The 72,089-nt window shown below is 33.6% G+C and overlaps 2 protein-coding genes across 3 annotated transcripts; one reads left to right on the top strand and one right to left on the bottom strand.

The window, feature by feature from the left end:
- Positions 1 to 13,331: 13,331 nt before the first annotated feature.
- Positions 13,332 to 52,019, top strand: LOC127984575 (sodium/potassium/calcium exchanger 4-like). 2 transcript variants are annotated; one of them, XM_052587280.1, is made up of 17 exons: positions 13,332 to 14,100; positions 19,041 to 19,154; positions 33,684 to 33,760; positions 36,084 to 36,158; positions 36,299 to 36,383; positions 36,453 to 36,556; positions 37,588 to 37,662; positions 37,822 to 37,847; positions 37,929 to 37,982; positions 38,347 to 38,495; positions 39,804 to 39,973; positions 41,357 to 41,498; positions 42,672 to 42,838; positions 42,917 to 43,031; positions 45,439 to 45,551; positions 45,712 to 45,891; positions 47,482 to 47,614. In XM_052587280.1, the coding sequence occupies exons 1-16, from the start codon at positions 13,914 to 13,916 to the stop codon at positions 45,841 to 45,843; spliced, it is 1,785 nt and encodes a 594-aa protein (XP_052443240.1). In that variant the 5' UTR covers positions 13,332 to 13,913; the 3' UTR covers positions 45,844 to 45,891; positions 47,482 to 47,614. The 2 variants fall into 2 exon arrangements, with proteins under 2 accessions (XP_052443240.1, XP_052443239.1); XM_052587279.1 differs by having other exon boundaries at positions 13,425 to 14,100; positions 45,712 to 45,777; positions 47,482 to 52,019.
- Positions 52,020 to 59,726: 7,707 nt separating this feature from the next.
- LOC127984431 (transmembrane protein 121-like) lies at positions 59,727 to 61,798 on the bottom strand. The gene has a single exon (XM_052587068.1). The coding sequence runs from the start codon at positions 61,374 to 61,376 to the stop codon at positions 60,426 to 60,428; it is 951 nt and encodes a 316-aa protein (XP_052443028.1). The 5' UTR covers positions 61,377 to 61,798; the 3' UTR covers positions 59,727 to 60,425.
- Between the last annotated feature and the right edge of the window lie 10,291 nt (positions 61,799 to 72,089).

Below are 72,089 nucleotides of genomic sequence, written 5' to 3'. Positions count from 1 at the left end.
AAAATATATAAAATAATAGTTTATATTTTAATATCCTTTAAAATATAATTTAGTTCTGTGATGTGCAGCTGTATTTTCAGCATCATTCCTCCAGTCTTCAGTGTTACATGATCTTTAGAAATCATGAAAATATGATGATTTATTATTAGAACTATTAATAGTTGTGCTATCAAATAATCTTTTGGAATGTGCCATACTTTTTTAAGGATTCTTTGATGTACAATTTATTTTAAAGAACAGCGTTTATTCAAAATATAAATCTCTTCTAACAATATTAATCTCTGATATCACTTCTTATCAATTTGACACATCCTGAATAAAAGATTCTAAAATTAAAAAGAATACAATTTCTTATAAAAAAGAAAGGATAAAAATGTACTGACCCCAAACTATTGAACTGTAGTAAATATTGTTAGAAAAGTCTTCTATTTAAAATAAATGCTCTTCTTTTTAACTTTTCATTCATCAAAGAATCCTGAAAGTAGTATCACAGTTTCAGCAGCACATCTCTGATAATAAATCATCATATTATTCTGATTTCTGAAGATCATGTGACACTGAAGACTGGAGGAATGATGCTGAAAATCTCAGAAATAAAATAGATTTTAATGTATATCAAAATAAAAAATAATGATGTTTTACTTGCTGTTAATATTTCACTTGTTTAACAGAATTTTTGATCAAATAAATGCAGTTTTGATTTGTAAACTCCAGTAAGAAAAAAAAGCATTAAAAATCATTTTGATCCCAAATTCTGACTTACACACTAATCCCCACAATAATAAAGATGTTAAATACTCATCTGAGGAGAAAACTTCGTTGCATCATAATGAAAGGATGTGTGACGTACACTTTTCTGTAAACTGAGCCATACATTTTTTCACTGATTTAGGGTAGAGTAAGAATATTTACTGTATTGCGCAAGTTAGTTCATACTTAGATATAATTTTATATGCAATATTACTTTTTCTTTTCATGATCATATTTAAGAGTTCATGATAATTAATGTTCAACTTTATTTCTCAGTTGATTAATCCATCCACAATTCATAAAACACAACACATGCAACTGAGGTACAACAAGTATTGACATCCAAAAGTCATTGAAATCATTTAAAAATCACATCGACAGGTTAAAAAAAAGCCTCAGGTCAAATATTCATTTATCACAAATTAACTGTTTGACAAACACTTCCTGCTCCGAAGTCCTGATCTGAATCAACCGAGTCGCGAACAGGATCCGAAGTGCCGATCTGAATCAACCGAGTCGCGAACAGGCAACGAAGTGCCGATCTGAATCAACCGAGTCGCGAACAGGCTCCGAAGTGCCGATCTGAATCAACCGAGTCGCGAACATGCTCCGAAGTGCCGATCTGAATCAACCGAGTCGCGAACATGCTCCGAAGTGCCGATCTGAATCAACCGAGTCGCGAACATGCTCCGAAGTGCCGATCTGAATCAACAGAGTCGCGAACAGGCTCCGAAGTGCCGATCTGAATCAACCGAGTCGCGAACAGGCTCCGAAGTCCAGATCTGAAAACTTTGACCAAAGAATGTAAAAAATAACTCTATTTCTCTAATAACTCTACAACTCTATGAAAGATTCAGATCACTTATTTAGTAAAAGAGAAATAATAAGAGGAGTGAAGTTTCCAACCTTTCTGCTGTGTTTGGTCCTCACGCACGTCTGACGCTCCGCGGCGCGTCTCCGCCCCTCACACACACGTTTACAGCGCTAAATTAATCATCTTTGCTAATTATTATACATTTACTTCATTGTCAGCTTCAGGTACTTCATTTATTATTGTTCAATGAACTGTTTGAAATAAAAAAGGTTGTATTTCAGTAATAATTCAAAATTATCAAAATAAAATATATAAAATAATAGTTTATATTTTAATATCCTTTAAAATATAATTTAGTTCTGTGATGTGCAGCTGTATTTTCAGCATCATTCCTCCAGTCTTCAGTGTTACATGATCTTTAGAAATCATGAAAATATGATGATTTATTATTAGAACTATTAATAGTTGTGCTATCAAATAATCTTTTGGAATGTGCCATACTTTTTTAAGGATTCTTTGATGTACAATTTATTTTAAAGAACAGCGTTTATTCAAAATATAAATCTCTTCTAACAATATTAATCTCTGATATCACTTCTTATCAATTTGACACATCCTGAATAAAAGATTCTAAAATTAAAAAGAATACAATTTCTTATAAAAAAGAAAGGATAAAAATGTACTGACCCCAAACTATTGAACTGTAGTAAATATTGTTAGAAAAGTCTTCTATTTAAAATAAATGCTCTTCTTTTTAACTTTTTATTCATCAAAGAATCCTGAAAGTAGTATCACAGTTTCAGCAGCACATCTCTGATAATAAATCATCATATTATTCTGATTTCTGAAGATCATGTGACACTGAAGACTGGAGGAATGATGCTGAAAATCTCAGAAATAAAATAGATTTTAATGTATATCAAAATAAAAAATAATGTTGTTTTACTTGCTGTTAATATTTCACTTGTTTAACAGAATTTTTGATCAAATAAATGCAGTTTTGATTTGTAAACTCCAGTAAGAAAAAAAAGCATTAAAAATCATTTTGATCCCAAATTCTGACTTACACACTAATCCCCACAATAATAAAGATGTTAAATACTCATCTGAGGAGAAAACTTCGTTGCATCATAATGAAAGGATGTGTGACGTACACTTTTCTGTAAACTGAGCCATACATTTTTTCACTGATTTAGGGTAGAGTAAGAATATTTACTGCATTGCGCAAGTTAGTTCATACTTAGATATAATTTTATATGCAATATTACTTTTTCTTTTCATGATCATATTTAAGAGTTCATGATAATTAATGTTCAACTTTATTTCTCAGTTGATTAATCCATCCACAATTCATAAAACACAACACATGCAACTGAGGTACAAGAAGTATTGACATCCAAAAGTCATTGAAATCATTTAAAAATCACATCGACAGGTTAAAAAAAAGCCTCAGGTCAAATATTCATTTATCACAAATTAACTGTTTGACAAACACTTCCTGCTCCGAAGTCCTGATCTGAATCAACCGAGTCGCGATCAGGATCCGAAGTGCCGATCTGAATCAACCGAGTCGCGAACATGCTCCGATGTGCCGATCTGAATCAACCGAGGGCGCGAACATGCTCCGAAGTGCCGATCTGAATCAACCGAGTCGCGAACATGCTCCGAAGTGCCGATCTGAATCAACCGAGTCGCGAACATGCTCCGAAGTGCCGATCTGAATCAACCGAGTCGCGAACATGCTCCGAAGTGCCGATCTGAATCAACCGAGTCGAGAACAGGCTCCGAAGTCCATATCTGAAAACTTTGACCAAAGAATGTAAAAAATAACTCTATTTCTCTAATAACTCTACAACTCTATGAAAGATTCAGATCACTTATTTAGTAAAAGAGAAATAATAAGAGGAGTGAAGTTTCTAACCGTTCTGCTGTGTTTGGTCCTCACGCACGTCTGACGCTCCGCGGCGCGTCTCCGCCCCTCACACGCACGTTTACAGCGCTAAATTAATCATCTTTGCTAATTATTATACATTTACTTCATTGTCAGCTTCAGGTACTTCATTTATTATTGTTCAATGAACTGTTTGAAACAAAAAAGGTTGTATTTCAGTAATAATTCAAAATTATCAAAATAAAATATATAAAATAATAGTTTATATTTTAATATCCTTTAAAATATAATTTAGTTCTGTGATGTGCAGCTGTATTTTCAGCATCATTCCTCCAGTCTTCAGTGTTACATGATCTTTAGAAATCATGAAAATATGATGATTTATTATTAGAACTATTAATAGTTGTGCTATCAAATAATCTTTTGGAATGTGCCATACTTTTTTAAGGATTCTTTGATGTACAATTTATTTTAAAGAACAGCGTTTATTCAAAATATAAATCTCTTCTAACAATATTAATCTCTGATATCACTTCTTATCAATTTGACACATCCTGAATAAAAGATTCTAAAATTAAAAAGAATACAATTTCTTATAAAAAAGAAAGGATAAAAATGTACTGACCCCAAACTATTGAACTGTAGTAAATATTGTTAGAAAAGTCTTCTATTTAAAATAAATGCTCTTCTTTTTAACTTTTCATTCATCAAAGAATCCTGAAAGTAGTATCACAGTTTCAGCAGCACATCTCTGATAATAAATCATCATATTATTCTGATTTCTGAAGATCATGTGACACTGAAGACTGGAGGAATGATGCTGAAAATCTCAGAAATAAAATAGATTTTAATGTATATCAAAATAAAAAATAATGATGTTTTACTTGCTGTTAATATTTCACTTGTTTAACAGAATTTTTGATCAAATAAATGCAGTTTTGATTTGTAAACTCCAGTAAGAAAAAAAAGCATTAAAAATCATTTTGATCCCAAATTCTGACTTACACACTAATCCCCACAATAATAAAGATGTTAAATACTCATCTGAGGAGAAAACTTCGTTGCATCATAATGAAAGGATGTGTGACGTACACTTTTCTGTAAACTGAGCCATACATTTTTTCACTGATTTAGGGTAGAGTAAGAATATTTACTGTATTGCGCAAGTTAGTTCATACTTAGATATAATTTTATATGCAATATTACTTTTTCTTTTCATGATCATATTTAAGAGTTCATGATAATTAATGTTCAACTTTATTTCTCAGTTGATTAATCCATCCACAATTCATAAAACACAACACATGCAACTGAGGTACAAGAAGTATTGACATCCAAAAGTCATTGAAATCATTTAAAAATCACATCGACAGGTTAAAAAAAAGCCTCAGGTCAAATATTCATTTATCACAAATTAACTGTTTGACAAACACTTCCTGCTCCGAAGTCCTGATCTGAATCAACCGAGTCGCGAACAGGATCCGAAGTGCCGATCTGAATCAACCGAGTCGCGAACATGCTCCGAAGTCCCGATCTGAATCAACCGAGTCGCGAACAGGCTCCGAAGTGCCGATCTGAATCAACCGAGTCGCGAACAGGCTCCGAAGTGCCGATCTGAATCAACCGAGTCGCGAACAGGCTCCGAAGTGCCGATCTGAATCAACCGAGTCGCGAACAGGCTCCGAAGTCCCAATCTGAAAACTTCGACCAAAGAATGTAAAAAAATAACTCTATTTCTCTAATAACTCTACAACTCGATGAAAGATTCAGATCACTTATTTAGTAAAAGAGAAATAATAAGAGGAGTGAAGTTTCCTACCGTTCTGCTGTGTTTGGTCCTGACGCACGTCTGACGCTCCGCGGCGCGTCTCCGCCACTCACACGCACGTTTACAGCGCTAAATTAATCATCTTTGCTAATTATTATACATTTACTTCATTGTCAGCTTCAGGTACTTCATTTATTATTGTTCAATGAACTGTTTGAAACAAAAAAAGTTTGTATTTCAGTAATAATTCAAAATTATCAACATAAAATATATAAAATAATGGTTTATATTTTAATATCCTTTAAAATATAATTCATTTCTGTGATGTGCAGCTGTATTTTCAGCATCATTCCTCCAGTCTTCATGAAAATATGATGATTTTTTGTTAGAACTATTAATAGTTGTGCTACCAAATATTATTTTGGAAACTGCGATACTTTAAGGATTCTTCAATGTATAATTTTTTTTTAAAGAACAACTTTTATTCAAAATATAAATCTCTTCTAACAATATTAATCTTTGATATCACTTCTTATCAATTTGACACATCCTGAATAAAAGATTCTAAAATCTAATAAAGAATACAATTTCTTATAAAAAAAGAAAGGATAAAAAATTACTGACCCCAAACTATTGAACTGTAGTGAATATTGTTAGAAAAGTCTTCTATTTTAAATAAATGCTCTTCTTTTTAACTTTTTATTCATCAAAGAATCCTGAAAGAAGTATCACAGATTCCAAAATAATATTTATCAGCAAAACTGTTGATAATTCTAATAATAAATCATCATATTATTCTGATTTCTGAAGATCATGTGACACTGAAGACTGGAGGAATGATGCTGAAAATACAGCTGCACATCACATGAATAAATTACACCTTCATGTATATTAAAATAGAAAAATGTTAATAATATTTCACAATATTACATGTTTTCCAGTGTTTTTGATCAAATAAATGCTGTCTTGATGAGTAAAATAAATTCCTGTAAAAAAAAAAAAAAACATAAAAAATCATTCTGATCCCGAACTCTGACCGGTAGTGTGTGTGTATGTGTGTGTGTGTGTTATATATATATAGCACGTTTCATACACAATTGTAATTCAAAGTGATTCACATAAAAGAATGTAAAATAATCATAAAGAAAAATTATAACAAAAATAAAACAAGCAATTTTAAAACTTTTATAATGATTAAAAAAATTACTTAAAATTAATTTAAAAACAGTAAAAAAATTATTTTACATAAAAAAAGAGTGAAAATAAAGTGCAATAAGTTCGGACATTGCACAGTGCTCATTCAATAAATGCACAGCTAAACATATGAGTTTTAAGTCTAGATTTAAATGTGACTAGTGTTTTAGCACATCTGATCTCTCTGGAAGCTGATTCCAACTGCGAGCGGCATATATAGAAACTAAAAGCAGATTCCCCTTGTGTGAACCAGGGACGTAGATTAGTTTTTTTAAAGTCCAAAAAAATCTCCAACAGGTGATAAAGTATATGAACAATGTAGTGCTAATTGATATAGCATGTATTACAGTATAGAAACTATTCTGCCTTCTTATGTGATAAAAAGTGTTTGTAGTGTATAAACAAATCAATATTTGTTATTTTCCAGCAGTTATATATTTCTAAGCCAATTAAAAGCTAGAGATTAGAGAAAAATTAAAGTTGCCTATAGTATCCACTACCAGTCAGAAGTTTTTGAACAGTAAGCTTGTTAATGTTTTTTAAGAAGTCTCTTCTGCTCACCAAGCCTGCATTTATTTGATCCAAGTACTGCAAATCAGTGAATTAATTAAATATTTTTACTAGCCTATTTAAAATAGCTGTTTTCTATTTTAATATATTTCAAAATGTAATTTATTGAGATTTCAAAGCTGATTTTTTTTCTTCATTACTCCAGTCACACAATCCTTCAGAAATAATTCTGATATTCTGATTTGCTGCTAAAACAAACAAACAAAAATCCTTGTATTATGATAATGTTGAAAACAACGGAGTAGAATTTTTTCAGGTTTTTTTGATGAATAGAAAGCTCAGAAGAGCAACATTTATCTGATATAGAAATCTCTGTAATCATGTACAAATCATTGTAAAATGATGTCTTTATCATCACTTCAATTTAAAGAATCCTTGATCAATAAAAGTATGAATTTCCATAATTTATAAAGAATCTGAAAAAAGATCTGTGGATCCTTCTAGTTATCAAAGAATGCTGAAAAAATTACTACTGTTTTAACTATTGATAATCAGCAAATCATCATATTATAATGATTTCTGATTAATGTGACACTGAAGACTGGAGGAATGATGCTGACAATACAGCTTTGATCAGAGGAATAAATTACCTTTAAAATAAAAGTTATTTTAAACAGTATAAATATTTCAAAATATAACTTTTTTTGCTGTACTTTGGATCAAATAAATGCAGTCTTGGTGAGCAGAAGAGATTTCTTTCAAAACATTAAAAATCTTACTTTTAAAAAATCTGTTGACTGGTAGGCTATATATAGTACAGAAATGTTATATCGTAATATTTTATGTGTCTGTGTGTGTGTAATTTCTGTCCCCCTCACTTCTGAAAAGATGGCTACGCCCCTGGCCACAGGTAAATGTCGAGAGCTACAATTGTGATTTGTAAATAACACATTTAATGCTTTTAGTTTTTTATTTGATTAAAGTTCTTTTTTCACCCTATAGTAGGTGTTTTTTTTCATCATCATATTTGAGGAAGGGGGGCACAACAATACAATCCTGCTCCGGACACACATTTGGCCAGCAGCGGCCCTGAAGATGTTGTTATACACGTCTCTGGGAATGTGTGCTGTACTAAACACACACACACACACACACACACACACACACACACACACACACACACACACACACACACACACACACACACACACATACACACACACTGAAGCAAGCGTGGTGTTTTCAGCGCTTCACTATATTGACACATGAAGTATGCTACACATGTGCACGTCAGCGTGCTATGAGAGGATTTCACCATTTCATTTGATAAAACTATCGTCATTCATTCGTATCGTATACACAGACTGACAGAAACAGCAATGTCTTTACGATGTCAACCTTTACAACCTGTCAAAATAAAATTTCGGTATAGCTTGAAGAAATTTAAACAGAAATATAGTACTATTGCACAGTAGAGTATGCTATACTTCAAGTAGGCCTAATAGCTAATAATAATAGTTAATTAAAAAACACAGAAACTCTGGTTACAACTCAAAAATAAAAATAAAAGTCTGGTCTAACTCAAATAAATTATGTAAGAAATTGCACAGTAAAATATAGCCTACTTTAAAAAAGATATACTAAAACATTATTTTAAAGGAATATCACACAAGTTTTCATAGAAGTTTTAATTCAAGCTTGCCAAAACAATAACACCATATTTTTCAAAAACAATTTCTAAAAGTACATTTGTATTTGTGCCTATAATGTTTATTTATTTATTATTATTGTCAGCTAATAAAACCTATGTTTCAGGGACTATATTCATGTAACATCTAAGGCTAAATGTAGCTCTTGACTGGTTGAGTTAGATGATGATTTACACTAAACAGTAAAAAACCAGTTGAGTTTCTCCAGCTGGAAATGTCATTGGCTGTTAAAATCTTGTGTTTCTTATAATAAATTGACATATTGATAACACTGAATCTTTTATAATGCTCTTAATGACATGTCGATGCATACTGTATGCATTAGTGAGTGTGGTGGTGCTTATGGGGTATGGTCACTTATTCCTTATATGAACTGTTTCAAATGCAAGACATTGATTGCATGAGATTAAGTTTGTAAATGGCAGCCTGTGTCCTTTTGTAGTGTGCACATATATTTATCATCTAACTGTGATAACTGTGACTAAATTCAGTATAAATATGTCTGCCATATGTTGCCACCCCTCAAAAATCCCTGCCCCCTTCTCGCCACCCCATCAATATTTTTCTAGATCTGCCCCTGTGTAGAACTGATTGATAATGTCCTGTTAATGAGCTTCCAGTATGATTTCTGTTATTATTTCTTACAGTGAACACTAGTAGTTAACAAATTGTAACATGTTTGCAGTAAAGGCAGGATTTTCATTCAAATGAATAGGCAGCTGCAGTAAACCGAGTCTCGAAATACACATTTAGAGATTCTGCATTACAAAAACAGTCTCATTTTCATCCTGGTCCTCTTCTTCCTCAGCTGGCGTGATGGTGAGCAGATGAGACTGAGAGTGCAGTGCTAAAGGTCAGTGTTCACTGGCCCGCAGGTTTGTAATCATTAGCGTTGGAGGGGAGATGTTTAGCGTGTAATGAATCTGGCACAGGATGACACGGTTTATTCTGTGAACATGTTTATGTGCGCGCGTGCCGTCCAAACAAACCCCAGCACGCCGCCGTGACTGCGCCTCGTGATTATGATGAATATTTGATCTTACTGCCAGTGATGCAAGAAGCTTGTGGATGCATTAAATTTGGAGTGCACTGGTGGGACAGGAAGCCCTTTGTGTGTTTGTACTGTCTGTGACATCAAAAACGTGTGCATTTCATTGCAATAGAGAAATAGGCTATTTTCCAAGCTTAAATTATTACAATTATTACTTTACAGTAGAAACGTTTAGGTGCATTACAGGCATGTGAAAAGCCTGTATCATATTTGATATGCAAATTTCTAAGGCTATAAAATAATAAAACTACTGAAAAAGTTGCATAAAATAAACCCCATGACTTCAGTCCTCTAATTGATAGTTCATACTTTATTTTAGCAAGCAAAAGGCATTTTACAAACTCTCCTAACCGCAGCACCGAACTCACTGTAATTATTCTAGAAATACAAATAATTTAAGTTGGAAAATAATTGGGAAAGCATCCATACAGATTGCCAAGTCTACTTCGAAAAATCATGTAGGTCAAAAATAGCCCTAGCACAATAAATATCCCAAATATCAAAATTCTGAATATCATTTCCATACCCGAAAAATACATTTGTCAAATGCTTCCTACTAGTGGTCAGTGGTCACAAAACTTTACATCTAACTTAGTTTTATCAACAGTAGATTAAAAATAGATATATATTTGAATACATGGTGGACTTTTCAGGCTTTACAGAGTTAATTGTCATGAAAATAATGGCACAATGTAATCACAGTGTGTCATAATTCTGATAAAGATTGCAAGAAAAATACTAACTTTTCTAAAGTATGCTTTTGCTTGCAAAACGTGACTTCATGAATTATGATGTTTTCATGAAGTATGAATTAATATGTTTGTTCATTATCCAGATGACCTTGACTCTGGTGTGAAACTCTCATGCAGGTCTGTCAGACGTCATCTAAACAGATTTATCCGCTGCTGGATGCTCGTGGCACAAGATCACAGAAGTGTAATGTTCCTGTGACAGAGCCTTGGACATCTCCTGATCTCCTGAGACACAGACAACCGAACACATCGAGTAACACAACGAAGAGCAAAACAAACAACTCCAACTCAATGTTAAATCAATATTGTTGCTATTTACTTCCATTTAAATGTCAAGTGTTTAAGGTCTCATCTTAAGCCATAGTAAAATATCTCTGTTGTCTCTGCTTTAGGCTAATGTTGCAGACCCTTAAGGTTTCTTAAAGGCAAAAAATAAATAAATAGAAGAACCATTTTTCGGTTCCTCAACCTTTCAATGAACAAAAGTGCACTATGTAATATAGACAACTAGTGGTTGAAATGTGTACTGCAGTCTAAATTCAAAATATTGGAGAGCTTTGTTTCTCTAGTCATAGAGCTTTTTTAGCTTTTTTTTTCAACTTCGTTGGGTCAAAATGGTAAATAAATAAAAAATATTAATAATAAAAATGGTTCCATTAAAAAAGCTTTATTTTTAAGCGTAAAGCTGCAGTTTTCTAATATTTTGTAGATTAACAGTGATAAAATGCTAATGTTAAAGTTTTGTATGTTTCTGCAATAATAACAAGTAACAATATATATATATATATATATATATATATATATATATATATATATTTTTTATTATTCTTTATTTCAGAGTTTGTTTTTAATTTTACTCAGACGATTCACTTCCTCACATCATTTGCCTAATATTTCCATATGGCGAGGGGAAACACAAATGTTGTCCCCTGCAAACAAACTAATCAACTGTATGATCTTGTGAACACAGAGCACATTGTACCTACTTTTAAACTCGGAAAATGTTTTTGCGTTTGCAGATACTTAGATGCATCCAAAAGCACTGGGATGACTAAAAGATAATACACACTGCTGTTCAAAAGATGGGGTAGGTAGGATTTTTTTTTTGAGAGAAGTCTCTACTGCTCAGATTTATTTGATTAAAAATAAAGTAAAACTGTATTATTGTGAAATATTGTTACCACTGTTTAAAAATTTGAGGTCGGAAATAAATTTGAGAGACTTTTACTTTTGCATCGATCCTTTCAAATGATCAAATGTGAGATTAAAGGCATTTCTGATGTATTTGTTAGTGGATGATGGTGATAGTGAATGTGGATCTCTGCTGTAGGACACCTGTGTGATCTTGAGCTGAATGATGCTGATGTGTCCAGGTGTTTTTCTAGTCTAGTGCATCATCGTGACGGTGAGGCTGTGAACGTCCTCATTCTCTGGAGGTCACATCTCACATTTATCTGTGTGTATATACTTTATAATTGTATTGGCAGGGAGAATGAAAAGTTTCCATTATCATGAACTTGACCAGCATTTAATTGAACACGGTAAGCAATTATAGTTCAACAATGATTCAGGGCTAATTAAGGCAAATGCTGGCATTATTAAAGCTGGTTAATAGGAGTTGGTTCTGTCTGCTGAACAGCAAAGGACAGCATACCTGGGACAAGGACACAGATATATGTGTGTGTGTGTGTGTGTGTGTGGTAATAATTTTGAAAATACAGTTGTTTTTTATTTGGACTTCTAAGTAAATGTGTGTTTTTGTTGCACAAAATGACAATGCTGTTTTATTTAAAGGTTCATAAATAGCTTATAGATGAGATTTTAGGCGACGGTATGAAGCGTGACACTTAGTGTAGCAGTGCAGATTGTATATGTCCAGATGAAGCACCATGCATGTCTGAAGCCATTGTTTGATCTTCAAGGTCATTATATAACTGAAATAATGGTAGATAACACAACACACACACACACACACACACACACACACTTTCATATCTGACCTTCTGGTGACACATTCACACCCTTAAAGGGATATTTCACCCAAAAATGAGAATTTGATGTTTATCTGCTTACCCCAAGGGAATCCAAGATGTAGGTGACTTTGTTTCTTCAGTAGAACACAAACAGAGATTTTTAACTCAAACCGTTGCAGTCTGTCAGTCTTATAATGTAAGTGGATGGGAATCACAGCTTTGAGAGTCAATATTTTTTTTTATTTAAATTATTCAAAAAACTATATAAATAATGTCCAGTTTCTTGCACAGACAGATCGTTAACATCAAATTGAAATTTTTATGTCAGCTATACCTTTAAATTGACACTTTGTGTTTATTTAACCAAAGATATTCATTTAAGGTGTATGAGCTTCACTAGCATTCAGAAGTTTTGGGAAGATTTTTAAAATGTTTTTCTTTTTCTTTCTTTTTTTAAGTTTCTTTTGCGCACCAAGGCATTTAATGCATCAGAAATACAGTGAAAAAACAATAATATTGTAGAATATTATGACAATTTAAAATAGCTGCATACTATTTAAATATATTTTAAAATGTATTTTATTCCTGTGATCAAAGCTGTATTTTCAGCATCATTCCTCCAGTCTTCAGTGTCACATGATCTTCAGAAATCATTTATAACATTCTTAATGTCTGTAATGTCACTTCTGAATAATTTCATGTTTGCTTGCTGAATGAAAATATCACTTTTCTAAATAAATAAGAACCAAACTTTTGAACGGTGTTGTTTGCACATTTTCATAGAGAAATGTACAGATGTATTTATAGGATTTATTTCACATTCAAAGCTAGATATGCTTGGGTTCACGGTTCTTTTGTAAATTGCACTGCACTTTTAGAAATATTGAACACATGATCGAAATAAAAAACTTTGAATTAGTAGCCTATTCTAAACATATGCTATTTTGAAGTTTCTAATTAGACTTGTATAATAATAATTTACTATATGCATATTCATGCAGGTTTCCAGATTTGGAATATCAGCATTAATGAAAGTGTGCATGCACATGATAACATGTCAGCGCTCGTGAGACGCTTTCACTCTCGCTGTAGGTGCGCGTGACGCGTCGCTTCAGCCTGATCGCCGTGAAAGCACCGGATCGCGGAGCGTCACGTGTCTCCGGTGGACATCAGAGGAGCGCAAAGTTCCCGACGTTCCAGATGGGAAGAGCGGGAACGCTTTCGCAAGCAGAGGGACCGAAGGACATCACCTGAGACCGATGTTATTCACACGCGCGCGCTTCACGGCAGACACACACGCACGCGGCGCCGCAGGATGCGTGCATGCGGGAATATAACGTTTCCAGCGTTGTTGCAATGCGGCGGGGAGGAATCTGATGAGAGCAGGGATCTGGGACGGTGAAGGCTGGGATTCTGCGTTAGCTGTGTCTGGATCCAGACCTCTGATCGTGCTCTCTCTCCCTCTCTCTCTCCGGTTTCGCCGCTCATTGAAGCCGCAACGATGACCACCGCGGGTCAGGAGCAGCATCAGCATCAGGACCACACCATGACAACGGTCTCCAAGAAATCCATCATCGCCAAGATGTTCAGAGTGCGCAAGAGGAGGGAGATGCTGCTGGCGCAGGTGTGTTTGGTCTGCAGCGTTCTGCTCGTGGCGTGGGGCATGTCGAGCATCCTGACCAGGACAGGTGAGTCCGCTTCTGGCTGTCAGTCGAAGCCCTCAGGTGTCCCAGACACTGCGATCACTATCACAGGAGGAGGAGGAGGAGGGAATTTGACTCTGCAGCTGACATAGACGTTAAAACAATCAGAAAAAGACAGCTGTCTAATAGTTCATGCAAATAAGACAAACGAAAATGATCCGCATCTGTCTGGACACGGATCAGTGATTTACCCTCGTCACTTCAGTGAGATTCATACATGGGAATGATACTATATTAAAAAGTGTTCAGTGTCAAAAATAGCTCTTTATTCACAGTTTAGTATCAAACAAACAAAAAAACATTGAAAATGGCATTTCTATCCTAAATTAGAATCAATAAGGTAATTTTTCAATTCCATTTAAAATTAAACTGTAAATGGAATTCTTTTTTTATATTTTAAGAATGTAATTTTATAAACATTCCTTTTTTTCCATTTTATTTGTGCCTCTTGCATACATATTATTCAATAGCCTATTAATGACTGAATTTCTGCCCTGGGATTCTTAAATGTACTTTTTAATATTAATTTTAAATTAAACTATTACTGCAATTCTATAGTTATCTCAAGAGTTTAAGTCAATAAACACATTCCTGTTTTTTGTTTATCCTTTACAGCATTACTAATTCATTTTCTGCCATAAATTAGTGTCTTTAGAGAGATAAGTAATTAATAAGGATGTATATTATTGTATTCTGTTCAGAAATATTAATGCATTTAGTTTTTTTTCTGCATTTTTTATTTATTTTTATTACTTGATCCCATTATTTTTCAAACTATGTTAGAAATTTCATTTGCAGTCTTGCACACATAGTTGTTTTTGGCATAAAATTATGCACAAATTATGAAGAATATGAAATGGACTGCTTTCCTTTAACACAAGTATGAAATATAGAGATGTGCATCATTGTGTATGTTTCGAGGTCAGTGATCTACAGAAAATAAATTCTATGAGATTCTTTAGTGGCATAATCTTCTTTGTGGTTTATATGAAATGAATCACAATTATAAATGTTTGCCATGCACATTTTTGGATGTGTATGGACGTTTGTGTGCTATGAGCTGTTATAGATGTTGAGACACGTATAGATACAGGTCTCTTCGTGAGGGCTGTGTCTGCAAACCTAGTGAGCTCCCCATCTAGACTGCATGTGTGCACATCATATGTGTAGTAGTCAGCTCTCGAGGTTGTGTGTGTGTGTGTGTGTCGGTGGCGATGCTCTGTCTCATATGCCGCAGTATGAGACAGAGAGGGTATGTTGGGTCCGTAATGCACACATGGTCAGATTTTAATGCACTGATTTGTCTTTTATGGTCAGGTGTGATTCCTCTGGGGCAAATGAAAGTCACATTCCTCTGTTATCATGAAACATTGAGCACAGATCGAGATAAGAACTGAGCAGCACATGCATATCACTGAAATGACCAAAGGCTCATGATGCTTTATGGGTTTAACCATCATGTCATACATTATACATACACATACAGAATAGAGGAGAATATTTCCACTATGAGGTTAGTGTAGCTTTATTTTATATAGCCTATTAGCTGTTATTGCTTTAATACTCATTTTCATTAGGTAGTTTATGTCCATGTTGTATTTTTTATTTTATTTTTTAGAACAAAGAGGAAACGGCAAGCATTTACCGGTTTAAATGAGTTTATGGCAGGGTTGTTAAGGTGTTGTTTGTGTCCTAAAATAAAATTAAATACACATTACTTTTAATTTCAGCTAGTTGCTGAGACAAATTTTCAAATTTTAATTAAATTTAAGTTGATGTATTAAAATAACTAAAACTGAAATGAAAATGTATAATATGTATTTAAAAACATATAAAAAAGGCAAAACACAAAATTTACGAAAACCTTACTAACTAAAATAAAAAATAAAAACAGAAAAATGAAAACTGATTTAAAATTATGATAAAAATCAATAAATCAATAAATGTCAATGCTACTACAATAATTCTGGTTTATGATTTAAATGCAAAGTAACAGGTGAGCACTGATTTAAAAAAAAACAGATAAAACAATTTGAAATCATTTTCACTCAGAAGTTGCTAGTAAATTTTAGAAATAATGAAACAGCACACTAAATCAGAATTTTAAAGATTAAAGACAAATAATATTTTCTTGCAAAATGTACCCCAATTACATTTGTTTTATTTACAACTTGTATATTTTAATTAATTAATTTATTTATTTTACAGTGATCTGTCAGGGTCACGGTTCTGTTTAGTTAGTTTCATCATGGACTTAGTTTTGTTTTCATGGACTTGCCGTTGTTTTTTTTCTTAAGTCACATGTCTTCCTTTTGTTCAGTTTTCCCGCCACTCTTTCGTTGTCATGGTAATTCATTTAATTTACTCAGGTGTTCATCATTATGGCCCTTATTTGTCTTGCATTTAAGTTGCTGCTGTGTGATCTTTCGTTTGTCTGGTATTGTCTGTGTAATACACAGCTGTCTCGTAGTTTGGCTTTCTGTGGATTTTTAATAAACCTTGTTTAATTTTCATTTTCTTCATCCTTGGAATATTCGTGACAGTCAGGGCAGCAAAGGGAGATCAAAATGTGTCATTTATGGATTGTAACATAATGATATGAAAGAAACATTCTTAATAACAAAATAATCAATGTATAAATTCCAAATAATTTGACTGCCTGCTAAATCGTTTGCAACTTATGTTTACATTTACATGGTAATGGCAGAATACCAAACTCAAACAAAATTTTGTTTCTTGAAGCATTAAAGACATAAAAAAAATTGGTAAAAATATAAAATAACCCAGCAAGTTAAACCCAGTATTTGGGTTAAAAATAACCCAGCACCTGGGTACAAATATTAAAAACAACCCAATAAAATGACCCAACAAGTTGAACCCAGCATTTGGGTTAAAATAAATAACCCAGCATTTTTAAGAGTGTATAATCAGCTTGGTTGTACAAATCATTTAAACTTAAAAGACTTGAAATTGACTTGAAACAAGTTGAAATTCATATGACATAAAAAAAGAGTTGTTCAATAATGTAAAAACCTTTGTTGTCATGACTTAGTGTTAATATTATTTTAAAGTAACTCTGCATCACACATCATGTTCTGGGCTGGTTTTACTTGTGTTATTTGGTCACAGATGCACAAGTGTTCAGATTTCATGTAATATTTATTAATCTTGCATCACCAGTCTTTTATAGCAGCCTTCCAAATCCGGTTAAAAATTTATAGAAATTGTCAGAATGTGCACGCAGAGCCCCTCGAATCTCTTAAGTCTGTAGATATGCAAGTAAGGCAAGTCTGTGAGGTTTTTACTTCATGTCTATCATCTACCAAATCAAAAGTCAGATCTTCTATAAACCAAGACAAGCAGTTCGATTTGAGCTCAAACTCAAACGTAATTGAACACAAAGACATTAATGACAATAAAAAACGAGGAGCTTAAAAGATTATTCTGCACTGATAGCGTGCAGACAAAAGTAAATCTGTTATCTCTCAGGCAGAAACGTCTGCTCATGACAGTAACTTAAAAGCATGTGCTTGTGTCAGACTCAGTGCTTTTCTCATAATGGATGAGGAAAGAAAGATCAAAGACGGAGGGGATGAATTCAACCCTCCCTTTCTAATCAGGCAAACCCTGTTTGTCTACACTTCTTCTGTAGCTCCAGGAGAAAAGAAATGCAATACTGTCACTCTCCTCTCTCCCTGTTTTTACACCTTTTATGTTAATTATATTCTTCTCTATATTCAGTTTTCTTAATTAGAGACTTATGTTTGACTAAAAAGTCTTTTCAGTTTGACCTCAGTCTAATTTCCCAAACCCTTGTTCTTTTATTTCTGTGTTTTAACGTGAAGCTCTTTGAGAAGCGTCTCTGGAGCTGCTCAGTTATGGCTGTAATAATATTTAGTGTTTGTATTTATTTATGGTTAATATTTAAATGTGACTAATATTTATTGATAATAAAACATGTAAAAGTATTCATTTTAAGATATCAATGTAAAATTTTATTAATTTTAACCATATAATTTAATAATTTATTCTACATTTAATCTATTTAATTTATGAATATTTACTATTTATTTTGGTTTATATTAGCTCCATACATGTACAAGTAATTGTAAGACATTAATAATTTTATGTAATAAAATGTATTAATGCTTTAAATTAAAAATACTATGAATTATATTTAATGTTAATATTTGTACAAGTGCTTAATATATTAATTTAATAATTTAGTTGCAATATTTTAATTTAGTAATATTTGTGTATAATATGGTTAATATCTAATGGAAAGTGAAGGCCATGTATAATATAAACAACTTTAAATGTTACATGTAAATGTAACATTTTATGTAATATTTTAGTTGCATATAAATTAATATTTATATTTACTTACAAATGTACTGTATTTATTTAATATTTAAAATAATATGATTTATATTTAATATTAATGCTTGTTAAGTATTAATTTAGGATTTTGATTAAAAACAAATATTTGCTATAATATAATTCAACAATATTTACGGTTTATATTCAAATTCACATATTAATAATAATATTTCTTTTCAATCCATATAAAAATATTCATTTTGAGATATTAAATTACAGTATTTATTACCAAATTAAAATATCTCCAAGGAATTCCCAAAATATTGCAGTAGTTCCTAGAATTTAATAATCATACATATTGTTGCTTATTGTTACTGTGCAACCCCAATATATAAAAGTCATTGTGCTTTTGAATAATTGTAAAGTTTATAATAACTTAACTTTGAGAAATATAGCCTAAAATGAGCAACTAAATGAGATTTAAAGGGATAGTTCACCCACAAATGATAATTCTGTCATTGTTTACACACCACCATGACGTTCCAAACCCTGCATGACTCTCTTTCTTATTGTGTGCTGATTTGACGAGAGTTTTGTTCTTGCAGGTCATGGTATGATTGTGGAGGAGTCTGATGTAGAATCACATGATCACTGGGGTCGACGGCTGATGTCCTCCACAGCTGCTAATGAGACGGAGGAGAAGAACTGCACGGAGCCAGGTGAGATGAGCATCTCGACACATGTCTTCACAGAGCAGCTCACGATCAAAAACAAATGATCCGGAGTGAAGTTTCAGCCATAAGAACTCTTCAGCACAGTGAAACTAGCGTGATCAGACCATGACGATCTCTGAGATACCTGTTATATATCTTAATGTGATAGTATATACGTTGGAAATAAAAAAAAAAAATTACAATGAGAAAATTACAATGATCAAGGAACAATAATCTCCTAAAAATGTAGTTGAAGAAAATGCTAAATTCTTTAAATAAATATGTATATTAATAATATAAGAATCACAGAATCATTTAAAACAATTTACCACTGTAACACTGCATTTATTTACTTTTATATTTTAAATAATATTTAAATATTTTTTATTTTATATGATATACATTTCATAATTTATTTCGTGTCTGTTCCTCAATCATCATCATTTTAAACGTATTTATACATTTTACACAAAAACACATATACAAATAATTATATTTTTAAATAATTTAGCACAAAATGATTATTTTTATGATCAAATTAAATGATATTGTGGTAAGTTATTTAAAAACTATTCAGTGATTCTCTTTCAGTTAATTTATAATTATTGAGAAAATTTTGATAAAACAACCTCAGGGTGTTTTTATTCTGTTCTCTTCCCCATTTTTCACCTTTCGCAGTGGTTTATACTGTGTGTAGTGTCATGTGCGTCAGTGCTGTTGGATTGAGCGTTTGAGGATTATATTTAGGTTCTTTGAGACGCCTCTGATGACCCACTAGGAATTATCATGTGTTTTTGGTTAATCAGCAGATGGAAAACCTCATAAAAGTGCATTAAAGTGTGGACTAAGAGCTTTGAGCAGATTTGAACTCCATGTCAGGCTGTTTTTTGTTACTCCAGTGAGATTTAAGCGAAGGTTTAATGTGACTTTGCTGTTCACTCGTGGAAGTTTTAATCAGCTTTGGTCCAGAGAAAAAGGCCAGCGTTTGGCTGACACTCGTGTTCTCTCCAGTGCACTCCGTCCCGGACTTACGTCTGTCTATTTCTGGCTGCAGTTGTTCTCATTAAATTTTCTCGAACCCAAATTAAAAGTCTAATTTTAGCCGGGGAGGTTCTGTTGATTCGGCTTCATACATTTCCAGTCTCAGTCGGACATAATTGAAGAGAGAGAATCTCCACTGAGGTGTTTGATGAGGGACTTAAACACTTTCAAAGGATGTTTGAAGAAATTTGACCTGTGTTAGTAGTTTAAATGTGACGGATTCTTTCAGATTTAAATATTTAATTTAGCCTAAAAACATACCCAGCTGCCAATATACATTTTCCTAACATTCCCATAAAGTTATGAAAATGTAACTTTTTTTTTTTAAGTTAAAAAAGGTTTAATTAATTAGTTTATTTACTGCAAACGTTAATGGAATGTTAATGGAACGTTCCATTTTTTTATTTTGCAAGCATTTGAACATTTGAATGTTCTTTGAACTTGAAATTACAGTTAAAGTTTCTTTGTTCTCTAAACATTCCAAACATTCCATTTTTTTGAAAAAGCTTTGTTTTTTGTTTTGTTTTTTGGCTACATAAATTTTAAGGGAAACAATTATTAGCATTTAAAAATAAACACTAGATCTTTCAGAAATTAAATGTTTAATACATTTTGAGAACATCAATAAAGACCAGATAACTCTGAACAAACATTCTAATATTATTACTGGAAGAAAGTTTCTTCGTAACATTTATATTACCTTGCCAGGACATTCTGAGAACGTTCTTTATTAGCTGGGTAGCCGTATCAGACGGTGAATGTTTCATGTGAGCCATGTTTTGAGTGTTAGCAAGTGTAACATGATGCATTATTAATCAGAAAAACAGCACACTAGGTTTTGTATTTGAGCAAAAGTGACGATTTACGGTCCACGTATGTGAGCTGCAGGTCAGCTCTTTTTATTAGTAAATTTTTTTTTCACTTTGAAGACTTTTCTGAGCATTTGATCATCCAGTGAAGGGAAACAGGAGAAGCTGGAGTCAGGTGAATCCTGTAAACTCAGGATTTTCCTTTCAGTCAACATGACTGTTAATGTAAAACTCTTATCTGTGAAGCGGCACACCTCCACATCTGCAGCTCTGTTTGTCTTTCTCACCTCTTCTCTTGCCACTAACTTTTCAATCTGAGTTTCCCCGTGCAAGCTGATAAGATTACACTCTAAGAATCTGGTAATCTCTGAAGATTACACTTTATTCCTTCCTTCTTGTCTTCTCCAGCATGTTGGGCAAACAGTGATTTCTGTCCCTTCTTCACCTTAATTTTCTTCTTTTATGTCAGATATGACAATACAGCTTTAATATTTATTGGATTTCTGTCTGTGGTTTTTGCCCATGCTAATAAATATGGACAATCCCAGCATTGGGTTGTATCTGCCTGAGCATTTTTGTAGAGTGTAATAAAAATAATAGATGACATATATAATGAACAGTTTGTTTGAATGATACATTTATGAATGTATTATTTGATCTATTTTTATTAATAAATCTCTCTCTGTCTCACTCTCTCTGTATATATGTGACCATGGACCATAAAATCAATCTTAAGTGTAAATTTTTCTAAATTGAGATTTATGCATCATCTGAAAGGTGAATAAATAATCTCTCCATTGATGTATGGTTTATTAGTATCGGACAATATTTGTCTGTGTTACAACTTTTTGAAAATCTGGAATCTGAGGGTGCACAAAAATCTAAATACTGAGAAAATCATCTTTAAAGTTTTCCAAATTAAGTTCTTAGCAATGCATATTACTAATCAAAAATTAAGTTTTGACATATTAACAGTAATGAAATTTAAAAAATATCTCCATGGAACATAATCTTTACTTAAAGGTACAGGTTGTAGGACCTGCCACAAGAGGGCGCACTACCAAAACAATAACAATCGCTTGGTTTGATGACGCTAAGAAGGAGCGTGGAATGATGGGATTGTTGTCTTCTACCCAACCGCTGACGGCCATTAATCTGACAGAAAGAGAAATCATGGATTTAACGGATGCAAAGACGCAATCAGACGCGATTACCCGCATTTGGCGTGTATGCCCCATAATACTAATCTTGTTGATCGTTATAATAGCATACGTTTTCTGTAAAGATACGAATCAAAACAACTCAGCTGTCGAGTAAAACACAAGCGAGATCAGCATCTCTTTCTAGTTGAAGTTTGTCGCGAAGCTCTCTCCATCTAGAAAATGCAACGCCGATATTAACCCTCGCTCTTTCTCTCCTCTTGGGTCGTTTGGTTGGCCCGTATGCTTACGTTTACGGAAGCTGTCCTTATCGACAGAACCAGCGGCAGACGGTAAACGGTAATTATGTTCCATAAATACATTAAGTAACACAATCCACCATAAAACGTGCAAGAAGAAGTAAATAAGAAACTGCTTGAGGCAAGCTAGTGGTTTGCTGGACGCTAGACACTACTTCTGCATTTGTCCACGACACTGTTATCATGTGGTTTTTACGTCAGTAAAGGCGGTAACAAAGGGTAACTAACGTGATTGACAGGCGACTGCACTGCCCCGTGTCACTGCTTAGAATGGGAATTTTCTCATGGTTTACAAGTAGTTGAAAACATTAGAGATATTGTTAGCAATCAACTGGACAAAATATATAACACTAGCCTAGTGGTTTTTTTATATTTTACTGCAAATATTGTACAAATTGTACCTTTAATATCCTAAATTATTTTTAGCATAAAAGAAAAATGTATAATTTTGACCCATACAATTATTCTTTTGGCTATTGCTAAAAATATACCCCAGTGACTGGTTTTGTACTCCGGGGTCACAGGGAAACACAGGGCTTAAGGAGACATGGGGTGCATCCGAAAGCCTAGGCAGCTGACTTGTTTTTTCGCTGAGGCAATGACTTTGCAGATACTGTTTGTGCACAAAGGCACCTCATGAAAGTGATTTCAGACAGGCTTCGGAGGCAGCGTAATGGTTTATTGATCCACAACAACATAGAACATGTTTTGGTTATAACTAAACAAAATTATGTAATTACTATAATACTGATTTCTCACTAGAAATAACATCAAAAGTGCAATTCAGAATATACATTTACTCACAAACTGACCACCAAACACAACTTTCAGACGCCATCTTTAATTTTTAGCTCAACAGTCACGGAATGGAATGCACAGGATTGTGGGATATCAAAGGCAGTGAAGGATACATCTATGCTGCCTTCAAAATTCAAACAGAAGAAGGAACCTCCGGAGACAGGAAGTAAAGCAGAATTTGGATTTGAACATGTCTTGATGCCTTCCTGTCTTGGAAGACTACCTCAGAAGGCAACACTTTAGAGCTTCCAGTCGCAGCGATGGAAAACTAATGAAAACAATGAACGATGACATGAGGACAAACAGCTAGAATCAAATAAACATAATGAGGACAGGAACAGGAAGACCAAAAATGAGCATATGAGGGAAGGAAGCACAAGACACAGCAACACAAGACTGACACATTGATACTGGTTGTAAAATTGATGGTGATGCAACATTTTAAAATGGGGAAATGAAATATGATGAAAGTTTATTATGTATGGAGAAAGTGTGTGTGAAGTGATACACAACATATGAGCTGTGTAATAAGTCTTTATTTGTCCTGTTTGCAGAAAGTCTGTGTTCTGAAATGATGTAATTTCTCTGTGGGAGATGTTCGCTCTGGGTTATATAAGTCTGGGCTCTGGATACAAGCTGCTTTTTGGCCACAAAAGTTGGTATGATAGAAAAAGTCAAGGCTGTTTTAGCTGAGGAAAGCAGTGTTTGTTGTGACATTGAGGACACTTGTTCTAGTGCAGGTTAGTTGACGTTTGGCAGTGCTGAAGCGGGACAGAGGTGGGATGAGTGTTTCTGTTTTGAGTCTTCATGTGAGATGCCGTGAGTCAGCATCACTAAATCTCCAGTCATCAATCTGAGCTCAGCATCCACCAGCCGTGTGTCCTTTAAACCCCACTGATCGGACGTCCTGCCACTGTCACTTCAGCCTGCACACAGATTATGTGCATTTATGTTTTATTTCTACTTGGGATAGGTCTGGAAGGGTCCATTAGTGAGATTAGCAGATAAATTTGGGCATTCATTTAGAGACAAAACTTCTTGGAAGAGGCTTTTAGTGTGCTGACAGTGTTATATGTTGAAAATATATCTAACTGATGCTTATTAAAATTGTATACTAATGCATACTTATATCAATTTACACTTTCAAGTGTGCAGAGGCTGAATTTATAAATATAGTTTTTACCATTTTATCATTCAAATAATATTTGTTTAATATATTAATTGTAAAAAAAATATGTATATTATGATGCATATTAAAAATAATATTTAAATATTATATATTACCATTTATTAAAAATACTATGTGAATGATGTTGCATTTATTGCTATTTTATGACATATATATATTCTAGTGCAGGTTATATATATATAAAAGTTTGTTTTGTGTTTAAATGCATTGTACTTTTAATAGGTATAATAATTAATAGATAAATTTTGAAATAAATTATAACAGTGATTACATATATTAAGGAGCTCATATAATGATGTATTGCAAGACATAATTATTGCATTAAAATACTTTTATTTAGTGAATTGTGATTTAGTGGATTCTCATCCTAGTTAGTTAATAATTGTGTGTTTGAAGATTTGTACATTTGTAAACCCTGGATTAATATCATATACACATGTTTACAAGGTTAATAACTTGGATTGGTTTTCAAGATTCAATTCACTATTCGCCAAGAGTTTGATTGACAGGCGATCTGACTAATCACAAATGCTGAATCAACCTGAAAAAGACAGTTGAAACAAAACACTTTTGGTGTCATTCATGTTTATTTGGTGCTGTAACTCGTAGTAAAGAAGACAAGACAGTGATCAGTTCCTTAAAAAATGACAGAATTTGAAAGCTGAATTTGTTTCATACCATTGCTGCTACTTAAATCCTCTAATAATAAGTTAGCTTTTATTCGTTTTCACTGTTTCTCTCAGACACTAAAACTAAAGAACACGTGAGTTTCTGTGAGTGTGGTAAGCTCATGAATATTTAATGAGGGAATGTTGCTTAATTTATGATTGGTTACATTGTAGCACTGCATTGTTTCACACTGGAGATGAGCTTCCCACTGGTTAAAAGCACCTTTCAAAATAACAGTTGTGAAACATTCACGCTAAATCCGTGATTAAAGGCATAATGTAAAAGGATTTTTTGACTTGCTGTAATTCTTGTATTGTATGAATAATTTCTAGATTATTTGTGAATTAAGCTAAGTCATTCTCGTATGATGTCAAGTCTTTCTCTTTCTCTCTCTCTCTTCTGCTCCATTACTTCATTATTCAGTTCATTACACACTTGAGCCGTTTGATTTCTCTGCACTGGCCTCTTCTGCTGATGACACTCAAAGTTCACTACACACACACACACACACACACACTGTATCATCACATTCTGCTCTAGTTAGTTACTTATACAGCATATGAATTGTAAAACCTTGCTGCTGCTCTTTAGATTGTTTATAAAGACATTATTAGTTTGTTAATTTGTAAAGAGGTCTAATATATTTAGACAATTCAAGAAAATTGAAATGATTGATTATAACTATTAGTATGTATTTATAATATAATAGTATCATTATACACAAGTTATATATAACATTGTATATATATTCACATAAATATAATAAAAATGTAATTATGTGTGTGTGTGTGTGTGTGTGTGTGTGTGTGTGTCAACTTGGTCTAATAGGAACATAACAACAATTCATTTTTGATTAAATGTAAAATTATGAATGATATTGGATATTTAAAAACGTTTTTCTTTTTAGATTAAAAAACGATTAAGGTCTTTACAGTAGATTAAGGTTTAGATTTAGGTCTAATATTACTCAGGTAATTAAAATCATGTATTCAGAAATGTAAAAAGTGTGTACTTGTTTTGCTCCAGTTGTTTTGTACGCACATTTGTTTTGTAAGCATCCAGCATTGTGAAATCAGTCTATTATCTGTCCAGATGTAGTTCTGTTGTTCCCGTAAGCCTTTTGATTTTAGAAAGAGCTTGTGTCTGTCCACATGTGCATCTGTAACAGATGTCCCATCTGCTGATCTCTTACGCAACACACAAATACATTTGAAAGATTACAGTATTAAAGGTTAATTGCATTATATTGTGACATGACAACATGCAATATTCATCCAGCTCAACTTCAGTGGTGCAACTTCAGTGTAACTCGTCTGACATTAATGATGCTTCAGTTCAAATGAGCAAACTTTTGAAAAGAAGCAAGCGATCTATAGAAGCTTGTTTTCACTAAGATAATTTTTTTCTGTATAAAGTCAGAATTTCGAGATTTATGCAAATTGTGATATAAACTTGCAATTGTGAGATTAACAGTCTGAATTAGCTCTTTTTTTAGTGTTCGATGTGTTAGAACACTTATCTTGTAAACTTACCGTGATAAAATATTGCAGTTCCCCATTTTGTTTCTTCTTTTGTGATGGAAGCACAAAAATATGTTAAATGCTATAAACTCAGAACTCAGAGAAAAAAGCGAATGTTGTGAGAAATAACGCAGAATTCTGTTATATAAACTCAGAATTGTGACATATAAACACACATTTGCTAGATTATTTCATAATTGTAATGTATAAACTCACAACTGTGACATTAACTCAGAATTTATATAATAATAAATAATAATAATAAAAACTCAGAATTGTGATTATATAAATGTAGAATGCGTATATTGCAAAAGTAATTCAGAATTGCAATATGTAAACTCAGAATTGCTAAATAAAAACTTGGAATTGCGAATGCGACATAAATGAAGAATTGCGAGAGACAAACTCAGAATTGTGAGATATAAATTCAGAATTGTGAGAAATAATGCAGAATTGCCAGATATAAACATAATAGCAAAAAATAAACAGAAATGCAAGCAATAAACTTAAAATTGCAAGATATAAACTCAGAATTGCAAATAAAAAATGTAGATTTGCGCAATGTAAATGCATAAAGCGACATGAATGCAGAATTGCTATAGACAAACTCTGAATTGCATACAATTTACTTAGAACTGTGAGAAATTACACAGAATTGCAAGATATAAACTCAGAGTAAACGCCAACTGTTCTGATTTGCTGACATCTTTACACTCGAAATGTGTACTACATCTGTAACCCTTCTCTAATACTTTTTTACTAGTTTTTTTTACTATTACAGCTGTCGAGATTAACGAATCCTGCAAGTGTTGATTATAGCATTATTTTTTCGATCTTTTCCCATCACATGAAAGACTGCAGTGATGAGCATTGAGTAGACAGAGTCTGTTTATTGCGTGAATGCAGTGATCTCGTCATTGCAACGTGTTTGCTTTCACCACACCTAACAGCAAACACAATATCGACATGAATACAATAAGAGCTTCACTGTGCAGAATAACAGCGTCATTGATTATAACGGCAGTTTGGGCAAGTGTGCAGATATACTCGCGATGTGTGATTGACAGCTCCGAACAATATAAAGGGAGCTTTTTTAATCACTCTCTGTAGTTTAAACACAATTTAAATGACAGATTTGTTTCATGCTACTAAGAGAAACAACGTGAAGTTGATCGTTTAGTCACTGGCTTGATTCACTGATGCATAAACAGTATTAAACGATTTAGAAAGAAAGTCTGTGTGAACTTGAATAATTAGCTACCCATCAGAAATCACTGATCACAGATCAGGCATTAATGAGCACTGTTACTCACTGTTTGTGGCGCTGTTGTCGAATCCATATTGTAAAAGTCTGTTTGTAACGCCTTTGCTGACATTGTGACTGAATTAAATGTAAATGTTTGGGTGGGCAAAGCAGAGAAAGGGGAGGTAACATAAGGGAAAGATTCGCGTCTGAGCTCTCTTTTGCTCAAAGACAGAGCAGGACACACAGGGCTTGGTTTACACCTAACGAAATTTCTAGCCACTGGGGGACCATAAACAGGCTAGGGGAACTCATATTAATGTTATAAATTAATGTCATGGGACCTTTAACCATGAGAGAATAGAGCAGTGAGTCTTTACACTGACTTGTTGAGATATAATTCATGATGAGCACAGATGAGTGTGTGTCTCAGGAGAGCATGATGTGTTCACATACACACACACACACACACACACATACACACACACACACACACGACTGACGTTCTCATGAAGCAATGCATGGAAACACAAACATGTTTAGGGAAATTGGATCAGTTCTGTTCCAGCTGACATACTGCAAAAATTGTACACAAAATATGCACTTTACTGAAAATTTTATGTATGCGATGTTTAACTATTCTTACATAAAATGTGTATAGTGTGCTGTGCACAATCCACTAATTTATACATTGCATGCTACTGTATCTCACAATGCAGTTTGTTAACTTCCTAACTTAAGTAGCACTTGAAAATCATCGTAGATCTTCGAGTGCTCTGGAGTGATCGTAAAGCCATAAGTGCATCGTAAGAAGACAGATTTTTGCGGCCACCTACAGGACAATCAACAGATTGCACCTTTAATTTTATTCAAGTGCTTTTTTCATGTGACTATAGTTAAATTTTAATTTATAAATGAAATAAATAAAAAGGGCAAGAAAAGCAAAAAATAAAATAAAATAAAATAATAATAATAATAATAATAATAATAATAATAATAATAATAATAATAATAATAATAATAATAATAATAATAAATATATATATAAATTAAAAGACTGGATAAAACATTAATAAAAGAAGTAATGTAGAAAACGTCACTGTGTTAAGTTGATTTTTGGGAAATGCACGAGAAACAACAACGAACGTGTTTTTTTATATATATATGCATATATACAAATCAGTACACATTAAATTGATCAAAAAAACAGTAAAGCCATTTATAATGTCACAAAAAGGTTTATATTTCAAATAAATTATGTTCTTTTGAACTTTTTGTTCATCAAAGAATCCTGAAAAATACTATTCTACTATTCTACTACTATATATTCTACTACTATTCTATACTATATATCACATTTTCCACAAAAACAATCAGCAGCATTTAACATTATTAACTATTTTCAACATTGATAATAATCAGAAATGTTTCTTGAGCAGCAACTCCAAATTAGAATGATTTCATGAAGGACAGAAGAAAATTCAGCTTTCCATTACAGAAATAAATTACATTTTAATATAGTTTCAAATAGATAACAGATATTTTAAATTAGAATAATATTTTACAATATTTTTACAGTATTTTAATCAAATAATTGCATCCTTGGTGAGTATAAGAGGCTTCTTTCAAAAAAACAAACAAACAAAAAAAATCTAAGTTAAGTTTTCCAAATTTTATAATGGTAATTTTTATGCATTACATACAGCAGAAAAAATAAGAAGAATATGTTTGTATGCTACCGTATATTACCATAAAGCTGCTTTTATTTGCTAGTTATAAATAGTAAATATTCACTGGTGAAGGGCACTTGATGTTCTTTTGTTTTATTGAAAATGCACCTATAAAAAATGCAATACCTCGTTATTCAAAGCTGTTCTGTTTCTGTTCTGCATGTTTTCATTCTGTCTGGATTTCACTGTGATTAATGTTACTCTAATTACGACTTTAATCACATTAACATAATCACAGTGTTCAGTTTCCATGAGCTCCAGTTTAACAGCACTGCTTTAATCACATTATAAAGGTGCATGTAAATCGTCAGTGTGAAAGCAGACACACAGATGATTTATTGATCGTTCAAGATGAAGCTCTAATCATTGCATCCCTTGCACGGGGATTATCTGAGAGGCCCGTGGACACCAGCAGTGGTTGGAATAGCATGCGATCATAGTACTTTATGCAGTATGTAGTGCACAATATGCAAATGTTCTGTATGCATAGAATACCAGAATGATACACAAACCTGATTCCAAAAAAGTTGGGACACTGTACAAATTAAAAAATGAATGGAATAATTTGCAAATCTCATATTTTATTCACAATAGAATATAGATAACATATCAAATGTTGAAAGTGAGACATTTTGAAATGTCATGCCAGATATTGGCTCATTTTGGATTTCATGAGAGCTACACATTCCAAAAAGGCTGGGACCGGTAGCGATAAGAGGCTGGAAAAGTTAAATGTACATATAAGGAACAGCTGGAGGACCAATTTGCAACTTATTAGGTCAATTGGCAACATGATTGGGTATAAAAAGAGCCTCTCAGAGTGGCAGTGTCTCTCAGAAGTCAAGATGGGCAGAGGATCACCAATTCCCCCAATGGTGCAGAGAAAAATAGTGGAGAAATATCAGAAAGGAGTTTCTCAGAGAAAAATTGCAAAGAGTTTAAAGTTGTCATCATCTGTAGGACATAATATCATCCAAAGATTCAGAGAATCTGGAACAATCTCTGTGTGTAAGGGTCAAGGCCGGAAAACCATACTGGATGCCCGTGATCTTCGGGGCCATTAGACGGCTCTGCATCACATACAGGAATGATACTGTAATGGAAATCAAAGGAATACTTCCAGAAAACATTGTCGGTGAACACAATCCACCGTGCCATTCGCCGTTGCCGGCTAAAACTTTCAAAAAAGGTAAAAAAGAAGCCATATCTAAACATGATCCAGAAGCACAGGCGTTTTCTCTGGGCTAAGGCTCATTTAAAATGGACTGAGGCAAAGTGGAAAACTGTGGTCAGACGAATCCAAATATGAAGTCCTTTTTGGAAAACTGGGCGCCATGTCATCCTGACTAAAGAGGACGAGGACAACCCAAGTTGTCATCAGCGCTCGGATCAGAAGCCTGCATCTCTGATGGTATGGGGTTGCATGAGTGTGTGTGATCTGGAAAGGCACCATCAATGCTGAAAGGTATATCCAAATTCTAGGACAACATATTCTCCCATCCAGACGTCGTCTCTTTCAGGGAAGACCTTGCATTTTCCAACATGGCAATCCCAGACACATACTGCATCAATTACAACATCATGGCTGCGTAGAAGAAGGATCCGGGTACTGAAATGGCCAGCCTGCAGTCCAGATCTTTCACCCATAGAAAACATTTGGTGCATCATAAAGAGGAAGATGCGACAAAGAAGACCTAAGACAGTTGAGCAACTAGAAGCCTGTATTAGACAAGCATGGGACAACATTCCTATTCCTAAACTTGAGGAACTTGTCTCCTCAGTCCTCAGACGTTTGCAGACTGTTATAAGAAGAAGAGGGGATGCCACACAGTGGTAAACATGGCCTTGTCCCAACTTTTTTGAGATGTGTTTATGCCATGAAATTTAAAATAAACCTATTTTTACCTTAAAATGATACATTTTCCGTTTACACATTTGATATGTCATCTATGTTGTATTCTGAATAAAATATTGCAATTTGAAACTTCCACATAGTGGCATTATCTGTTTATTCACAATTTCTACAGTGTCCCATGCTAGGTGTACGCCATTTGTTAAAACATCTTGCATAAAATCAGATTGAAAAATGATGTTTGCTGAATTAAACATGCAGCATAGTGAAGTTGTTGCATTTCTTCACATGCTGTTTTTAATAACATCAGGCAGTGTATAGGATACAGTATATGCTGTGCAGTGAACAGTATATTCAGTCTAACATTTACACAGATTTTCTGTCTGACCGCTCTGGACGTTCAGTGGCTTTTCAGATATCAATGATCTGTTTGGAAAACATCGGAGAACAAAGGATGTCAAGTGAACATGCAGCAGATGGACAACTCGTGCCATCAAAAGTCGTTCTAAACATCCTGAACACTTGAGTTTAGTCATATTTGATGGTATTATGTGTCTAGTCCTTCTAGCTGTGAGCTAGAAATCTCTCTTCTGTTCCGCATCAGCAGCTTATTCATGAATAAGTTATTAATTCCCCACTTCTGGGTTTGTTCGATAAAAGACGTGGACCAGATATGTTGTTTTGAAACATGGAGCATGTGAAATTCTCTTTCATAAACTTATTTCTGATTAAATGGATGCTGATTCTATGCTTTTTCTCTTGCTTTCAATAGTCTTAAAACAAGAACTAGGGACTTTTCAGAGAAAATATCTTCAACTTCATTATTATTATTATTATTATTTAATTTATTTTTCTTGTTTTACACCTAAAAATCTCTCTTTTGTATGAAAGCACATTTCTGCCATGTAATAAAAAATTAAGAAATGTGTTTTTTTGTCTCACAATTAAATTCAAGTTTATTTGTGTAGCACTTTTACCGATGGAAATTGTTGCAAAGTAGGTTTACAAAAAATTAATTCTGTCTTTTTTCTCGAAAATTGTGGTATAAACTAAAAATTCTGACTCACCCTCTTTCAATGGTTTTTATTTTATTTATTTTATTTTTCTGACACAAAGTATGACTATAATATGACTATTTCACAATTCTGTTTTTTCTCAAACTTGATTTAAATCTTATAATTTTGCATTTATATCCTGCAGTTCTTAGTTTATATCTCTCAATTCTGTAAAAAAAAAAAAAAAGCGAGATATAAATGCAGAATTATTGGATAAAAAATATATATTATGCAATGCAATACAATAACTGAAAATACATATTGAAAATGCAAGATATAATATTCATGTTTCAAGATATTGACACAGATGCATTAGAAGCAGATCAGTTTGTTCTGTTTGCTCAGTTTATCCATCAGTCTGGCATCAATACATCATCTGCCATTTGTGTCGGTTTGTTCCTTGTATTTCACTTTTCTTTCCTCAAGCTGTTATGTGCTGGTTTACACTCTTGCTCTCTCTGTTTTGGATGATTATGGGTATGAAAATTCTAGAATCAGAATGTCTGTTTTTTTTTCTGTCATGTATTTTTAACATGCAAAGGTTTCAGATCTGATGTGACCGACATTATTAAACAGGCATATGTCTAAACATCCTTAAACCAAGATCCATTTACTTATAAAGCTAAATGACTTAAGATATTAATGCTTGTTTTCTGATGTGTCAAAGTGAATTGAAAAAAAAATAAAAAATCTGCCAGTGGGGTCAGAAAATGTAACATAATTCAAAGAGAAAACAAGCAAATATTTTGTCTTGTTTTAGGCATATATTCAATTAATAATTTATATTTTTTCCCCTTTTTTTTTTTAAGAAAACAAGATTTTGTCGTTTTGCTTCTCAAGTGTCTTTATATAAGAATTAACTAATATTTTTACCATGAAAAAAGTATTTTTATTGTGCTTTCCAATATAAATATCTAAACATTATTGAATCAAGAAACAAACAAAAAATCTCATTTTAAGAAAAAAAAAAAATTCATTTTAATAACTTTTCCCAAAAAACAAGACTTAATATCCTTAGTCATTTTGCTTAAATATATCTTGATTTAAACGTTTAGATATTTTAATTGAAAACAAGACCATTCTTTTGCAATTTTTAATTCGAAAAATTGATGTGCAAAATGCGAAGTGCAAAATGCATGACTGTAAATGTGTGTTTGTGTTTTTTTACAGCCATCCATGAATTTCCAAATGATATTTTCACCAACGCTGAGCGGAAGAGCGGTGGTGTGCTGCTGCATATAATAGCGGTAAGAAAGTCCATTTATCTCTGTCTCTTTCCTCAGATTAGCAAAGTACATTGCATCACTGGAAGTTTGAGGGAAATTTGATCTGGGTTAGTTTTGCACAGAAGTTTGGTAAATGTATAAAGGAGAGAATTTGGTGAAAGTAATGATGCACGTGCACTGCTGCTGCCCGCGTGATTTGATCTCTTTGCTGTTTTCAGTGTGGGTTAATCCACTGCTAATATGACCAGATCTAACTCCATCAGCCATGAGCAGCACAATTAAGATCTGCCTGTGGTTATGTAACACCGCTGCTCTAATGTTTGCATCACACATGGCTCAGGTCTGAATTATGCATTCACACAAACAATCACAACGTACTGTGAGTGGGATTTCTGTGCTTTGGTACCCCCTGTGACTGGAAATGATCACGCAAATATAAAAAAATGCTTACACAAAACCAGTAAATCACCCCTAAAGCATGTTAGTAATTTTTATTGTTTATATGTTATTTGCCATAGACACTGGTTATTTTGGGGGTATTTTGCTTCCTTAACATGCCTTCATTCAGACTAGTGGAAAGAAAATATCCAAAATACACATTAAAGTGTATTTTATTATTTGCATATGTAGACTTTTAAAGACTGTTTTCTCAAAATTAGCCCGAAATCAAAAAAAAGAATAATTATCCATAATCTGAAGGTTTTTTTTTTCATCTCATAGGGATTTGTTTGCATATTATTCTTCTGATTTATGTAATGTTTTATGCCTAATCATAATGTGAAACATACATACATAGATATAGGTACAGCAAACTTGTCTTAAATGTCTATTATAAGTAAAACCAGTCTATTTAATTACAAGGATGGAAAATCTACGGAGGTTTTAGGTGCAAATCACCTTTGTAAGTAAACAAACGTGTCTGGTGTTATGATGCCATCGTCACACTCATTGCTGAAGGTCATCGTAGTGTCTTCTTAATTGCTTTGGATTCAAATTGTGGATGAGCAGGAGTTTGTATTGGGTTGGCAGATGATTAAGCTAGATGAGGTGAATGCAGATGTGAATCCAGAGGTTTGAATGAGTCAGGCCTGGAGAGCAAGGACACACTGTGCATGAAGAAGAGAAGAGACGGCGTTCTGGAGCGGACAGCGGTGATAAACAGCAGCGAACGCAGCCAGCCGGCTTCTGGAAGCTTTCATTTCACAATCGCTTCTCCTCAAAGTGTATATTTTAGGAGACAGGAATAGAGACACACAGGGTCAATAGTTGAAAGATAGTAAGTCAGAAACAGATGCATTGCAGGCTTTCAGTCCTGTTGCACATCATTACAGTTTTGTGGTGGAAGCAAACAGCAGTACTGAATGGGGCAACAGAGTTTCTTTTAAATACGCTTTTTTTTTTTACCATACAGCAGGACTTTTTATCTTTTACTCAAAAAAAAAAAAAAAAAAAAAACTTAAAAAATGACATTACTTGAAATAAAATAAACATAGCTAAAATGTAAAAAATAAAGTAAACTGAACTAAACTAAACTTACTTTATTTCACATAATTTCCATTGCAACATTTCAAATTTGAAATAAAAAACCTAAAACTGTTTATAACTGAAACGAACAAATTTAACAAATACAAAAATATTAATAAAACTTTAAAATGAAAAACAAACCAAATATAAAACTGAAATCTAATTTAAATAACTATAATAGCTATACATATATAATACCTGCTATACAGATCAAAGTTATCTTAGTATTTCTAAACACTTTAATGAAAGTTGTTCAGTCCGTAGACTATTTAATAATATTTTAATAATATAATTAGCTTTTATTTTTATATTTTCAGTTTTAATTTTAGTTTTAATTTGAGCAATTTCATCCGTTTCTATTTATCTTAATTTTGTACGTAAGTATTTTAGTTCTTAAACTTGATTCAGTTACGCAGTTACAAAGGCATAATTTCTAAATCTTTGTTTTAACATTATGCTAAAATGTTTCATTTAACCTTTTGTCTTTTATGTTTTTTCTTTTTTTTTTAAGATTTAAGGTTTTTAAGATTTATTTTCTGATATTTCCATGTACTTTTATGTTTTCAGCTTAAATTCAATTAGTAATTGGTTTTAGTTAACAACAGCAACAACACTGATAAACATTGTTAGTCAGCTCTAACTTGCTATGCCATATGCAAACTTTTTCACACTTCTGAGATTTTTACTTGGTTTTGTTTTCATAGGAGCAACATTTAAGAAGCAGGAGACTTTAATAAAAGTTGTGGTGTACCTCATTGGTACTTAGGAGAAATAAGTGAGTTTGGATCAGGTTTCTACAGTCTTCTGTGTCTTCTTACAGGCTCTCTACATGTTCCTGGCTCTGGCGATCGTGTGTGATGACTACTTCGTGACGTCTCTTGAGAAAATCTGTGAGGTAGGATTGAGTAACACTGCTGTACAAATACTGCGCTGTTCTTCCTCTGAACCACTTTGAGGCTTTCAGAAGCTCATAAAACATAGTGCTCCAGATTTGGGTGTTGTATGTGAATCGTCTGCTGTTGTTGTGTTGTTCAGAAGCTGAATCTGAGCGAGGATGTGGCCGGAGCCACGTTCATGGCGGCGGGGAGCTCAGCGCCCGAACTCTTCGCCTCTGTTATAGGTAAAGTTACACAACCGTTGTTCCCGGCTCTTCTCGTGCAGCACTTTTACTCATTGTGTCTGTTTCCAGGTGTCTTCATCACTCACGGTGATGTTGGAGTTGGGACAATCGTCGGCTCTGCTGTCTTTAATATCCTCTGCATCATCGGCGTTTGTGGGATCTTTGCTGGACAGGTTTGTTTTGTGCATCTTCTCCAACAGAAGCCTTAGTTCACCTAAATTTGAGTCTCCTCAATCTCAGATGTAGGTGGATTTTCTTTCTTCAGTAGAACAGTAAAGAAGATTTTGAGCTGAAACCGTGGTCCTTGGTGATGCTTAAAATGCAAGTCAATGGCTACCATCACTTCGAGAGTCAAAAAAGCACATCAAGCTAAAGAAAATGAAATACTGAGGTCTTATAAAGCGAAATGTTTGGTTTACATGTGAAACATTATCACTTGTAATCCAGAGCCTCTAATAGTTTACAGCGATGTCCGGTTCACAAATGAATCTTTCTTTTGAACCGATTCTCTTTGGTGAACTGTTGGAACAGTTTATTTAATCGGACTGAACCATCTGAAACAGTTTCAGCTCTAAAAGCTCAGATCTACAGTCAATCTGACTATAAACCAGCAAAAATAGCACTTATAATATGTACACTTTATGTCATTGCATGTTTACATAAATCGGTGAATCAGTTCATTGAAACAAACTGTTCAAAAGAATCAGTTCGTGGAAAAGAAGTGAGCATTATTTTGATTGAAAATCATCAATATAAGGTGCATTAAAGAAACCAACCCCAAAACACTGATACAAAGAATCTATAATGAAACACTTTTTTTTCTGAACAACCTGAAAAACACTTCATTCTTGAAAATGAAATGGTTCTCTATTGACATTGATGGTTTCATGAAGACTCTTAAACATCCATGGAATCTTTCCAGTCCACAAAAGGTTCTTTATAGTGGAAATATTACTAAAATTATTGATATAAAATATTTTTTCTCATTAAAATAATTAGAATTTCTTGGGTTTAATTATGTATTTGTTTCATTTATTTTCCTATTTGATGAAAAAAAAAAGGATTTTACACAAAATGCACAAAATCTTTCTTTCGGAGATAACAACTAGAGGCCTCTGCCTGAATTACATGCACATACACTTACTCAGTTTCATGTAAATCATACGTTTATGTATTTAACAGTAGTCTGTGTTGTTGTCTGTAGGTGGTCTTACTGACCCGGTGGGCTGTTTTCCGTGACTCTTTCTTCTACATATTGTCTGTAGTTGCTCTGATTGTGGTGAGTCTCAACTTAATATCTGCTCTGGTATTTCCTATTGACACATTATAGATAGAAACAGAAAGAACTAACTTAAAACCATTTTTTAACTCGTGAAAATACTAAATAAAATATAACAGAACTGATTATCTTTTTGTTTGTCTTGTCTTGTGACATCAGTTCATCTATGATGAAAAGATTGTGTGGTGAGTCTGTTTTCATTCGTTTCCTCTCGTGTCAGATTTTTGTGATTTTCCACATGACGTGTTTGTGATGTTGTGTTTCAGGTGGGAGAGTCTGGTGCTGGTGCTCATGTATGCTGTATATATCCTCATCATGAAGTGAGTTTATTATTTATAATGTCACAAATCATTTCTATTGCAAAGAAATGCTGTTCTTTTGAATTCTCTATCCATCAAATAATCCTGAAAAAATAAATGCATTAGTTTTTTTTCTTCAAAAATATAAAGCAGCACAACTGTTTTCAACATTGATAATAATCAGAACTGTTTCTTGAGTAGAAAATAAGCATATTAGAATGATTTCTGGAGATCAGTGACACTGAAGACTGGAGGAATTCAGCAATAAATGACATTTTACAATATATTCAATTGTATTTATGATCAAACAATTACAGCCTTGGACAGCGGCAGAGATTAAAACTCTCTGGAAGAATATTCTCATTAAATTTTTTGTCTGTATTAGATTTAACGCAAGCATGCAGAAGTTTTTCACGAGACGAGGCGACAAGAACATTGCCAATGGAAACGCAGCGGCCGGCAGTGAACTGGAGGACGGTAAAGACAGTTTAGACTGTAACTGGGACGATCTGTCAGTACCGCTGCTGGGTCCAGGTAAGACTAAACAGACAGGCATATTTCAAAATAACTCATAATCCATAATTACATACCTATGTCACCCTCAGTACAAGTATCCACCTGTCCTCATTTTTTGAACAAATATGGTAGAAAATAATGTCATACAGACAGAGTCACTGCTAGAAATGTAATATGTTAAAAAATCTTTTTCAAGTTTTTAAATATAGTCAGTTATCTCCAAACATCTTTATGTATGTCTACAAAATGAGAAGTGCTATTCATACATACTGTGACTTACTGTGTGATATATTACATTATACTATTATTATTATTAGCTACACGTCACATCTTGCCACTTCACTTTATTATTATTATTAAATTAAGAAGCTCATAGTAAAAAAAAAATACATGCTTTATTAAAAAGCCAAAATTGTAATATATATATTGTTTTTAAATTTGGAAAAATATCTTTGCATAACCTTTTAAGTTATTTAAAAACCATTTAAATTACAATTCAGAAAAACTGTTACTTGAATAATGTTTTCAGTTATTGAATTACAATATTTATAATAAATTACATAAGCAGAAGTTAATAAAAACAATTGTTTTTGCCATATTCTACTGAATAATATATATATATATATTTATTTTTATTTTTATTATTATTATTGGTATTAATCTGATTTTATTGATTAGTTTTTTCAAAGGCTTTATTACCAGTAAGATTTTTATTTTTTAAAATATCACATTATTTTTAATTTGAGGGTTAATCCAGGTTATTATTCAGGGAACATTAAGACAAAGATGGTATTTTGGTTGAGTTTGGTGTATCCTTTTAAAATTAGATTTTTAATTTATATTTCTTGGACACCTTGATCTTCTCGTTTATTGCACTTGCTCTGAACAGCACGACAGGTGTGGAATTTTGTCCAGATTTATTTTGTCTTTTTGAGAGAAACGTCCTCCTGATCCAGTGTTTGAGAAACCGTGTTTTTCAGCTCTTGAGATCTCAGCACTTTTCTTCTTCCTGCTTCTCTCCGTCTGTGATTGAGAGGTAACGTCACTGCCTCATCCATCACTTCAGTCTCTTTTCTCCCTGCTGTCTTTCCACCAGAGTTTGTCTCTTTCCTCATGTCTGTTTCTGGCCTCGATATCTTCACGTTTAACTCTGCCTGCCTGTTTAGTCTTACTAAAGCTTTCTGCTTTTACTGCACACTCTTTCTCTGATGCTTCTCTGAAAATGCAGTAAAAATGGAGCAAATGTGGTTTTAGAATATCAAGAAAGAAACCAGTCCAGATATACTCTGTGTGTATTTCACGGATATTTATTTTGTCTTTCTCAAGTCAAGTCCAGTAAGGTTTACAGTCGAGGTTCGGTGCTCATGGTTGATGAAATCATGAATGCCAGTCCTCCGAATTACCGTTTCCCTGAAGCCGGTCTCCGTGTGATGGTCACAAACCACTTCGGACCCAAGACTCGTCTGCGCATGGCCAGCCGTCTCATTATAACAGAGGTACGGCAGACACACCGTGATACAGCAAAAAAAAATTTTTTAAATGTATAAAAAGGAATAAGAAATATTGGAATGTTCATCACTATTTAATGAGGTCATATGATGCAATTCCAAGTTTTCCTTTCTCTTTGGAGTGTTTCAAGCTGTTAGTGAACAGAAAAGAAGTTGCAAAGACCAAAGTCTCAAATCCAAAGAGATATTCTTTATAAAAGTTAAGACGTCCTCCTAAAACGCCTCGTTTAAACACGCCCCCACATGTCTATGTCACTGTGTGGGGAGATTTGCATAATACCGTCCAAATGTTCACACAAAGAAACAAGGCATAAACTTTTTTTTCTGCTCAGGGAGAGTAGAGAGTAATGAACACTGTGTAGGGACCATGTCAATGGCAACACAGTTGATGGACGGAGATCACTTCTGATGAGCTGGTTATCTGAATCAGGTGTGTTAACAGAGAGACATGCAAAATGTGTAGAGCTGAGGGGACGAAGACTGGTATTGAGAACCACCTGTGTAGAGAAGCGCTTGTTATTTGTCATTTCTCCGATCACAAATGCAGACATAGTTTTAGGTTTACGTGGCGCGATGCAACACATAAAAACACAGTAAAAGTCTTTAGAATTTATAAGTAAGGGGCGTAATATTTCCATCAGACACTTTTTCCAATCACAATGCACTGGATAGCTGGCCAATCAGAGCACACCTCGCTTTTCAAACTGATTAAAACATAAAACAACACGTTTCAGAAGGCAGGGCATAGAGGAACAACAATAATGTACAGTATGTGGAAATGCATGTGTTTTTATAACCTTTCACTGCATAAACACATTTCATTACACCAAATACACCAAATAATTTTATTTTAACAACATCATATGACCTCTTTAAAAAAATATATGCATATATATAGATATGCTGATTTGCTGCTCAAGAAACATTTGTAATTTTATAATCAATATTGAAAACTGCTTAATAGTTTTCTGAAAACAGTTTTACATTTTTTCAGGATTCTTTGACAAATAGCCTTTATTTATTCTTTTTATTAGAAATAGACATTTCTGTAACATTATAATTGTCTCTACTGTCACCTTTGATTGACTAAATGTGTCCTTACTTAATGAGTAAAAATATTAACTTTTGAATGATAGTTCAAGTTCAAATAATTTTTTGGGACTGTTGACTATTATTTTCATCAAAAATCAAAATGAAATTTAATTGTTTATACTGTACATTATAATGTTGTGCTCCCTGAATGGTTTTTAATTTATTGTTGTTGTTTATTTTTCACAAAATCAGTATTCAGTAGTATCAGTATCAGTATTAGTATTAGTATTAGTATCAACCACTGGTGCACTTCTGGAAAAGTGTGTCTCTTGTGTGTAGCGTCAGAGGTTGGTCCAGTCGGCTAATGGTGTGGAGACAGCTGTGGTGGACGGCAAACCAGACATCGAGAATGGAAACGTGCCAGAAGACAAAACCACTGAAGAGAAAGAGAGTGAACTCACCTCACCGTTCAGACTTCCAGGTGAGTAAAGGAGAGTTACTGTTACCTTTCAGAAGATCACCCAAAACATTCAGAAAAGAAACGGATGTGACAGAGATGAAAAAGCATCTCAGAAAGAGCATTTTAAGAAGCAAATATAAGCTTTTTAACCTTTGTGCTGTGCTGAAAATTACCTAATGTGGTGTACATGGTAAAAAAAAAAAGACTAGCGTCAATAAAATTGCTTGTAAATATGTCATTATGCTATATAAACATCAAATCTTACATTCAACCTTTTTGTCAACTTGTTTTCTTTTAATGTGCATGCACAGGTTTAGTATTTTAATTTTTATTTAAATATGGTATTTGGATTTTTAGATCATTTTGGTAATTTGCGTTCAAAAACTGAGATCAGTGAAACTTTTTACCAATCAGTTCCAAGAGCAAATACAAAACCTGTGCTAATTGAAAGAAAACAAACTGATGAAGTTAAATTCAATATGTGGTAATAATATAGCGTAATGACAGATTTACAAGCAATGTTTTTGAAGGCAGGTCCTTTTTGACCTGGAACACCACAAGTGTAACAAAGTACAAAAATATCCAAATTTATGCCTTGTTATTAAAGGGTTAGTTCACCCAACATTTTTTTTATATAACTCCAACTTGATTGGTCTAAAAGAAGGAAAGGATGCCTCAAAGGTGAGTAAAACGCTTTTCTAAATTTCAGTTTTGGGTGAACTAATCCTTTAACATATCTTGAATTCAATCTTTGTCGTTTACTTTTAATTGTGCAAGGTTTTGTGTTTCTTTTTGGTACTAATTGATCGAGGCCTCATTCATTTGAGCTCATGCACCTCAGTTTTCCAGTGAAAAAAGTATAATTTGAGGATAATTATGGTAGATTTTTATTTTTTTTAAACCCAAAAAATGGTAATAATGTAGTATAATAAGAGATTTAGAAAGCAATTTTTGTAGGCGGGTCATTTTTGACCCAGGTCAAAAATAGCTGTGGAAAAATTCCAAAGCGGATACATTTTTCAGGGTTAAGAAGCTTTTATACCTGCTATAGGAAAAAGAAAATCTTATGCGAGTCAAAATGACAGGAACACAGCATGAGGATTAAAGGAACAGTATCTAGTTTGTAAGCAAGAGCAGTAAAATAAGTTTATAGCACTGCAGTGTGGTTTTGAAACAGTACGTTATGTGTTTCAGACGGCTGTGTGAACAGAACTAAATGGCTGATCTCTTGGCCGCTGTTGTTGATCCTGTACTTCACCATCCCAAACTGTGCCAAGTCTCGCTGGGAGAAATACTTCATGCTCTCCTTCATCCTCTCCACCGTCTGGATCGCCGTCTTTTCCTACTTCATGGTGTGGATGGTAGGTGCCAAATGTCTGTCAGTGTCTCTCTCCGGTTAGTCTGTCTTGTTTTTAGTGAAGCTTTACTTTGTCTTGTAGGTGACGATCATCGGATACACGCTCGGCATTCCCGACGTCATCATGGGCATCACGTTTCTGGCGGCGGGCACGAGCGTCCCGGACTGCATTGCCAGCCTGATCGTGGCTCGTCAAGGTAGATCGATCGCACCCTTCTGATCAATAAAACTGGAGCAGGATGAATTTAACATGAAAAACAGACTCTTTTACCTTCATGTATCTGATTAAAGCACTACGGCACACATAATGTGATTTCCTCTTCCTGTGTCACAATCAATCACTTGACCTCAGACATGGACTGCATCTCAATGCTGCCTGCCCTATACAGAATACAAGATAACTTTTTTTTTTTTTTTTTTCAGTTTTAGGATGAGTTTGTAATGGTTCTCTTTTGACTTATCCAGCCATAGAAAAATACTGAGGCTCATATAACATGGAAGTTTAAACTTATGTATCTAAAAGATCAAGTGTGTAATTTCTGGAATGAAATTACATTTTTATAGTCCGTGTTTTTAAGCCAGTGTTTCAGGATTCTCAAACAAAAGGACAAATAATTTTAGAAACTAAACACTTTTTAAATAATAATGATTAATGTTTTTTTGAATAAGAGGCCGCTTACATGACAACGTTTTCGGCCAAAAACTGGAAACTTGATTGTTTGTTTACACGACGATGGCGTTTTGGGAACTGAAAACGCATATTTTTGGAAACAGGTTTCAAAGTGCAAGTTACATTTTTTCGTGTAAACACACAAAGCGGGAATCTTTAAAAATGGTGATGTCATGCACATGGGTAGTACGTGTTAGGTTTTTAGACATGACTTGTTGATTTTAAAGGCAAGCGCAAACAAACATACACAACAATGAATGGCAGAGTGCATGGTACTGTTGTTGCTGCCCAAGAGTTTGCTAACGCTTCTTCAGCAAAGTGTGGATTTACTTCATCAAAATTACAACCAACAGCAGACAAACATAAACTTACAACATAAAATCATCACTTCCCTACACGTAGTGTTTACTAACATGGTGATAGCGCCAACTACTGGCCTGGGATACTTAATATAGCATTTTTGGCTGTTTTCACAGATATATGTAAACGCAAAACTTTTTGAAAACATTGTGGTGTATACATTAAACTTTTTAAAAATGCAAAGGAAAAACTGGTAACGCATTATAATAATTGCACACTATTAATCATTAGTTAAGCATTAGGAAACAGTTAATTCATAATTTATAAAGCATTAATAGACACTAATAAGCTGTTTATAAATACAGATATAAATGCTTTATACTTGATTTAAAAGCATATCTATAATGTATTTAATAATTGTTTTTTCATACTTTATTAATGATCAATTTATCATTTCTCAATGTAGTATAGCATTATTTACACACCGGTTATTAAGGAGTTGTCAGTGGTTCATAAGATCACTTTTGAAATTGTAAGTTAATGATTAATAAACTATTTAAATGTGCATTCATACATCTTATTATTCAGACATATAGTAATAGTTACTTAGAGTGTTAATAAATGGTTTATTAACATGTATTTCTACTGTAATCCAGGCTTAATTCAGGTAGTTATAAAACATATGTAGTTGTTAGTTAACTATTTTTGTGAGCTCATCTCAAGTGGGGACTATTTATGCATTGTCCTCACTTTAGATGAGCTCACATAAATAGTTAACTGACCACTACTAAATGCTTTATAACTACCTGAATTTACTACATTTACTTACAATTACTTTTTTATTATATGAATCACTGGCAACTCCTAAATAACTGGTTTGTAAATAATGCTATACTTCATTGAGAAATTATAAATTGATCATGAATGAAGTATGACAATACAATTATTAAATGCATTATAGTTATGCTTTTAAGTCAGGAATAGAGCATTTATATCTGTGTTTATAAACTACTTATTAATGTCTATTAATGATTTATAAATTATGAATTATCTGTTTACTAATGCTTAATTAATGATTAATAGTGTGCAGTTGTTATAAAGTGTTGCCGAAAAACTTTTCAGTTTTTGACTACATCATTGCTGTGTAAACGTAGCCTAAATCTTATCTTGTTTTATGAAGTAACGCTTTATGGAAACACTTCTTGTGGCTGCTTTTCTGCTTTCTTTTGTAGTTTTGCGCTTATATTGAAAAAGGCTTAGCAATTGACAAAGCATGTCATTTCTGGCACCAAATGCCATTTTTATACTTAAATGCAGTAAAATATATATATATATATATTGAAATTATATTTTAGTAAAATGCACTTTTTGCGGCTACTTTTAATTTATAGTCTTGCATTGCTATTGTTTTTTTTTTTCACCACTTCTTTTTGCTTTAATTTCACCACCAATAAATGTATTTAATAAGTTATTTTTTTCCCATTTAGTTTAGTCATTTTCCATTGCTACTTTTGGTTATCTCATGACAAGTCACATCACACTTCTTTTGCATTGCTTTAGGAGAAATGGCCTCTGAATCTGCATGATGAGTGAGCATTGCTAGTTCAGTGTGAAAGCGGGTCTCATTTCTGCAGGTCTGGGAGACATGGCCGTGTCCAACACCATCGGCAGTAACGTATTTGACATTCTGGTGGGGCTCGGCGTTCCCTGGGCGCTGCAGACCATGGCAGTCAGTTATGGATCAGTTGTAAGCACATCCAGCAGCTCTTTCTGCTTGAACTCCTCTCAAACCAGCAGCTTCTGTTGAACACATGAGCACTGAAACACCAGATCTGTTTTCATTGTAATGGTGTAATGGCACTGTGGCATTGTGGGAGATGATGATGCTGTTTCCTCCCTCCATCCAGGTGATGATAAACAGTCGGGGACTGGTTTACTCCGTGGTTTTGCTGCTGGGATCTGTCGCGCTCACCGTGAGTAAATCAGCAGGTTCTCCTGAGACAATTCGTGACTCAATCTGGATCAGACGCAAGCTGTAGACTTTTTCTGTGACTTCTGCTGAAAAGTTATTAACTTTCGAAAGACAGGTGTGTTGATTTGGAGGAAACCTGGATGCACAGATATGGTGTGGGTCTGTTCATAGTTAAATAATCTCCCTCTGGTATCACAGTTTTGATCATTAAAATAAATAATTATCCTTAAATAGAATAAATAAATCAAAGAATAATAATACAAAAATCGGTTATATATTATTAATGTTAGAAAATAACAAGTAATTTCTAATGTTACTGTTTTTAATTTATGCGCTGAATGTATTTTAAAGAATCAAACTGTCAATTATTTTAAATAAATGATAAAATAATAAAACATAAGTTAATACAAATTGATCCATTTAAAGTAATACTGAGTTTATTATCACCTGATAATATAATGACAATTATTATAAAAATACTTATCCTTAACTAGAATAAATAAATCAAAGAATAATAATACAAAAATCGGTTATACATTATTAATGTTAGAAAATAACAAGTAATTTCTAATGTTACTGTTTTTAATTTATGCGCTGAATGTATTTTAAAGAATCAAACTCTCAATTATTTTAAATAAACAAATAATAAAACATCAGTTAATACAAATTCATCAATTTAAAGTAATATTGAGTTTATTAATCACCTGATAATATAATGAAAATTATTATAAATATAATACATTAATTACAAAGCGATTGGCAAATGCTAAAAATGAATATTGCATTTTTTGTCTGAATATTTTTTTAAATTGTAAAATTAAATCGTAAAATTGTTGATTCTTTTAAATCAAATACTAAAAAATAAAAAAAAATAAAAAATAAACTGAAAACTGTTATACAATTGAAATTTTTATATTCAGCTTAACACTATGATATACAGATGACAATAGTTTAAAATAGAAAGTTATTTTTCTAATGTTAGGAAGTAATTGACGATCGCTTACATTGAATATAAAATGTTTAGTTGCTGAATATTTTATTAGTCCAAAAAAAAGCATCAGTTTAGAAGAAAATGAACAAATTAAATTATTGTTGTTAAGTGACTAAACTGAATATTGCATTTTTTTTCCTTTGTATTTGATGAAAATGTTTTCATTATTAAATTATAGATTATTTTAAATAAATTAAACAATCGAATCATAAATATTATATGAAACTGTTGAATGGGAAATGTGAATGAAATGAAAGTTATCATTATATAAACAGTTATTTGTAACCTTTTTATGAAGTGAAAATTGCTTAAACTGAACATTATAGTTTTTTAGGTTAGAAATCGCAAACTTTTGTGTATTTTACTCTCCAGTCAAATCAGAACTGATAGCTGTCACATGCATGTCTATAGCTTTTCAGTCTGTTGCATTAATCGATGTTTCCTCGTTAGTTAACTCATCCGTTCCTTTGCTTGCTTTGTAATCCTTCAGTTCTCCCTCAGGATCTGTTGGTTCTCCTGTGTGTCACTTCTGTGTTTATTTCAATATTCCAAAACATTGTTATTAATCTTTCTCCGAGTTGTGTTCCTCATCTTCGTGTGTTTCTATACCACGCAACCGAGGCAACAGCCCAGTTCAGTTATTCATTTAACTGCACAAACATAAGCAATATGTAAGTGATTAAAGCTTCATTCCTGTTTTTTTTGTCACTGCAGATTCTCGGGATTCATCTGAACGGGTGGAAGCTGGACTTCAAGCTGGGCGTCTATGTGCTGGTGCTGTACGCCATCTTCCTCTGCTTCTCTATCATGATCGAATACAACGTCTTCACCTTCGTCAACCTGCCCATGTGTCAGGAAGACTAGACTCCATATCCCAGAATGCACTGTTCTGATGTCACGAGCTCCGGAACCATCATCACCTCAGACTGGACGAATGCTAGTCTTCATTAGCACCAACACTTTATTCAAGCTTTTGTTCGACTCATCTCACTGTGGACAGAGAAATAGATTCGATCTTCTACTTCAGCTAATTTTCCTGATTCTGACCCCAGAAAGAGGAGGAACTTCTCCTTGGAAGCTCTTCTCTTCTAGTTGAGATCTTTAATGTACCAGAATGCATGGCAAACACGGAGCGTGTGGACGCCTGGATAAGCATTCATCCTTTCTACATGTCTACACGGATGTGTTTCTTTTTCTTGTCTAACCACTGAATCTCTTCATGAAGAATTTATCGCTCACACAACTGTGAATTATTTTGCAGCATATCACTTTTTTGGTGAGTTATAAATAAGCAAAATATTTAGAAATGCAAGACAAACTAACATTATCTGCTAGTACTGTGTCCTAGAATCAGGTGCGATCTGCCATGCAAATCAGTGCAATCTCATTGGTCTAAAAATCTGCATATTAATCAGCAACAGTGGCAGCTGGCTGTGATTGGTGCAGCGTTGTCTTTCATTGCAGATGGACTTCTTGTCATCTGAAGCATGTCATGCCTGACTAGGATATTTTCATAATCAGTATTTTTGATCTTGTTTTACATTTTTTTTTGTAGAAATATCTAAACATCCTTAAAACAGGATAAATTTGCTTGAAAATATTGAGACATTGAGTTTGCGAGGAATACAGTATATATATTCAAATAAATTAGTTTTAATTAGTTTCTTGCAAATGGTTTTAAGCATAAACCTGAATAATTCGTTTTAGATTTATGTAAACAAGAAATAAGAATAATATTTGGAAATGCAAGAGAAATAAAAGTATTTCTTGTCAAAAATTGTAGGAAAAAAATTCAAATACAAATTCAAATTCTTTAAACCTGACCTAATTTAGTTAGATTTATACTGAAAAAGGGAAGAAAAATATTTCTAAACACAAGAGCAATTAAAGAATTGCATGTCATTCCTTGCTAAAAGTAAAAAATATTTTACATTTTAGAAAAACAGACATAAATACTGATAATGAATCATTTTGTTTTGCATATAAATTGTAGAATCGGTGTATTTTTAATCACAAAAAGCAATGTTCCTGTTTCATGGTTTTAGGAGGTTTTGCTGTAGCCTCTTTGAGGGCTCTGTGAATATAAACTTGCCTATAAAGACATTTAATAATCATATTTATTTCTAGATGAGCATCTGTGCTGTGGTTTCTGGTGGTTTTGGTCTGGTCTTATGCTCTTGAGGGGCATTTCATTGTGAAATGTAGAAATTAGCACTTTAAAGCAAGTGAGTGAGCTATTGGGAGTTAATTAGAAGCGCTTTCCTCTGTCAGACGTGTGTGTTATGTGTATTTGTGTTTGTATTTGAGCATATCAGGGGAAGATCTTCGGACAGACCATCATCTGAACAATCCACGCACTGCAAAAAAAAAAAAAAAAAAAAAAAATCAGGTTCTTCCTCTGTATTTTTGACTATTTTTCCAGTACAAATTAAAAAAAAACTCTTAAATCAAGATACATTTACCTGAAAAGCAAAATTACAAGATATGAAATCTTGTTTTAAAAAAAAAAGACAAAACTACATTTCGAATTAACTATATATATATATATATATATATATATATATATATATATATATATATATATATATATATATATAAAGACTTGAGAAGCTGAATGATGGCTTTTCTGAAACAACTGATAAAACTTAATTGAGTCTAAGCTTAAAACAAGAAAAAATCTTTTCCTGCTCAGCAAAATAAACTTATTTAAAAGAGAAAACATTTTTTTTAGCTTAAACTCACTCGCTTTTGATGATTTTTTAACAAAACAAAATAAAGTGAGTTTTTGCTTAAAACAAGAAAACATATGTAAAAATAAATAAAATAATTACATGTTCAGAAAACATGATTTGAGATGCAAAGTGACTTAATGTAGGCCTTTTAAGTCTTGTTTTCTATGAATAAAAAAATAATAATTTTTAGAGTCAGAAATCTTATTTTCTGACCCCATTGGCAGATTTTACCTATAGTTTTAATATTAGTTTATTAAAATATTAGGTCTTGATTTATTTTCAAAATTAAGTACGTTTAAGCTTAAAACTTAAGTGTCTGCAAGTCAGAAAAATTAACTTAAGGGAAAACATTTATCTTTTTTTTGCCATGTATTTTTTTCTTGTTTTAAGGAAAAACTCAAATGTTTATGAACCAAGACTTAATATAAAGTCATTTTGCTTCTCAAATAAATGCTTTGTGATTGATTTAAGAATCTATCTGTACTAAAAAATGAGTCAAAAACACAGTGTGCAGTGTGAACACAGCCACCATCAGCACACGCCTGCGACTGCAGTGCATTGTGGGACATTCCACTGAGGTGATCTTCGGACACGGCAGCTACAGAACCAAACCTCCTCGGAGATGTTTTCCCATCATGTGAATCCAAACGAAATACGCAGCTGTTTTTGTGTCGGGAGAACTGGGTTTATGCAATATAAGCACTGCAAACATCATTTTTTCTGAATGTTGGAAGTGAAATAGCAATAGGATGTGGACTCGTAGTGGACACTATGCAGGGAGGATGTGACTGTGCTCTCCAGGGCATTAGCGTCCTCCTCAAACACAGACTAACGAGCCGCCTTGAACTTCTGAGAGGAAGACGAGCTTCAGTGTTTGGTTTGAGCACATCTGGTGGATCCTCCAAACTCAACTTCATCCAGAGACACTTACCATTGTTTCTCTTGACTTTTTGCACAGACACTTCATGTTTATGCATTTCTGACTGATACTGCAACATTTAAAGAACAAAACCAGGCATAGATGAATATTCTCTAGTGCCATTTTGTAATAAAAAATGGGGTTAAATCTCACAAAAACATGTCCATGGTACATTTCACCCCAAATCACAGGCTAATGTTGTATTTTGCGTATGAAGTCTGTTTTTGTGACACTGATTCACTGATTTAAAGAGAATTAAACACATTTCCCCTTCAAACTCTCATTGTTTCAATCCCCCCCCCCTCCCACCACTCTCCATTTTTTATTATTTTATAATGATAATGTATTGAAGCCAGTCTCCACCCAAGAATATCTGTGACTTTTAAGTATAATTGTGACTTTTATCTCACAATTCTGACCTTTCCCCCAGAATTCTAAATTTGAATCTCAAAATTCTGACCTTTTTTCTCAGAATTCTTATTTAACATTTTGCAGTTCTGTTTATTTATTTATTTATTTTTGTCAAAGGGTAAAATAAAAAAAATACTAATTAAGACTTTTTGCCCTCTGAATCCTGAGGGTGGGGGGGGGGGGGGGGTTATATACAAAAGTAAAAAAGAAATTGCAGCTCTTTATCTCACAATTTTCAATTTTTTTATCTTCACAATTTTTTTCTTTATGAAGAACTGCATGAAAAATGTCTGAATTGTAAAATATATTGTCAATAAACAAATAAATAACTATATATATATATTGCTTTACATAATATGAATTCACGGGAAATGTGTATAATTGTCATGAAAATAATGTCGCCATGCAAAAACTCTTGGTTCTTAATAACAGACTTCATTTTCTTTATGCAAAGTATAATATCTTAATTTAATTTATTTAATTTTGGGGTGAATTTTAACCTGGACATTTTCTAGACAGGTTATGAAGGATTTCCCCTATAATGCAGACTTTTACAGCTGTTGGAAGTCATTTGTTCTTTCGATCATTTGTACGTACATGCTTTGATCATGTCTGATTTACCATCAGTTGAACTGCTGGGCTCTTCATATCAGACTTGATTTGAGATTTTGTTGTATATTAACACACACACACACACACACACACACCAACACAATGATCATATATCTTTTTATGAATCACTTTTTTAACAATTCAAATTCAGACGGCATAATTGTTGTACTTACATATTGTGGATTGTATGGGAACTTACAAATTAAGTGCACACACACACATTAGATACGTGTATGAACTGCGACCCCATGCACTGTGACCTCAATGTGATGTGCGATTCATGTCAATGATTATAATAATAAATGTATGATGATCAAAATATAAATGTCTATATTTCATGTAAAGTTAGGTACTATAAACCACTACTGAATACATCTGTAACACGTAAATGAATGTATTGTCATGCTTTAATGGACATATCCAACCAATGCATTTTACTGTAAAGCAATAACATGAGAAAAAAAAAAGATATATAAATAGATATATGAAAAGAATGATTCCTGTACATTTTTCATATGAAACTTTGAGAAAGGAATGTTTAAAATATGTCACAAATTAAATGATGCCATTTAAACCTGTTTCATCGATCTTGTGGCCTGTTCCCTGTTTTAAATGAGCTGTGTGTGTGTGTAATGTGACGTGAGTAAAGTTCACCCAAAAATAAAAAAATGCTGAAAATGTGCTTTTTTTTTCTCAAACAATGGCAAGTTTAATTATTGCATCATTACATTACAGCGCAAAGCATCAACACTTGCTGTGCAAAAAAAAAGATACACAAAAGATACACTATATTGCCAAAAGTCAAAGCTGTTCATATGAAGGGGGGTGGTCGAATACTTTTGGCAATTTCCATGAGTGCAAATCTTTATGTTTAGCATGTCATGCTATTCTAGAAAAAGTGCTTAATTTTATAGCAATAGTTTGGACAGGACCCTTTTTTATTCTAACATGGCACATAATAATAATAATAATAATAATAATGATAATTTATGAAAACAGTATTGGAAGTTTTGGTCTAAAATGACTGTAACCATATGTACAAGTCATTGGTGTTTGGTGATGAGTTTTTGGCTCAAGGTCAAAGGTGTTCAGCTGGCTTGTTAGAAAACAAAAGGGTCATGTCCAAACTATTGCTATAAAATTAAAAGCACACAATTACCTAGAATATCATGTATCATGTAGAATATCATTACATAAAGTATGCTTAAACGTCAAGATTTGTACTCATGGAAATTACTGAAGTAGTCAAACCAGTTCATTAGAAGAAGGTGTCCCAATAGGCCTGTATTCTCCCCTGTATTCCTCAAATGTGTCTCCTTGTTTCTACGGCTTAACCTAAGCCTCATGTCAATGCATTGAAATTAGTTTCCCAGTCATAGTCTAACAGGGCACGGAATCCCAAAATGAAACCAATCCATCTTCCACGTGATATATTTCAAATGATTGGATTAATTGACCAGCAGGTGGCAGACTAACATCACTGTTTGATTAACAGAGCTTCCCAGTATCACATCACCGGAACTATGAAGTGTTATGTCATATTTGCATTCTTAAGTCGCACTTAAGTGTCTCAGAGCTTCTACATCAAATACAAAAAACCTTAACCAAGTGGAATTTGCTTAAAATAAAAATAAAAAGATCTCAAGCACAAGCTTGACAAAAAAAACAAAAGTTGACAAAAAGTAAGCAGCATTTGAGCACCGCTGAGACTTGCTTTTTGATCATTTACTATCCATTGCAACACATCTGGACATTTGAAAGTGTGACTTTAATTGTGCAAATATGTTTGTTTGTTTGGGTCACTTAATGTGTATTAATTATGTGTGACAGAATAAATGCATTGGAATTAAATCTTATGCAGTCTGTTCTAACCATTTAAAAAATCTCCTGAGTGAGCATCATCATCATCTGCGCTTTTAAAAATGAATGATGTTTGATTTTATGGAGTATTTGTTTCTGAGAGTTATAAAATATCCGCAAGGACTTAACTCACTAATTTTTTTCAGCTTAAACTTCTTATTAAGGGAGCAATTCAGCAGCTGTGAGTGTTGGAGCATTTGCTTCATAATTACAGTAGTTTGACAGTAAAGCTGTGATTCTGCTCCATCAGTCGAGCGGATATATAACAGCCTGCGAGGTTACTATGTCAGGCCTTTTTCAGCATTATACTGCCTCTAGCTGAAGGACTGTCCTTTTCAAAACTGCATATCATTTTTCATCTATGGCCACTTTATTCTTTATATAGATACATAAAAACCACATTGGTACAGACTTGTATGCATGTATGTATGTATTTATTTATTCATGTACATACAGATCACGTTCAAGTTAACATTTTTATTTACTTTCCCTTGAATATAATTTTTTTGTTTTTATTTAGTTATTTACATAAACATCACATTCAAGAACACTTGTGTTTATATCTAGTTTGTTAATGTTAAAATGCCTTTTAATGTATATATTATCATTGTTTCTACCCTCAACCAAGACTTTAAACGTTAAACTTCACAAACAGTTTTAATCCAAGATAAATGTGACCAATAATGGCTTTGCAACTGAATCTGTAGAAGTACAAATAAGTGCATTAAATCAACAAAAATGATAGAAAAATAATAAGACAGCGTAATGAGAGTGTTAAAAGATGATAGAGATCAAATGACTTTCTCCATCTGTGATATCTGAACTCTGAGTGACTATAGACTCACACTAGGGGCTTGGTGCTAATAAGTGGATCTCTTGTGCTAATGAACCTTTGTACTGTACAGTATAACAACCGGATGATCCTGGCACTAATCATTGGTTATCAATGTTGGAGAGTTACTAGTATACATTACTGTAGTCTTGTACAGTTACTGAGAAAAATGTGTCATTAAATCACAGCTATACATATGAAAATGTAAACCATTACAAAAGAGCTTACATTTGAACATTTACACACACACACACACACACACACACACACACACACACGCACACTTAATTGATTTATTTTCCCAATGTGTCAGGAGTTTAAGATGCGTAGTAGGACACATGCTTATTCAGTTACTGTTTTATTTGGATTTATGTATATGCTTTATTTCTTTTAATTAATTTTTTTTCCAAGTTGTTGTTAGATGTCAGCGTTTCTTGTCATAACTATGCAAAGATTTGATTTCAAAAACAGTATCATAGCTGTTAAACTATATGTTTTTAAATGTTTTGGTGGCTGTGTTTTAAAATGATTTTTTTCTAATCTAAATTCAAGTGATGAAGTGATGAAAATGAATAACTATAGTAATCAAATCTAATCAGTTACATATGTTAATAAAGTAACTGAAATAGTTACACTACTAGTTACATAATAATTAGGGTAACTTGCAAGCTGTACCCTATTGCATTTCCAAAGTAACCCTACACTGGTGGCTATCTAGTCACCTAACTACATTTTTCAATTAAATTTCCTTTCATTTGAAAAGGCTTTGTTAATAAATAAATAAATAAATAAATACATAAATAAATAAATAAATAAAAAAGGTTACGTTTATAAAGTTATTGTCACTCGAAAGTAAGAGTCGACTCTGAATCATCGAAACGAGTCGTTTTTAAAACGAATCCCAAGACGTTTCATGTTGACGTCAACATCATATATTAGCATATTGCCCGCCCACTTGTTGGTCTCTTCCGGTCTCTTCGCGTTGGTCTGAATGAAAACGCTAATTCATTCTTTGCCACTAGAGGGCGCTTTTGAAGCGTAAAATAGCTGTTTCCACTTTAACGCTGTACACAAAGCAGCACTTCGTTCACAAACACTGCTTTATCAGGCATCACAGGCATGATCCAATCGACCAATCACAGCAGATTAGCGTCACTCCAGGGAGGGGTTTGGAAAAATGAATCGTTGAGCGAGTAAGGTAAAATAAGTCAAAGGTGGGGTTTTTTTTGACCTTGCATGCATGTCAACCTATTGTTGGGGACTCCCAAAACACAAATATGAGCCTTTCTTCATGAAAACATGAGAAGATGAGTAAGATGTCTCCTTTAATGTCTTTCAAATGTGTGTTAAACTATAAAGCTATTATTGTTTGTGTAGCCTAATAATCATGTTACTGCAGGTCACACTTGATGTGCAATTTATCGTGCCATAAACGTAACTTTAAATTGAAATGAACCATTGATGCATGTAGACAATTAGTCCTCAGTAACTTCTGTCCATCTAGCAAGAAATAGCGACTCTCAGTTGTGCTTTCCAAACAAAACCTGCCAGCACACAAGACACATTTCAATTCAATTATGGTTTGAACCTAACTGTCATGGTAGACTTCCCAAATGAACCATTTGCAATTCTGGATTAGTTCCATAAATTGGCTTTAAAAACTAAAAATGGCAGAATTCCCTCACCACAAAACTGTTTAACCTTTGACTGCTGAAGTTAACAAATCCTGATGGTGGATCCTGAGCGCTCTAATGGAAGCCTGTGGATGTTTGGTATGATGGAGTTCATGAGCATTAGTGTTGGACGATGCCCAAGTCACACTTTTACGGCTGAGTATGTGACTGCAGGAAGCTGAACCTTCATTATAAATCTGCCTGAGTGTTATTAATGCAAATTGCTTTTTTGATATTGTGCTGCATCGTTGTATTGAAATCCATAATATACACAAAACCGAGAAATGTTGTCAGTAACCTGGAAGCCTGAACACTCTGCGTTCCCGCACCTTTTAACAAATTAATTTCTGTGACGTTTCCAGTCATTTAAGATTACTGGATTTAAAAAAACAAACAAATCATATGTAGTTTGCAAGTACTTTTAGCATATAAAAAGATATAATAAAAGAAATAGAATAGAATGTTTTTTTATTTTTTATGATTATGCATATATTCATATGATTTAATATGGCTTGGAAATCACAATTTTAAAAATGTAATTTATGATTACTTGGTTTGTCTGGATTAGAGGATTACAAATCATATATTTAACTTTTATATAAATATTTCATTTTTTATTCATGATTTTAAAATCATTGTATGCATATCAGGGTTGTTATAATTAATTGAAACTCAAATTAAAACAAAAAATTTAGATATAAAAAGTATTTAAATAAAAGTTAAAACTAAAATGCTCTAAAAATACAAACATCGACATTTACATTTTTTTTTACAAAAAACAACAAAATGACTAAAAAAAATTAAAATGAAAATGGGAAATATATATTAAAATATAATTAAAAATATTAATAAACTATAATAATATGATGATACTAAAATTACACTTAATATATATATATATATATATATATATATATATATATATATACATGTAAGTGTAATTTTAGTATCAATATTTAGTATATTAATATTATTTAATTAACTGCATTGCTTGGAAATCACAATTTTAAAAATGAATCTGTGTTTTTTTTGTCATTCAATTTTAATCTATTAGTAATTTAATTCTATTTAGTATAGAAATGTCTTTTTTAGTCATTACTTGTATGCATCTCAGGGTTATTGTACTTAATTCAAACTAAAATTCAAACTACAATTTAAGATAAAAAAATTTATTTTATGAACTTTATATACTAAAATAGTGCATGCTGATGCATACTGTATATTCAAATGATTGAATTAAATACAAACCATTATTTAAATTTCATAAATCTTCTGAAATTTCCAGGTTTCCTTTCTCAGCAGTAACCTATGCAATACAGTGCTTGCTTTTATAAAGAGTTTAATCTATTAAAACACATGATTGACACCCAGTGTCATTTCTTCAATCCTGTGCTGTAATGCTTTAGGCTCTTTTGAAAGTGCAACCGGTTACATTTGCAATGAAAAGATGACGAAATGCAATGCGAAGGTACTTATCATGCATTGAATACTTTTTTTCTAATGCATTATATATACAGGCCTCAAGTCAAGTGTTTCCATCTTTCTCTCTTTGTCGTTTTTGAGCACTAAACACACATTTGAAGGCTTGCGACCCTTTGACTGGTTTTAGAGCAAGGCTGAATCTTTAATGCTGTAAAGCAAATGTAAGAATGCCTAAGGGGCTGCTGACATCTGAACGGGGTTTATTGATGCATTTCGAATGAAAGATGACGTTCCTCCATCTCTTTGCTTTTCACTGTGAATGATAACAAGTCTGTGTCTCAGGATTGTGCACAAATCAATTCCTTTCAATTATTTTTAGAATACCACATGCTTAATATCTGCACACTTACATATATTTGTCTAATTACTCTTTACAATTTACAGTATGTGATTAGATACTGTAGTAAACACTTAAACTACTAAATTATAGATCATAGTGCATTGCTGTATTCGCTCCATAGGTTGTTTTGAGCTGAAAGTTAGGGCTGAATCTTAAATATTTATCGAGAAAAAAAATGTTTTTGCACATTAATATATGTATTCAGATGTAGGCACTGCATCCATGTCTCACACAAATAGATTCTGGCATCCAATAACAAAAATAGATTTTGATGATAATGTTGTTGTTGAAAATTAATTAATTAATTAATTAATACAATTTTGGGGGTTAATTGCCATATTAAATCGAATAAATAAATAAATTCTTAAATATCAATTTCTCCTTAAATTGAATATAATGAATTTATATATGTAAAATAATTTTATGCAAAGCTATAAAAACAAAGCTCTAAACAAAATACAATGATTGAAAACACATTCTTCATTAATTAAATGTTACTTTCTTTTTTGTAATAATTCCTGTTTTGGTGTTTGCATCAAATTACATTCACAAAAGTGATTTAAATAAAGTCTGCTATATTGTTTCAAATAACTTTCGTAAAAAATGTCAAAAGATGGGTGAAATAACATTCCATTATCATATACAGCATAACAAATACAACAAATATATAAAGTAAGTGATCATACAAATTGGTCTTGTTCTAAATATTTTTTGTTTAATTATTGCTACATTTTAGTGTGTGTCTTTCGATAATTATGGTCATAAATGTATGATAGTAATTATTTTTTGCTTAGAAAAATAATAAAACAGGAGCATTTCTAATGTATGGAGAGAAAAAAATTAAAGCTGTATTATTAACCTTTTATTGTTTTGATGTTTGAAAAACCCTTTTTTGCCTTTGATCCTCATTTTTCAGTAAAACTATATTAAATAGTTGAACTGAAACAGAATATGTTTAATGTGTCAACGATGCACCAAACAAAAATGTAAGAGTTGCACAAATGAGTTTTACAGTATTTATACATTTATAAAGTTTTCAGTGCTGCACATCTTGAAATTATAATCACCGTCATTCTCACGTGTATATGTGTGTAGTGCTAAAAGACTATTATTGACTATTATTGTTAGTGCATGAATATTTCTCTCTGGTACGATTCAGAAAAAAACATGCAATCAGTGTTGTGTTTTTTCTAAACAATATTAAAGTAAATGGTATGTTGCCATTTGAACCATTGTACCGTAGAGAGAAACTCAAGCTGTCTGATGGTGGGTGGACACTAAAGTAGACGAATTCTCAAAAAACACAATACGCAGCGGAGTGAGTCAACATCAACCGAGACCGCCCACCATATGCAGGTGGCAATAAATGAATGTTGCTGAAATAGAATACATCAGGTTGCTACATGTGCTGAATAAATCAGACAAGGAGGGTAAATGGTTTTCGCATTCGCACCGTGTAGAGAGGGAAGGCTGTTTAATTCCACAGTGTCCAGGCCTTAGAGTTTTTTTGGAATCAGTTTCACGCTGTGTGGCTTTAGAAAGGTGAGTCCCTGCTGATGGGGGTCACGCGTAATTTATTTCATTTTCCCAGATGCCATTTACCCTTCCATCTGCTTCCGCAGACACGGTGTGTTTACTCAAACATTAGAAGAACTGATTTAAACAGGGGCTGAGATGGAAACGCTGTGATCTTCTGTTCATGTGGAGAAAATGTGTGGGGTGATCGGACAGCACAGGGGTTGCCAGGTCTGCGTAACAAAACTGGGCCTTTGACCAATCAGAAATAGCCCAGTGACCATACACAAACTCGATCAGAACTCGAAATATATGCAATTGCCATACCTAAAATACATATTTCACAGTCATTGTTATGCAAATTGAAAACCACTATATTGTAGTGATTATACAGACAGCTCAAAGGCTCCTTACCTGTGGCTGTCCACCACAGTGTTATCATTTGTAGAATATAAAATATTTAAATTCAAATATAATTTATGCGGAATGTCAACCCAGGGGGAAAATTCCATGGGAATGCAGACTCATCCAACCCTGGACTAGCAATTCTGTTAGCATAAAAACCAGATGACAAAACCCTTTTTTATTTTTTATTATTAAATACCACTGAATCCTCAAACAAAAGTGTAAAAAAGCAAATACACAAGTGGTATATATAATAATTATAATAACAATGATAGCAATAATAATCAATATACCAACCAAGTGGTAGTGCATTCACTGACTTTTTCCTAAACAATTCCATAAAGGTCATCGCACACAAATTTCTTTCTTTTTCCTCTCATTCTCATTTCTTTAAATGTCAACACATCATAATACACAAGTGCAAACACATACTGCAGGCATGTAGAACTACTCCCCAACATTTGGTCTAAACATCAACCTGACCTAACTAGCTCCCTTATTGATAAATTCATTGCACACTTTTTCCATTCCCGCATTCATTACTTGCAAGAGAGGAAAATATCTGATGCACCTCAGCAACAGGAAGTCACACACACAAAAAAGTGGATGGAAACAGTTTGGTCTCTCAAACAAGTATTTTGCACCACAGTCCGTTTGCTACTGTACAGAAAGAAAACAGCTTGGTTGTTCATTGCCAACTGTGGTGAACGAATTATAAAACACTGATTTTATTTATTTTATTTTTTACAACAGCTCATATTTGCTTGATTTACTTCAGTTCACAACAGGATGCAGCACTTCATCAGTTCTTATCTGGTGGTTTGAATGCTTATTGTTGGCTCCAAGTCAAACAAAATCCTTCATTTTGGTTCCTTGGTCATGTATCCATCATCTCCCGTGCTGAAGTGGGTTCATGTGGAAGGCTTGTGGCATTAGGAAGAGCTTGTCCATGTCCCACAGAGTTCTGCTGGACTTCCATGGGAATTCCGGTTGTGTTCTCTCGATTTGGGAATTCATGCGACTGTTTCCGGTACTCGAGAAAGGTGCATGCCTTGGTCGCGATGGCCACCACATTCTTGCCAACGAAGATGGTGGAAACCCGGCTGTCCTGGAAGACCACCATGTTGACGCCACGTATGAGGATGGTGACGATGTTAATGGTGACCAGACTGAGAAGAGGATAGAGCATCATCTTCTGGGGCGACACGTGGTCACCTTCCACGCTGATCTCGCTCAGGGACACACAGGGAAGAATCAGAAGCAAAATGTAGCAGTAGAAGAACATCAAACCTTCCGCCCAAATGGGCAAACCAGTCCGCTGTGGCTCCCAAAGATTTGCCTGCATATCCAGCAGGTCCAGCAAATCCAGAGCCACCCAGAAAAGCCGACCCCTCATGTCTTCTTTCCTCCGAAAGGTACGGACATATTCCATGCTGTCCAGAGCCACCAGAACTAGGTAGAGGCCTGGCACACAAATAGATAACAATAAAGTCAAAGCCTTCCGGGCGACAGTCTCCAGACTCTTGCGATCAGCCTTACAGTTCTGGAAGACAAAGTAAAGTTTGATCTCCAGCACAAAGATATAGAGGAACCAAAGGATCATGGCGTATCCTCGTCGAGCCGTCCGCACTTCTGCTCCAACCCAAACTGCCACATAGCGAAGGACGATAAGAAAGCAGATGTCCCCAACAAGGACAATGATGCAGACGCCGATCTTTCGTGGTCCCTGATTCTGCTCCACCAGGTAGGCGTCCATGAAGGCCATGCTGGTCATGATGACAATGGTGGTAAGACACACATGCCGCTTGTCCGGTGGTGGCAACACCATGCTGAGGGACACCACCGCATGCACTCACTCACAGCAATGTTGTCCACTATGTTGCACTTGGGTTTGAAGGACTCTAGAAGTTGCAGGTCGAGCTTTGTAGGACTGGTTGGAGCGGTTGTTTTTCAACCCTTTGAAGGCATTTGCATTTCCAGTATTTTGTAAACTTGACCCAGGAACAAAGTAAAAAGAACTTACTCTACTAAAAAGCGAATTGCTCCCAGTTGACAGTTTGATTCACACTGCTTTGCTAGGGTTGTATTGATTGGAAATCTGAAGGAAAAGTGTTAAATGGTACAGAGGACCAAAAAAGTATATATATACAGTAGGGCTTCTTTGCAAAGGTAATGCAACTGTTGAAGACTGAAGAGAGCTGTTTCACGATCTGGGTCTCTGCAAATGATTCTTCTCTGATTGATTGTAAATCTGAAGGAACAGTGCTAAATTTTCAAGTTTCAAAGTTTCAAAAAAAGTCCAGACCAAACTTTTTCAATAAAAATACCACTCTTGAAAACCAAAGGGACCTGTTTCACAGACTTGGTCTTGGAAGATAGTTCTTCCCTGATGCACTAAATGGAAGAGAAATCTGCCCATTAATCAACAGGGTCAAGCTTTAATGTGCTGGTTGGAGTGGCTGCCATTTCAACCCAGTTCTGCTAACTTTGAAGGTATTAACATTTCCAATGGTTTGTAAACCTGATGCAGGAATAAAGTAAAAATAACTTATTTTACCAAAAAAGCAGTTGTTTCCAACTGACAGTTGATTTACTGCTTTGCGAGGGTTGAACTGATCGTAAATCTGAAGAAATAGCGTAAAATTATACAAAGTTTCAAAAAAGATCCAGATCAGGATTAGGTTTCAATGGAAATGCAAGTTTTGAAAACCATAGCGAACTGTGAAAACCTTGGTTCTTGATCCGACTTGGGCTATAAATCAGCAGGATCAAGCTTGGCTGGTTGGAGGTGCTGCTTTTTCAACCCAATTCTGTGCATTTTGAAGGCATTTGCATATCCAATATGTCATAAACGAAGCAGAAACAGAGTAAAAAGATCTTATCCTTTTAAAAAGCCAATTGCTTCCGACTGACAGTTTAATTCACACTGCATTGCAAGAGTCTTCTTAAATGATACAGAGAGCCAAAAAGGTCTAGAGCAGGGTTACTTTGCAATGGAAATGCAACTCTTATAGGACCAAAGGGACTTGGTTTCACAATGCTGGTCTTGGCAGATGATTCTTCCCCACCACACTAAATGGAAGAGAAATTTGCTCATAAATCAGCGTTGTATTGATCCTGTTAGACCGCACGCCTGCCCGACCTCAGCATTCTTGATGAGACGGTATAACTTTCCTCTTTCACGGTCATGCGATTGGAAGGTAATGTGTGTATACATGGGCTTTCCCGGAAACTTTGCATGCATTTGCTGGATTGTGGGTCAGAGTTCTCTAAGCTAAGTATTGTTGTGGTAGGTTGTTTTTCTTGTAACAGGAAGCTAACTGAGAAAATCAAGCATAGGAACTGAATGTTCAGACTGTAGATACTCAGCAATTATCAAGCAACATTTGTTTGCATCTGCCAATGTGGAATTGCTCAGCAGTGGAAGATTGACTCTTGAGGGCTGGTGGTCTTCATCCATAGATCATCCGGACATTAGGTCAGTGGCTCCAGGGGCTCCACATCTGTCTATGGCTCCCCCAGAGGGAATCTCTTTTACTGGGCTTTAGTTTCATCCTCGCCTGCTATTCTGACACAACCTGGAAACAGAGGAAAGAAAAGGAGCTGTCAGCACAATGTGGATAATAAATCACGGCTCATCGCTCGGAACAGCATATTCAGTCCTGCCAATGTGTCAGCATCATTTAAAGACATGTGATAACAACATTGGGGAAATACACTGTTACATGGCCACTTATTCATTTGCACTTTTTAATAATACAAGGAAGACTCACAAAACTGCACAATCATGTGCAGTAAACCAAGACAGCCAAGCAATTCAAGTGGAAGCCAAGCAATTCAAAAATGATTTCTTCTTCTTTTCTGGTCTTGTTTACCATTACAAATTTCTCTACATTTTTAAATCAGGGTACTTTAGAAGGAAAATGTCTTGTTTCTGGTAAAGTCTAGTCTCTGAAGACATTATGGCTTAAAATGAGAAGAAATATGGGCGGAATAAGAAAAGAAAAAAAAAGATCCTGTATACAAATACTGATAGATATGCTGATAAGATGTTTACTTTATTCTGATATTTTTGTCTTTTTGTTTTTTAACCAAATATAACTTAAAGAGCCAGTAAAATGAAAATTCTAAGCTTCCTATCACTGTTTATAAGTCCTGTACATCAGGTTTAAATCCATCCAAGGTTAAAAAACATTGTCATTTTGTCAAAATATCATTTTAAAATTACCTCAATTCTCAGAGATCCCCAAACGGTTTGCGCGGAGCTGTTCAAAAGATTCAGTTTCGTTAAACCCCAACTTTCGGTAGCATACTGTGTTCTGATTGGTCAACTAACAGTCAGATTTGATTGGTTTTTCCACACACACCTCCACGGTAAACTATGCGTTAGCATCTGTTTGGGGTGAATTATGTCTTATTCCTCTCATCGCGAAACAAACAGTACAATAAAAAACTAGAACAGTCTCGCTGCTTTTTCTTCTGTGTGTGTGTATTCAAGCCGCGCGCTTCAGTTTGAATCTGAACAGCGCGTTCAGCGCGGGGACGTGGTCTAGATATAATGAAGGGAGACGTGAAAACAGACATCGCGTTGTTTTCATATAGATTACTTTAGCCATTGGTTCTTCTGATCTTCATTCTTTGGCAGTGAAAATAAAACAATGTGTGTGTGTGTGTTTGTTGGGGGGGGGGGGGGCAGGTCAGAGTTCAGTTTCTCCCAACACGGTAGGCGGAGATTATTATGCAAAGTGCTCCTAGTGTCGTACATAGAGATGGGCAAAAGATTTGAAATCTATAAAGAGTCGACTCCTTACTTTAGAAGCCAATAACTTTATAAATCGTGTACTTTTTGGTTTAATTACTTTGCACATTGTTTACACTGATGGACAGCTACATCATACACTGTAATACAGGTCATTTTTGATTTCCCATCTGTGTGGCTCTTACAAGACACAAAATTAAATAATACATTTTTGCAGTGAGAACTGTGAGAGAAAAAGCTCAAAGGGGCTTTGAGGATCCACTCAAACCTTTTTTAGTTTTTGATGTTAGAATGATACAGATTTTATAATTTGGACTTTTATTTAACATGTCATAAGTGCATGTCTTTTTTTAATGAAATGTCCATGAAATGTCTTTGATCTTTATTTAATCACAGATAATATTTTATTGCTCAAAACTGCCTTTTCATCACACACCAGACATGACTGGGTTTCCTTTAAGTATCAACTTTGTCTCTGATGTTTCTCATAAAATTCCTTAGAAAAATGTGAAATAGATTCACACAGTAAGTGTAGGAATAAAATGAATGTGAGTTGCAGTTCAGATCATTTGATCTGGGACGAATTGGATTAGAAGTGTTGTGTTAACATCAAAATCTGATATGTGATTGCAAACGTGAAGTGAACATGGTTTGAGACGTAGTTGAAGGAAATTACTTTGGTATTTTTCCTGAGGACCTGCAGAGTTCAGTGAAAAACAATTACTCTCAATTTACATTTGCTCCTAATTTAATCTCATTTATGTCAAGGAGAAACAATTGAGCTATTAGGGGATCACATTTTCTTTTCTACTGGATCATTGAGCTTGAAAGATGGTTGAAGGAAAAGGTGAGATTTGATTACTGTTGAAAGAAATATCTAAGGAACACACTCTTGTAGTGATTCACAAGGCAACAAAGTAACACATAAAGGTTTTTTCCCCCTTTTGTTTCCACTTTAAGAAAAATATGTTATTTTTAAAGGCTAATGTTTTACCAATGGTCTGTCTGGCAAAGAATGATGACATTTCTAATCATGCATTTGATGGATTTATGCAGGTCTGTAAACTTCCATCGTTAATAATTCAAGCTGAGAGACTGTGGGACAGTGTTTGGAGATCTATTTAGACCGACCTGTTTAATATTCACAAACTGAGCCGCTGGCGTTTGTCTGATAGCCGAGGTCGCAGGAGTGCTAATCAACACACTGCGCTGACATTTCACTAAAATTAAGCACAAATAATGAAAACTTACAAAACACAGCTCGATATCATTTGCTCTCTCATCCCAAATTATAGTATCAATCTGAAAAATGGAAGAAAAACAACAAAAATTTAACTGGAAGGTAATTTGAGTGTGTTTTTAATGGTGACCATCAAGAGATGATTTAAGCTCTCTCTCTTTCTCTGTCATGTCCAACACAATCTTATTAGCATTTGGCAGAGTACACAGATAGCAGACATAGATCTCATTTCTATGCCTGTCAGCTCAGAACGGGGGCAGATTTAAATCAATGTAATAGTCTACAGAATGATAGATTAGATACTTCCCTCTGATCCAGCCTAAAACATGAACATGCTACTTAAATAAGAAAATATAGATTTTTTTAGCTTTGCTATTCTGGAGAAAAATTTATGTATCTTTTTTTTTTCAAATTATTTATTTCCCAAATAATTACATGCAAAACCAAATAACATTAGTATGCATCCAGTCATTTACAATACAAATTTACAAGACACTTAGATGTGTAAACGTACAGTTTTACAGTAAAATGTTTCATTTGCAAATGTACAATAAAACACTTTATTTGTGAGAACAAGTACTGTGCTGAAAATCATTCTCCCAATTTGGTATTCCTTTTCTAAATTTCTTGTAAAAATCACAAAATCTTGGATTTAATATTTTTGTCAACTTGTTTTCTTTCAATTCGCACAAGTTTTCACCAATTTGGCAAGATATTGTACACTCAAAAACTCAATCAATGAGGCATATGATCAAACACAAATACAAAACCTGTGCTAAAAAAAAAAAAAAAAATACTTAAAAGACATAACTAGCATAACTAGCCATTATTGTATCCAGGACAAAAAAAATCGATGATGAAGATATTGCTACATATTTTTCAATGAACCAAAGCCTTTAATTAAAAGTCATTGATCTCAATATAAACCCAAATATTTCTGATCAAACAATATGCTTCTTTGCATATTCATTTTATATCTTTCTAACTGTATTTCAGTAACTGACTCATTTGTGTCTAGTTTTATTTCCCCAAAGGAATTTTAAGAGAAACATCTGTGACAAGGTTTTTTTTTTGCCAAAGCCCTTAAAGATGGATGAACCAAATCAACAGACAGCGAACCAGACGAATGTTCCAACTGTTCAAACTCGGCTGCGTGAAAACTTCATGTCCCTTCGATGTAACTTCCCTCACAGTGAAGACAATATTATATTGAGCACAGCTGTTCTCAGACAAGAGCTGTTTCACTGACAAAATCCCATATCTTCATCGCTGCCTGAATTAAAACAATGAATTATGAAATGCATCCTCTTTCAAGGCCCTAATGCATAATGAAGAATTCTGCAATATTCATAAAGACATGTAATTTAAAAATGCACTTTGTCAGTCGTTCTTTTCTATATAAAGTATTGCAAAATGACTCAAACTCTGATTAATTGCCGGATCTGTTGCTCTGAGAGACTAAAATATCCTGATTAAACCGAATTAGTTAAATTTTTTAGAAACTTCTTTTGTTCATAAAATCTTATAGGAGCAGTCAGTGATCATTCATTTTAAATGTATCATGCAGAATTGAAACTAAGAGTAAAGTAGTCATGCAGAAAGCTTTTATCCGGAGTGTTTTACTAAAGACAATCTAGAAACAAATCAAAATAACAGTGATCATTTGCTCACTAACAAACAGTGAGGTCTTTCCACATCACAAGACAAACAGCAAGAGCTGGTTAAAGTCACCAGTGCCTGTTAATTAGAAAATGCACAGCACAGGTTTTTATCAGTCCATCAGTAAACTAAATCATGTTCAAGCTTCTGAAGAAGAACCGGCGGCATTTGCCAAAGTTTGCCGGGTTCACGGCATCAAAACATTTGGAAGATATCCAGGAGTTTTATATTGGAGACACTTGGTATCAAGTAAACAAGATATTCATGAGCAGAACTGAATATTAGAGATAACGGGGCCAACCAGTGTGTGAAACGCTGAGCGAGGTCATGAAAATACATGGAGCCCACAGGTGCAAAATACATTCTGGTGTGAGAAACGTGTGGTTGATTGCTTTTTAAGTGAAAGAATGAAAAATAAGCACTGTAGTTTACATTGACTTCGCTTTTCCTTAAGGAAGTCATGGTAAAATTTTGACAAAAAGAGCATCAAAGATTGAAATAGCTGATCCCAGCAATGTACAATGATGTACTGCTGTATTACTGTTGCTGTGATTAGGCCACTTACAGTATATATGTTATTTTTATGGAAGCTTGTTTCTGCCACTTATAAATTAAGTAAATAAAAAGGTAATTCAGACTTTTTAATATTAATATTGCGACCCTTTTACATTCACAATTCTTAAATAACACTGAAATGCTAAGATAGGCTACTTGCGAGATAAAGAGAGACAAAAACAGAATTCTGCGTAAAGACTTTTAATATATTTTTGTAGTAGGCCTATGATTTAGTATTTAAGTTCAGAGCGCACCTTTTTTATATATTACACAGTCAGTGTAATATAAAGTGTGACATTAATTAGTAACAGGGGATCTAAAAATAATGTCATAATATTTTAAACGTTTTCAGAGCGCACCTTTTCTTTACAAATGCTTTTCTCATGGCGTCACGCAAAAGACGAGCATTGAAAATATGAGCATTGAACATTAAAAGAGTATTATAGATATTCAGTTGATGTTAAGGTCTGTATGTCTGATGTTAATCTTGTAGTTATCTTGTATATTTTTAATTTTATTAGCTTATGCACCTGCTCGTTCACTTTTAAGGTAAGATTTTATTATAATATTTACGTGATAGTGCTGTGTTGCTCAAAAGTTGATAAAAACTATTTTAGTTGTATGCAAAAACACGATTATAATTCAACGCTATCTCACGAGGTGGCTTATTCGTACGAATTTGTATGATCTCACTCGTACGATTTTACACGATTTGTCTAAACCCCAGTGACGTTAGGTTTAGGGGCGGGGTTAGGTGTAGGTCATTCGTACAAATTCATACGAATTGTGCAACTCCTAAAATACGTAATATTTGGCACAAAAATCATATGAATTTGCAAGAGTGTGGTCGTACGAATAAGCCACCTCGTGAAAAATTTTCGAATTGCCATGAGATCTGGTTGTTATAATTTGATTGTTTGTTTTGGCAGACTGATTAAACAAAATATGACAGGTCTTTGGTTTCAGTATAAGTGATTTTTATTTACACTGAATATCCAAAGTAACAGAACACATTTTTCAAAAACATCTGTGTTTAAAGGATCTCTCGCTCTCTCTCTCTCTCTCTCTCTGAATATCTATGTAGTTATACAGATGAATTAACAAGAAACCATAATGTTCAACATCATATCTCTAATCAAAGGTTAAAAGCTAAAACTCATAAAAGAGCAAATGCAAGGAAATATGTGACAACATGCCCCAATATAAAATATCTCTGCCTCGAGATCACAGTTACGCATTTGAGTCTAAGCTCTCTATTAAGCTGAGATGATTTGGTTTTATTGTGTTCGCTTGTTTAATACATATATGCATATCTATGAATCACTACTGTATAGTCCACTTTGCTCTCAGATATAGGAGTGTTTAGATGCTTTAGACATCCATAGACAGTTTCTTGCTTTCCAAATGGCCATTTTTGGCTGAAATAAACTGCAATGTGGACCAGATTTGATGTCCATAATAAAGCATCTAGCAGTCAGAGTAGTAGTTTAGTGAATCATCTGGCACGGATGCCAATGTTTAGACATCACTGCAGTTGTCGCCACCATATTCAACACTAATGAAGTCCACAGCGTGCGGCTGTGTCTCAGCAGCTAACTGAATACAAACGGTTTGTCGAGGAAGTACACTATGCAGTCTCCATTACATGAACATGGCTTCCAGATGCTATGCTGGCACTTCTGTAGACACAGCAGACTGTAAAGGCTTTCTTTGACTTTTCATGCTGACAGAACACGGTCTGCATGACATGCAAGATGTCTGTTTTAAGCAAACACACTAATATGGACTTTCTGGAGCATTACAGCATCACGAAGTGAAAAGACATTTCTGAAGTGTTAAATATTCAATGGAAAACTCTTTCCTGTGGCCCGTGAGGACGTTTTAGCTTTGCGTTTAAAGCTAGTGTGTCTGTTTGCTCTCATCTCAATATATGACGTGTGATTTTTCTTAAGTCAACCGTGCCAGCTGTTGACCCGAGGCCCAGTTGTTTTACTCCCCCAGTACAAATCATTTTAAATGTATATTAATTCAAAGGCATTAGCAATGTCATGAAAATGTTGGTGCTCTCTTTTAGTCCTGTGTAATTATTCATGGCTTATTCTTATTCAGTCGCTTGGATGAGTGCCTGGATGATTGGTTTTTGTAGGCCAAAACTTGTAAATGAGTTTGTATCTTAGTACTTCTGGTTCTATCATTGCTAAGTCAAAGGGTTTTTAGTTAAATGCCTGAAATAAGATCTGTGGTTTGCATAAGCTCAAGATGTTTTCACGTTTTATTCTACAACATAAAATACCCGCTTTTGATTTTATTAAAGCTTTTACTTGTTTTGATAAAAGAGGTTGGTAACAACATTGCTTAATGGGACTGCAGAGGATGTCAAGGACATTAAACATCAACAGACTGAACAGAAAATGCATGTAATAGTCTCTTTCACAGCCTTATTACATACGCTTTCATCCACCTATTTTAATGCATAAAAAAACATTGGATGGAAATGCCAAAATGTGCATAAATTCTAAAAATGCACATAAAAAGCTTATGCGCTCAGTTATGTCAGCTGAGGAATTATTTTGTAATGTCTTTAAGAATACATGCATAAAATATGATGGAAATAATCATCTAATATCAGCATCCAGCATTTGTTATTGCATTTTGTCTGGTGCAAGTCATTTAATATGTAGGACAAAAAGAGCCAAAATTCCTAAAGTGTTTATAATTGCGCTCTTGCAAACTCAATCTTTCATAGTTTTTTATTTATTACATTATTAATTTTTAACAAATTTAGAGTTTTTTCACAGCATATTTAGTTTATAGCCTATTATAACTTTTTACTTTGGGCTTTAAAGGTTGTGACTGTCACTATGAACAAAACATGCAGGAGTTGTGCCCCAAAACACCACTTACATTTCCTTTAAAGCAATTGTACTGTAAACATCTCATTGCCCATTATGGAAGAGTTTGGGGATTTAACATAATTAATAGCATAAATAATCCTTGAAAAAGCAACTTTAAAAAATGACTACAGGCAAAAGAAAGATATGAGTGCTTAATCAAACATGTATTAACATGATGCTAAATCAGAATGCTAAATGGATTAACATTTACATTTATTCATTTAGTGGCTGCTTTTATCCAAAGTGACTTATAAATGAGGCATTATACAACAAGAGCGATTCATCCTAGAGGGACAGAAACATGAGAGGCGCCACCATAAAAACTTCCATCACAAGCTGTATGACATAGACAAGAGAATAGAGACAATTTATGTTTGTTTTTCTTTTGATGTAGTTCAGTCTGCAGCTCTTTCTGGTCAAGCCCCGCCCACTTAGACTGGAAGGAACTGTGACTGACATCTGAAGCAACCAATCACATTTCACTCGATACATTTCAGGCCTGATAAATGTAACGCCAATCATTTGGGGAAAACATTCATTTCCTGGTGGCACATACAGTATATATTTCGTGATTCAGAGAGTAACGTGTAGAAGAACATCAAACATTCACAAACGTCATGTCTTAGATTAGTAATCAATTAATAAACATCCAGTTTATTCTGCTTCTCTGTTATAAAATGTTATGAAGAGTAAAAGTTAGTCAATAAACTTTAGTGATAAAAATATTTTTTAAGTGCATCTCCAAAAAAAAAAAAAAAAAAAAAAAAAAAAAAAATATATATATATATATATATATATATATATATATTTATAGTACTCTCTCTATATATTGTTGATTATTTCAGTTGTTTATGTGTGTATGTTTTATATATGTTCATATATTTCTGAATGAACTTTTGTGTGAAAGTATCATTAATTATTTTACATTTTATTTATTTATGTTTCTTTCTTTGTGTGTGTGTGTATATATACTGTCCACACACACACACACACATGTGTGTTTACATATTTTCATTTTTATTTATTTATATATATTTATTTAAACATATCTATGTATATTTGAGTACAATTTCATTGGTTATTGCTGGTTTATATATATATTAAAATAAATACTGTTCAACTGAACATGATTGAACTTAAAGAGCAAGCATAATGAAAAACAAACACATAGCGATCAATAAAAATGATATGAATTCTTATATCAGCCGCACAGTGAGTGCATTGATTTGTATAGGGCATGCAATGTTGTTCATTTATTTAATGATGAGCATTGTTCCCCCTCAGGACAATAAATGTAGTTTTTTCCAGCGCCCATCCGCAGTCTTTAATCTTATCATGTCAATATCATTCACTTTATTCTTTAGGTGGGTTTCTGCTTTGCTGTGCTGAACAATCTTCTTCTGCGTCTCCAGTATTCCCTACATATTGCTCATG

This window comes from Carassius gibelio, chromosome B20 (genome assembly GCF_023724105.1).
Source record: "Carassius gibelio isolate Cgi1373 ecotype wild population from Czech Republic chromosome B20, carGib1.2-hapl.c, whole genome shotgun sequence".
Classification (NCBI taxonomy): Eukaryota; Metazoa; Chordata; class Actinopteri; order Cypriniformes; family Cyprinidae; genus Carassius; species Carassius gibelio.
The sequence above is the reverse complement of the archived record's forward strand: the minus strand, read 5'-3'. Positions and strand labels throughout refer to the sequence as shown.

Bases quoted from the DNA above. Each gene is read 5' to 3' on its own strand.
- LOC127984575 (XM_052587279.1), top strand. From the start codon at position 13,914: ATGACCACCGCGGGTCAGGAGCAGCATCAGCATCAGGACCACACCATG. The intron at 36,384-36,452 runs GTAAAGTTACAC...GTCTGTTTCCAG, and splicing joins ACTCTTCGCCTCTGTTATAG to GTGTCTTCATCACTCACGGT. The intron at 45,552-45,711 runs GTAAGCACATCC...CCCTCCATCCAG, and splicing joins CAGTCAGTTATGGATCAGTT to GTGATGATAAACAGTCGGGG.
- LOC127984431 (XM_052587068.1), bottom strand. From the start codon at position 61,376: ATGGTGTTGCCACCACCGGACAAGCGGCATGTGTGTCTTACCACCATT.